We start from the raw sequence: 64,588 nt of genomic DNA, 5'->3' as shown, positions 1-64,588 counted from the left end.
ACCGGTCGAAAGGGACGGTGGAAGCAATGTTTGGCAAGCCGAAGGGGGGGGGGGCAACAAGCATTTTTGGCACATATGTGGCACCTTTCAAATAAAACGCTCTAAAAAGGCTTAGAAAACAGTACGGAAACGCTTACATAATGCAGATTTCCCTGCTCGCTGCACTCGCAACATAATTATATCTGAACCATTTAAAGTTTGTAAATTGTGATCCCAAAAAATGGCATACTATCATCATTGATCTTGATATTGAATTTTGACTGCAAGACAAGCATCTGACAGGACTTTGCAAGCCTTCGTCCATCGCATGCAATAAGAGCCAACTTACCATGAATTCCGCGTTAAATCTTTCCACGTTGAACTCAACTTTCATTGACAATGAAACCGATATTGGATACGCGGTATTTTTCACCATTCTTATTGGTGCAACTGTGGCAATGAATTTTGGAACCATAGTAGCCTTCTGGAAACTGCCTTCCAGGGACAGACTTAGGTTTCAGTTTTCTACTGGCCCTCCGGGCCAGTGAAATGGCAAATCTAGTGGCCCTGCAATAAATTTACTGGCCCAGCTTTTTCAATATGTTCTACTGCACAAAAAAAACCCAAATTTTTTGTCGGTGCTTTTGGGGAAAAATCTATATCAATTTTTAATCATTTGTCATCATATACAATGTGTATCATATCGCAAATATCAAAAAATCAAAATTATTTGATATTCCTCGTTTTCAAAATGCAATTCGATATGTCTGATGTGCTCTCAGGTCCCACAAAAAATATGTGGAAACATCACTATCCGAGCCCTTAAAGTCAAGCAAACCTTAACATTTTAATTTGTTTTGTACTGAATGTACTCAATGTAGAGAGTGTAGTCACTAACACAAGTTCAGTCAGTAGTCCTGCCTTTTTTGGTTCCAAAAGTTTCAAACTAGGCGGTATTTGCGGTATCGCTATCATCATCAGATATAATTATGTAGCGCATGGAAGAGCTAAAGTAGTACATAGGCCTGCTATCATTGTAAAAAGCGGCCGTATATTTCCAAGTTGCTAGCAACGCAAGAATAAGAATATAAATATTATACAAAAAAAAAAATCATTGAATAAACTGAGATATAAATTTCAAGTGACAGGCAGAGCAGAAAACTGTGTAAATATGACCATCACTGATATGTTGTCTCGTAAGTGTTATATCAGGCTCAAAAATCTAGTGGCCCGCCGGGCCAGCATTGTTGGAAGTTTACTGGCCCGACGCAAAATCCACTGGCCCCGGGCCACTGCTTAAATCCGTCCCTGCTGCCTTCCCTGCGGGAAAAACCAAGCGAGCTGCTGATATTAAACTTAGCATGTTCGGATCTGTTAACACAATTGTGTTACCCCTCGCGTCTCCATTGTACATAACACCAAACCAATGGCCTATGGGAGAAATCGGCTGTGCTATTTGGGTGTTCTTCATCGATATTAGCGTTCATGGAACTCTATTTGCACTTATGACGATAAGCTGTGACCGGTTTCTGTTAGTGTATCTTGAGTATCCTCAATACATTAATAACATAACTCGAAAAGCTATATATAAAGTGATCTTGTCAGGATGGCTATTCGCTCTGATTACAGCAGTTTTGGAAATGGCTTGGTGGGAAAAAGCCAAAGGACTTAATGAAACAGCAGGTAGTATTGATCATTCCAAATACTGTTTATCACCACCTCGAAGAGTCCGCAGTTTTGCGCTGTCGTTCTTCCTGATTCTTATTGCATGCGATGGACGAAGGCTTGCAAAGTCCTGTCAGATGCTTGTCTTGCAGTCAAAATTCAGTATCAAGATCAATGATGATAGTAAAGACGTAAAGACATTAGTTACGTTCTGCATCAGAGACGAAACTCAAACGTTGATACTGCAATGAAGCTTCTCATCCAATGACCTGAACTTATCCGGGTCTTTTGTGAATCGAAAATATGACCTTCAACGTTTCAAGTTATGTATTGAACAACCGAAAATTAGTATTATACTATTTTATATTTAGTTTTGTTAAATGTCAAGCCTTTCAGCTCTTTAAGTAAAACCATACAAAAAAATCAGTTCAGAGAATTGACATTAATGATAAATGTAAAAGTTCACAAAGTTTAGTGTTGTTGGTTTTTTTTTTGCGTGCAATAATCTGCAAAATGATAAAATATAACACTCAAAAATTTGGGTCCCAATTTGAATCGAGGTTAAGAAATACGACGTCACTCATGACCGAGACAATTGGATGAAAATCATGCAATGCCATGTATATTTCCCCTTAAGGGTAGACGAGGTATTGTTGGTCGAAGCAACCAAAAAAAAAATCGTTTTTCATTATCTAGATAAATATATTATTGAAAATTAACACCTTGATGTTTTGCAAAAGTTCATTCTACAAATCATATATTTTGCAAACTTGCTTAATTTATTGTTGTTAATGAGTTATGAACGTTTTACAAAAGTGTTGTTGTTTCAGCCCTCTTTACAACGTAACTCAAGAACCGCAGCACCTATAAAAGTATATCTGTGATATTTTAATTCTTCTACACACTCGCTAGCGCCATGAATTGAGCAATACGGTTTTTTCCAAAGCGCACTACCATTCGTAAGATGCTGTGAACTACCAAATCACAACAGTTTAAAATAATTAATAACCTTAAGCTGGGTACCAAATTAATACTACTTACATCTTGGTTTCAAAAGATATCACTTTACCATGTTTATGTTGGTAACCTGTTTAGTTTTATATATTTCATAGTTGACGTCATGCTTTTTGCAGCCTTTTCTGTAACAAAAACTTCAGGCAATGAATTCAGGAATAATACCCAATACTTTGGGCATTACCTAACTACTCCCAATGTAAGCTACGTTGATACCGATGCCACCAATAGAACGAGAAGATTTGCCCCTTCATTTTGCATACCACTTTGTCCAATTAAATTATTCTCATTTCTTCACAAAACGCAAAACATAAAAAAAAAAAAAAAAAAAAAAAAAAATGCAATGGGTGTAGTAGGCCTACCCCCTTAAAAATTCTTCAAATGTCAATTCTTCTTGTCCATATAAGATATGCATTTTATCCTGTATATGGGAATGTTGCTCTATTCACTGGACTACAATACAAATAAATAAATAACTCTTGCACACTATAATTTCTGGAAAGGTCACTGAGCCATTTAATTTCATTGATCATGATTTTGACAAATCTTTTTCATTGTTGGCAATACAAAAGGGTACTGACGACACAAACTTAAATAAAAAAAACAATATAAATCAAAATAATAATAATAATATACTCCCACCTAATCAAATCTGCATGCTGAAAAGAGCTAGCACATCCTAAAGGACTCTGCCACACACCCTTGCAGAGTATTTTGGTAGACATGAGAGCACATCATATCAAATTGTATTCTGAATATGAAGAATGTCCTTCTGATATCAAATAATTTTCCAAAATTCATGATACATGTATAATACAAATTTTTATGGCAAATTTATATTTTTGATATTTAACAATCCTCAAAGTAAATTTTATAAATCTAATAATATTAAGTGTATATATACGGTAGTTTTTCCCCCAAAAGGCCTGACAAATTTAGGTCTTTTTGGGAAAAAATGTATATCTTCAATACAGAAGGTCAAAATTTTCAAATGATCGTTGGCTTTTCCTCTCAGCTACATACACTTTAAGTTCTTATCAGTAGATTTATAAATTTTACTTCGAGGATTGTTATATTATTATGAAAAATAAAAAAATATCAATTGTTAATCATTTGATATCTCCAATTTAAAAACAAAACATTAATTGATATCAGAAGGACATTCCTCATATTCAGAATGCAATTCAATGTCTGATGTTCTCATGTCCCACAAAAATACTGTGCAAACGTTGGTATCCGATCCCTTATGTGTGTAGTAAAGATTTTGAGTTTAAATCTACACTTTGCATATATTAGTCTCCCTATATCCAAACCTAATAAGTTTCGAAAAGGTGAATAACACTGCTATAATGCCCTATAATGTCCACAAGCCCACTGAGGCATCAGCGCTGAAGTTCTTCTGTGCTACGTATCTTGTTAATAACAATATGTTCCTCTGCTCGCACTAACGCAATCGCTGTTGGGACATTGTGATGTGAAGGAACTGATAAAGTTCTACTCTCAACATGTGAAATAATACTTGATGGGTTTCATGGGTATAAAGAAAACTATACCAACAAATCTTATTGCTCTCTGAACGAATTCCAAACAGTGCTTTGAAAATCTTGCAGATTTTTTTTTGGTGAGAAGTATATAATTAAAGCAACAAAACACCAGTCTACCCCAGAAACAGAAAAGTACCCTACACCATAAGAAATCATTGGAACAGCATATATATCATTTGTATCCATTACTATACAGAGGTGTAAGCGAGGTAACGATCCACTCCCTGAAAAACATGCGAGCCAAATGCGAGCACCTCGCTAAATTTCCGGAAGTGCACGGGCTTGTCCGGGAATAGGCTGCAGGTATCACACCCCCAAAAAATCGAATTATCATCATCCAATCCCGAAATGTAAAAAAAAATATAAAAAAATTATATATATATTTTTTTTTTTACATTTCCGGATTTTTTTTTTATTTTGGCCACATTTCGGGAATTTCCGGAAGACTTACACCTCTGACTTTATTGTTGTGCTGTCAAATCATTTTTATCCATTCCAAGCTACATACAGGCTGCAACAATAAAAACAAGCCAAAATTGTCTAGGGTAATGACATCATGGTTATTGTGCTCAATTGTCATCAGAATTCATTGTATTACTGGGACGTAATAGCCCAAGACAATTTTGGTGCTAAGAAATTTTGAATATCCCGTGTTGCAAGATGGCTGTTTTTATCGTCAATATGAGTTTTAAATAAAACCCAAGTTATCATGCGGAGACTTCTTATAACTTTTGGCCCACAGTGATAAATGTACGGTAGCCCATACATTTATAAATGTATATATATTTTACACCTTTGTTTTCAAAAAACAATTGGATTGTAACTTTTTTGTTATAGCCTGTATGCTTGCAATCTGTTATTTATTAATATTATTGATTTATTATTAATACCATTTTAGGCAAAGAATAACCAAATCAAATCTTAAACTCAATACGACCCTTCGCACTTGATTCAGACTTTTCCCCGACACATATGTCATAAATAAACAATTATTTTCCATTACTGCAAAGCGAATGCAGATTGCATTCCGGGTAAAATAAATGCACAAATTCAGGGGGGGTACTGGAAAACAAGTGCAAAGAGCCAAATAAGAGCTCTCTATTTGTTCTGTGCATTATGATACCAAAATTGTCACAATGCGACTAAACTCCATTTGTTGTTTTTGAAATATTACTCTTTAAGTGTAAATTATTATCAAATTGTATCAAGATAGTTTCTCTTATTGATTCAGTGTGTTTTTGTATGCAGTTTTACTTGCCTGAACTTAAAAACTGTTTCAAAATAACTATGCTTTTGGCTTATTCGTCACCAAAACACAGTGCAGAGTAGATTAAAACCTACAGTGCAAAAAAACTCATTTGAATGAACATAGCATGAGACACGTATGTGTACACTGTGTTACAAAAGCATGAGTACACGCCCGGAGGTGAATTGGCTGATTGGCCGATTTATCCAATGTCTTTCAATTGGTTTGATCTGGTTTGATCAGTATTTCTGATTTTTCACATTTTGCACTTGGAAATACAATTGCTGTTGCATCACATATACAGCTGTTGGCAGTTGTACTCATTCAAATTAAAATTTTACAATAGGCTATATAGCTATCGGTTCACCATTGGGGATGACAATGTTTCCACTGGAGATCTAGGAAGCTCATAAAAAACAAAGAAAAACAAAACCAATTGCATCTGGCCGGATTAGAAACGGCAACCATTGTATTACTAGCACAGCGCTCTAGCCAATTGAGCCACAGACACAATGGAGAAGAGCAGAAGATTTTGAACTTAATACCTATAGATTAAAATCTTCTGCTCTTCTCCAGTGTGCCCCTGTGGCTCAATTGGTTAGAGCCTCGTGCTAGTAATACGAAGGTCGCCAGTTCGAATCCAGTCAGAGGCACTGGGTTTTTTTTCTAACGTTTATGTGTGCTGGCTGCTCTGGACAGAGATAAAAATTTACTGATAGGATTGTCTTATTTCACTAAAGAAGTGTAAAAAAATAATCTACTTGATTTCTATCTTGAAATCAAAATACAGGAAAAAAACAATGACATAAAACATGGTGGAAAAATGGTCTGCAGCATCAAAAGTATCAAAATATCATACCCAATTGGAAAAAAATGGCATTATTATTACAAATTAAATGACTCGTAATATTTAAGTATCTGGAATTTGTGTTGAAGGCCACAAGGTCATGACCTCTGACCTACGTCATCCAAGTATATCTACTTCTTCCTCTTCTGTAAAACTTTGTAATGCTAGGACCTGCAAAGAAACAACGAAACAGAAAAGTTCCTGTCAGAAAAAAAATGATCTTGGCATATATGAGATTGAAAGAATTTGCTTTCTTAAAACGCTGAGAGCTACATGTACATTGCCATATAACCTGGTTTGCTAATGGCCTCCTCTAATGGCAATAACTGAGAAGATTATGTAAGTCTACAAACAAATCAATTTTGCTCGATCACTTGTTACGCATACATAAATTTTTGTTTTTTCATCAATGTTCTATTGAAAACAAATTTGACCTATATTATACAGGAACATTTGTTGATAGCCTTTCAAAAAGGTAAAAGGTAAAAGGTAAATAAATACAAACCAGTGTTTTGCAACATATGACACCAACTCATCCATCAACCCTCTCAAAATACGTCCAAAACAATAGAACTTAAGAACAATATCACACCATAGTGTATGAAGCATAAAGGAATAAAGAAGTGCAGATCTTCTCATTCTCAATTAAATGCAAATTTGAAAGCTTACCTCTTCTTTTTGAAAGAGACCACTTTTTCTCTCCTTCAAGTTCTGTTTGTATTCTCTACGTTGCCGTTGGCGTAGTGCTTTGAGTTGGTTTCGTCGTTCTTTAGACCCTTTCTGAAATCAAAAAAATATTACAAAGTCTCCTCATGAAAAATTAATGTGTAGGAAAGAGGTCAAAGAATAAGAAAGGGAACATGAGATGTTGACATTTATTGCTTTTCATGAAAGAAGTAGGGCTGCATATAAACATACAAAGAGGGAGACAGAGTCAGCAAGAAAATAGTGAATGGGAGATATACAAAGAGTGAGAAAGACAGAGAGAGAAAGGAGAAAGAGAGACAGACAAGAGACAGACAAGGGACAGATAGACAAAATCAGAGACAGACAAAGAGAGAGAGAAAACACGATGTTTGTCACAAATATAATTACAATTACTACCCGGAAAGTTCAGCTTTTGGTGATGCTCACTGACATCCTGTTTTATCATGTGAAAAGAAGGGATCACACCAGGATCAAGTGATGCAGATGACGTAGCGAATGAGGTATTGGCATTTCACTGTTTTTCATGGTGTGATTCAACCAGCCAATTAGGAACCCACTTTTGTGTTAACGCTAAAGTGGCGAAAAATAACTTAGCTTTTCTGCTAAAAACTTTTAAAGGCAACAAAGACCAACTACAGTTATAGGCCTCAAAAAATAATTTGTTTGATTGGGGTAACATAAAAAATTAGGGTAGGTAGGTTGGGATTGGGTTTGATAAAGGTATTGGAACTTTTTTCTTTTTAATTTATTTTATTTTAATTTTTTTAATTTTTTTTTATTATTTATGTTTAAAAAAGTCTACTTTTTGGGTCGGACAGGTTATGCCAATCATGAGCTATAGGGAAGTGTCAGCAGACCTTAAAACCATATGGCCTTTGTGCAATTTGCCAAATGGAAGTCATAATCTGCTTTTTTGTTGTAGCACAAGTTTGACAAGCCTCACAGATACAAAATCAGTCAGGTCTGCTCAAGTGCACTGATTGAAGGCCAGAGAGATGTGGCTTTTTCAGTTCTCAGCCACTTTATCCACCACAAGCACTGCTGGAATTCAATCAAGGGGATGGTGTACACACCCTTCAAGACGTGTGCACGCGAAACAACCGGCTCAACATGTTCCTGAAACTGCCACATCAGGGTGAAAAATGGTATAGCACAATTCACTCATGATCAGATGGACGCTTGTTATACAAACTGTCAAACAAGTGGAGCGTACAAAAATTTGAGCGATCAAAATATTTTCTTTCTTGTCGTGTGACCACTTCAAATCTACCTCAACAGTTTTTAGCATACAAAACTCTAAGGACCTGTACTGTGACTTTGAAAATGTTACCATCTTAAATGTTCGGCTAATCTTCCACGGAAATGGGCTATAATTTGAAAAAGGGGTTATTGGTGACCAAGGGTAGCGCTAGGTCCAAAAGCTCGGGGGTCCCAAGGGACCCCCGAGCTAACAGAAAATGCAAAAATGGGGGGTCCCTAAAGAAATATCGGGGGTCCCAACTATTCATAATTGTCTAGCCAATTCAATCTATTTGTGTAATACCATACTATTTTTTTTTGGGTGGGGGGGCAGGGGGTTTATTAAATATTATTGTATTTTTTTGTTTTTTCTTTCATTGTTTTTTCTTTCTTTTCTTTCTTTTCTTTTTCTTTCTTTTTTTCTTTCTTTTTTTTTTTCTTTTTTTCTTTCTTTCTTTTTTTTTTTCTTTTTTCTTTCTTTTTTCTTTTCTTTTTTTCTTTCTTTTTTTCTTTCTTTCTTTTCTTTTCTTCTTTTTTTTTTTTTTTTCCTTTTATTTTTTTATTTCAATCAAATTAGTATAAATAGAGAGATTGCGAAATTTACGTGAAACGTGACACGGGAACGCGAACAGCAAGCTACACTAGTCGAAAATCGGTTATTATGCCCTCTAGAGGGTGAAATCTATTGTGAATTGGTCAATCGTGGAATTACCGTAAAGGCGATTACGTTGCGGTTGGTAGCAAAAATGACGTTCCAAAATGACAAAAAAACGCATTATAAAATGCAGAAAAATGTTATGTTTATCTTGTTATGAAGTTTAATCAAAGTATCCTAATAGAACAAGTAGAGTCCGACATGTAATAAAATCCATTTTGGGGGTTAAAATTTGATCTCGTATAGACAAGAAGAAGTGAACAAATTTCAATTTTTTTCGACGCAAATTCGAACGGGCAAATTGCCTATTCATTTGTGTGTGGAAAATGCCGTCCAAAAATCAGCTTGCGAAGAGGCGTTTTAGGCAAGATTGTGTCGTGTTACGGCATAAATGCGTATAATTGTCTGTTTGGGACGGGGAACAGAAGTTAGTGGGTAACGCTATTTTTCGTCTTGCTTGTTCGTTATGCATTAAACAGCTGTCAAAGTGTTTTGCTTATGGATACTATTCAGCAAACTCAAAAATGTTTTTAAAACATGATAATGCATGTGTTTTGGTTTTAGTTAAAACATTTTGATAACATATCGATGTATGTTTATATAAAAATCATGAAAACTCGTGTTATACTGAAAAGTAATACAACAACATTTTAAGCCAAAATTGAAATGCTACAGTAAAATATCATTTGGCAAACATATTTAAGTGTCTATTGTGTTAGAACGTTTATCAGCAAGTTTTGAACAAAAGTTTTTTTGAATTTTATTAAAACGTTTAATGCCCTTGACCCTCACATAACCTTTAACCAGACATTTAACGCTTTCTGTAATATTTTTGTGTTTGCTGGGTAGTAATCGAACTAGGCATATTAGATTATTTATTTTCATTTTGCTTTATAAAGTAAACAGGGTATTATTTATATGATAATGGAGTTTGTTTCTTGTTATTCGAATAATATACACCAAGACTTCCTAGGCATCCAACATCAAACTCTGTTTAGATTATTAAGACAAATAGCATACACGTGTTTACATAGGCCTATACTCATTTTCCAAAACTCAAATATCGCTAATCTGGACTGAATGCTTAGAACATTATAGATACAGCCAGTCGTATTTGCATATCAATACCGAGGAAAGTAGTTCGATGAAAGAAGATAATCTTCTCTGGTTCGATGCACCCAAGGTGAATTACCTTTAGATTATTTGTCTCAGCAAAGCGCCATCATGATTGCAATTGCGTTTACACGTAGTCTTGGTTCAGACTCTATGCGGCTATCACGAACATACTAGGAACGCATTTAGCGTTAGGACCGAAACAAACTGACTGTGTAGGAGGCTAGTTTGGATAGAACGGGACTATGACGTTCTACCGCAAAATGCAGAAATCCGTAACCCGTATGGCGTTTGCAGTGAACGCCTCTCCGCAATCTCTCTATTACCTAATATTTACCGCCCGCCACTGGCTGCCCAATAATACTTTTTATACTGCCCTCTATTTTCTGTAGTTACCAGTAAACATACAATGGCTGCCAGAGATCTCGCCGTATTTTAGCGATATCACAGCTGTTTTGCTGTCAAAATTTTCACTCATAAAGCAGTATTACTGTGCATAATATTAATTATTGAAGTAAATAAGGCCATAATTTGGTATTTCAGGGGTTCAGTTGCTTGAAAATGATGTGCATAATGCAAGTTGAGGAAACTTTTGAGCCTAGTTTTATGAAACCTGGATATAGAAAACAACATGTGGGAATTTGACGGGACGCAATAACTCACTGCTTTTGCAATATTCATGCGTGAGATTCGGGTTTTGGTGGGTCCGGGACGCAAAAACGCAGCCTAGCGCGACCCTTGTTGGTGACTCCATTTGAAACCTTCAATGTACGCCGCTTGTGGGTGTATGGATTTTAACTGGAACCTCCCAGTGCAAAACCATTTTGGGTTCATTGTGAGTACACACTGTACCAAGGATTACGTCGCTGGGCAGGAAAAACCTCCCATGTGCTTTTGGCCCTTGAACATGTGTTTTGCTTTAAACATGTTCATGGGCAGTGTTTACTCTCTCTGGAAATTGGGTGCGCCAAATGAAGCATTTTCTTCCCAAATTGGCCCAAATGTTGGCTCAGTAATTCCTCAAATTGACTAATTGTATTAAAGCATTGCAAATTTGTGTGCGCCAAATATAATTTTCACTGGGCCAAAATTGAGACATACGGCCTCTGAGTAAACACTGTTCATGGGCCAATCACACATACAATGTAGGAGGTTTTTCCTGCCCAACGATGTCTACAAAAAGCTTACCTTTTTCTGTGCTGATTTTGGTGGGGTACCTCGTACCTGTAGTCTCTGTTTTGAACTACATGTAGGACTAGTTGAACCTGACTTGGATGCTTGGTTATTGGCTATATGACTCTCAATTAACTTCTGTATTCTCTTTAGCTTTTCATTGTCTAGAAAGTCGGGTTCTGAAAGAAACATGGAAAATTAACGATATATCATACTACTAATAACGCCAGATCTGCATGTGCTGTGTCAGTGTGTCCGTGCTGTGTCAGTGTGTAGCTTCATCAAGCTTGGACCTGTCCACTGAGATGACTGTCTATAAATAGCTCTGACTGCAGTATTGGGCTTGCAGTATCACTGAGAAGACTGTCTATAAATAGCTCTGACTGCAGTATTGGGCTTGCAGTATATAGCTCTTGCACAACCAAGTTGCAACAAGTTTTTTAAAAGTACGGTTACCGCACCATAGCTGAACCATGGGGCTTTAAAAGCACGGTTACCGCACCATAGCTGAACCATGGGGCTTTGGCAGTATATTGTGGTACACAGTATATTCCACAACCATGTGCAAAGTGCAACAAGTGGTACATGCTTGGGCTTGCAGTATATTCCACAACCAAGTGCAAAGTGCAACAAGTGGCTAAAGTAAAACATGGCTAGAGTTAAGCAAGGCTAAAGTAAAAAAATGGCTAGAGTTAAGCAAGTGCAACAAGTTTTTAAAGTACGGTTACCGCACCATAGCTGAACCATGGAGCTTTGGCAGTATAGGTACATGAAAGTAAAAGAGCAGTTACCGCACCATAGCTGAACCATGGGGCTTTGGCAGTATATTGTGGTACATGCTTGGGCTTGCAGTATATTCCACAACCAAGTGCAAAGTGCAACAAGTGGTACATGCTTGGGCTTGCAGTATATTCCACAAGCAAGTGCAAAGTGCAACAAGTGGCTAATGCAAGAAATGCTGCCGTTCTCTAGTATAGTATAACTAGTAAATTCAGATATCTTTGAACCAATCACATTAAACTGTCTGTTGCTGTAAATATGCACTTTGCTATATTGCCTTCTTCGTCCAGTCTTTGTTGCCTAGCTAGATCCCTAGATATATGGTACTTTAAGATGAGTGGTCTGATTTTTGCATAAGTTTTGGTGGTTTGTACCTTACACTGCCGATAACTATATGTATCACCAAAACAATCTGAGTCCAAACTTTGAGTGAGAATTTTCCAGCTGTTTGAATATTAGAAGAAAACATGTATCACAACGGCCCATTTTATTCATCTGTTTTGTCTGATTTGAGCATGGACATTGGAAATATTGCCAATCAATATTCATAGAACAATTCATATGGCATAGGCTTCCATGTAAAGTAGAAAAGATCATATAGAAAATCTGAAGTTTGCATTCTGCTAGGTTTTACAACAAGGTGTGTCACCTACATTAAGCATCTGTGAACTGCAACTATAGAAGTATTTGTCAGCAAACCTTAAAGCCACATTGTCAATTCTGAATTGGCCAAGTGGAAGTCATGATTTGCTTATGTTTTACTCTTGCACAAGTTTGACAAGCCTCACAGCTACAAAGTCTATCAGGTCTGCTCAAGTGCCGAAATGAATAATTAAAACTTATTTAACTCTAATAGTATAAAAAAAGGTTCACAAAGTCACCTTTTCCAAAGTGGTTTATGTCTATCTACATAATCGTACACATTTTGTTTTTACACAAGTATAATGTAATGTAACAATTAACAGGCATGGAAACGGGTCTTGGAAAAAAAAACCCTGAAAACCATGTTGTTTTTTTACCATTCTCTGTGAATTTGATTCAGAAATAGGCTGAAAAACACTAAAAATAGTAACAACAAAAAAAGCTGAAATCCGCTAGAACACTGAAAATTTTCATGCCTCCAATGAACACCCACACATCAACTATTTTTTTATCCTGGAGAACTTCAAGATTTGTTTTTTTCTCCCCACAACCAAAGCCTCATTCCAGTACCTATCCCAGTGCATGCCAACTGCTGACGATTGTCAACTCAGGTACATGAAACCAACAGTTGACCGCTATATTCCAGTTGAAATCCATGCATTCTCTATTCACATCCTTAATCTCCCACACAGAGGGTGTAGATTTCAAGTGGAATCACCCATGCAGGTAACTCCAGTTGAAATTCACACTCCCTGTGTGGGATATTGAGGTCATGTCTGGCACAGGTGGCATATGGATTTCAACTGGAGCAACCCAATGTGACTAATCCCCTGAATGAACTGAATCCTCAACCAATCCACTTTTCCTACTACAAGCAATTGGCCTTTTCGCTAAATCCCATAATTCCTTGCGGTTAGAACCGACATGTCGTCATTTGATGTCATGCATGCCGATGGGCACATCGTTTAGTGAACATCGTTACTGCGCAGTGTTTGCGTTCGGCTAGGTTTTACATCAAGATGTGTCACCTACAAGCTATGTTCTGTGAGTATACATTCACCATTTACAAAATATCAGAGGGTGTATGTTTCTAAAGTTGCCACGGCTGTTTGATGTGATCATTTATTAATTTGTTGAACAAAAAACATTATTAAAATGTTCAATTTTAGACCTGAATAATTCCAAAAGCTATCACACTAATAAATTGTATATTGGCATATATTTTGCAACAATTTTTAACATAGATTTATGTTTCTATATCAAATTATTCATCTTTTTCTCCTTTTTTATGGCAAATTTAATCCTATAAACTGTATATTTTTGTGCAATTTGAGGGCGCTATTTACATATATTTTAAATTTAAATCAGCCGATTAATATGAATTATACCTAACATTTCACAATAAAAAGTTTTTGAAAATTCACTTGTCATTTGTTAGTCTGTTTGCAGATGTTCTAATACCATTTTACAAGTGTCTTCTTCTTGTAAAGATGCAAACAAGGTTTTAGATAAATAGCGCCATCATTGTTCAACTTTTCTTAAAAATGACTCAGTTTAATATGCCATCTTGCTTGCATTCAAATAAAAGATCAGGTCCAAGCAGAAGTTTGAATCGACATTGAAATTCACCATCTGTAAACTGCAACTATAGAAGTATTTGTCAGCAAACCTTAAAGCCACATTGTCAATTCTGAATTTGCCAAGTGGAAGTCATGATTTGCTTATATTTTATTCTTGCACAAGTTTGACAAGCCTCACAGCTACAAAGTCTATCAGGTCTGCTCAAGTGCCAAAGTGAATTTAAACCTTACTATTATGGTAAAAAAGGTTCACAATGTCATTTTCCAAAGTGGTTATGTCTATCTACATAATCGTACACATTTTTTTTTTACAATAGTACAATGTAACACCCACACATCAACAATTTTTGTCCAGATTTGTTTTTGCAACCAGAGCCTCCCCACAACCAAAGCCTCAGTCCAGTACATATCCCAGTGCATGCCAACTGCTGAAATCCATGCACCCTCTAATAAGGAATACGCATCCTGAATATCCCACACAGAGGGTGTACATTTCAAGTAGAGTCACCCACTCAGGTAACCCCAGTTGAAATTCAAACTCCCTGTGTGGAATATTGAGGTCATGTCGGGCACAGGTGGCATATGGATTTCAAATGGACTGAATCAATCCACTTTCCCTGCTATGGTCCTTTTCGGTAAATCCATATCGTCGGCAGAGTGCAACACTATTGTAAGTGCAGTATAATACAATAGCTGCCATTTGTAAAACACCTATTGTTTGCAGCACAATCCCCTCATCATGCTCATTATATAAAGTGTTGATGTTCTGTATACATTCCTGATGGCCACTAAGCTAACCCAAGATATCACCTTTACATGTATTTGGGTGTTTTTTCTAGTGTTATTGGTTATTGAAATGTTGCAAATGGCAGCTATTGAATTCTACTGCACTTACGATGGTGTTGGACTCTGCTGACGTCAGACGATATAATTCCTTTGCGGTTAGACCCGAGATGTTGTCATTTGACTTCACACCAATGCGCACATCATTTAGCAAACATCATTACTGCGCAAGGCAAGTCGGCATGACGTCAAATGATGACATCTCAGGTCTAACCATAAGGAATCACAGGATTTACCGCAAAGGTAAATTTCTTACCTATTGTAAACTGGCCATCTTGAGGTAGACTCTCTACATCAGGATCAATAATTCTAAGTAGTTCTAACTGTTCCCTTGGACCTAGTACGTCACTGACTGTGGCGGAGACGGATTCCAGTAGCGTTTGTCTTTCATTGTAACTCATCTCACTCCTACCAGAAGAATAAGAATTTCAATTATCAATTATTTCATTCTTTAACTTGCAAAAACTGAACTTAATCAGTTTTGACATGAAATCTGTAACCTTCCTCCCTTTCTTTACAGTAATCATATTTTGGGGACAAAGGTACGTAATGTGAGTAACCAGCACATTTCCCCCTCTCTCGTGTACGTGAAGCAAGTCATAAGGATTTCAATATCATGCCAAGATCAAGACCAAAAGTATTGATCTTGCTGTGTGACTTACTTATCATTTTGGTTTACATGTAGGGTATTCACATTTGTCCCAAAACCATGCATACATTGTAGCCCAATAATAAATGTGTTTAAGAAATCAGTACACCAACTATCATATTCCCCAGTGGCATTGCATTACAAGGTCTTTTTTACAATGATCATTCCCATTTAAAACATGGCTAGTACCATCTGGCAGTGCTGTGGTGCTCCACAAAACGACAGGATTTCTACAAATACCGCGGAAGTTGCAAGTGACACAGATTGATCCTGCTATCATCGCTTACAACTTCAAGGTAACTGGTAGCTCCAAGACTGGATCTAAAGCATTTAAGCTACTCAATGAGGAGGATTTATTATTCTAGACTCGGTGGTTTCAAAAAATAGATGTTCAATTTTATTACTGTTCTCTCATGGCCAGTATAGAGTCTGACATTTTCAGTGCTCTTTTCTTTTCCTGTAGTTCCTGCATTTTTGGATCTTCACTGCAATTTTTGATTAATTAGCTTTATTTGAAGCTTTGTTCTACTTTCCCAAATTTTTTTATTGCTCTAACCAGAAAAGCAAAAATGTGGTGAACACCTGACTCTATACTGGACGGTGTCTGGACCTCAATTGTACAATTACCTGGGACAGTTACATGATCAAGTTAGTCCTCCCAAAGTTACAAATGTATGTCTGCAGATCTTAAAACCATCAGGTCAAGAAACATGTTAACAAGTGGAAGTCATAATCTGCTTCTTATTGTAGCACCAGTGTTGCCAAAACTTTTCAGCACCAAGGCGCGGCGCATTGACTCGCCAGGCCGCGGTAAAGGATTCTCAAGTAGCCCAAGTTTTAAGCTTCCAAAAAAGCACCCAATACCGGATATTTGGGCGGATTTACCCGAATTTAGAACGCAAAACACCTAATTGGGCGGAAAAGCACTTGACTTTAAAACTTCCGGTACTTGCTGGGAAGTTACTGACCGATCAATAAATGGTCACAAAACCCATTGTAATTTCAATTTGAAGCTTTAGAGACTCAAAACCTTTATCAAAATCGGCTAAATTGAAAGGAAAATACATCAAATTACTGCCGCGGCCTGAGACTGGCAAAAGTAGCCCAATTTTATGCAAGTAGCGGCATGCTTTTTTGAGTAGCGGCAAGTGATCGCCAAGTAGCCCAATTGTGCGCCTAAGGCGCGGCGTTGGCATCACTGTGTAGCACAGGTTTGACAAGCCTCACAGATACAAGATCTGTAAGGTCTGCTCAAGTGCAGTTTTCAACAAAAACAACAAATTTAAAAATAGTCTCTCGACTGCAAATATTAACTCAAAATCTGAAATCTGTAAAATCTGCATAATCCACTATTAAAAAGCATTAAAAAGAATTGGCTTCCTTAGATATCAGAATGCTAATATTTTTTGTATTTTGTCACCACTCAATGTTTAATTTAGCAAACAAAATGTATAATTCTCCCCTTTGACAACAATTAATTTAGCAAACAATTTTTCACTTTCAATTAATTATGATTTTAAATAAATAGTTTTACACACATGCATGTGTTCCTTTAACACTAGCATGAGTTTGAGCGCTAGGTAGCAGCACTGGATTTATTGATTAGTGTGTGGTGGGCTCCATCGCCCACTGTAGCTACAACTTTCAGGCCAATCGACCCTCATCAGCGAGAAACACAACTAAATGTTGGTACCGGTATATAAAGTTAAAATCCACAGAATCTGCAAATTTTTAATCCATCTGTTTCATTCATCTGTGACCTGTACGTACATTGTCTTATCTACAGCCCTTACCATGGTACATCATCAAGTTTTCTTCTTCTCTTGCGTGGTAAATTTGGTGAACTTGAACTGCTGCTTGGGGAAGAACTGTTACCATGGCTACTGCCATCATCACTCACAACGTCAACATTATTTGCAACTGGTAGCTCCAAGACTGGTTCTAAACAATTGTCCAAGCTACTTGACGAGGTGGATACGCCATCTACAAAGCGATATTTAAGGTTTTCTCATTAATAATATAGTTTCTGACATTTGAGCTTACATTTGTACACACTTTTCATAAATTCCCCACAAATACTTTTCAAGTGGGATGCGATTGCAGTTTGGCCAAAATCTAAATATTTTGAAAGGGTAAAGAGCTCACTTTGTAACTTGGGCACCCACTTTTAAGACCATTTGGCAAGAGCAAGTAAGATGGTACCAAGGAAATGGTATGCTAAATTTAAAATATATCTCGTATTAAAGTTACACATGTGGGGGGCCTTACCCAGGTAAAGGCAGATGCCTTTGGGTTTTTTCCCCATTGCAGAAGTGAGGTGTCACATGGGTGCAAAAAGTAGAGAAGTCAGAGAGTTTCGGAATTTTTCCAGAGGATTCAAAGCGCTGTAATTTCGCTGCGTGGTGAATCATCACAATCAGATCGCATCAACTAGGCTAGTTGCAGCCGAACCCGGCGCAAACCTATCCGCACTTGGATTGTAACATCCACCCATTTAATGCAGCTCCCCAAATTCCATTGGGTGAAGGAAGTGAAGGAGTTATTGCTGATGATCATTGTTTTGTCACATAATTGTTCCATTTCAAAAGTCAAGGAAGACGAGAGAGACATTATACAAATTACATATGTGACTATCCACCACAAAATGGTAGTAAAGTCGGCTCTAGATCATTTTCTGTTTATTGCAGATTTTGAAAGAAGGCTTGGATACCCTTTAAAATGACACCTCAACAAGCTTCATCGGACATCTGGAAGTGAAGTTATGGTTCATCAAAGGTCAAATTCCTAATATATTTTACATAGAAATCCATATACTGTTTTTGATTGTATCTCAAAATGGAAAATGCCGACTTTACGCCCAGTTTGTGGTGGATGGGCACATATAGAGAATATAATGTCTGCAGATCTTAAAACCATCAGGACAATAAACATGTTGACAAGTGGAAGTCATAATCTGCTTCTTATTGTAGCACAGGTTTGACAAGCCTCACAGATACAAGATCTGTCAGGTCTGCTCAAGTGCAGTTTTTCAAACAAAAACAACATACATTTCAAAATAATGTTCGGCTTTTATATACCGTACCTATATAGAGCCATTAGAAAAACCCAAGTTTTAGATCTCTAGCCCTTATAGTTTTCCTGTGGTGGTGGCCGATCAACAATTGGGATAGAGGGTCTTTTTTATCATCAAATCTGACTTTTGAAATAAATAAGTTTTAAAGGGTCTATTTCCCTATTTGCTAGAGACCGGGAAATGGCAATATAAATCAATTTGTAAGTCAATTTCATGGAATTGAAGGAAAGAATGGGTTGGGCACATACATGTACAATGAACGCGTGGAATATTGCGTCACTGAAATTGTGCAATTATTATACATGCCATAATATTAAGGCAACTACAAGTAATAATCAATTTAGTCACACAACCATAATGTATGTATACTGACCTTGTACAGAAATCTCATGGAAATTATTATTGATGAAACAATTGGTTAAGAAATCGCTGCCAAACATTTCGATGTTGCTCCCCTCTCCCGGTGTCTGATTACTGACATCGTCATCAAACTCCGAGCTCAAATGGCTGGTTCCCATGGAGCACGTGTCATCATCAGGAAAGAGGCTTAACTGTTCAGCCAGACTTTCTACTTCCAGACCTCTGACAGATGAAAAAACAAAACAATTTGAACATAAAGGGGTACTACACCCTTGCCCAATCGATGTGCCTATTTTTGCATTTTTCTCAAAAATTATAAGCGCATTGGTGACAAGTAAGATATGTATAGGCCTATTATAGGGGCAAGGACTATAACTACTGCACTGGAAATTTTATTTCAGCACAGACAACAGTTGTGGAGTTACAGTCAAAAATGAGGAAAACCAATATTTGATCAATAAATCAATAACTACTTGCCTTGAGTTGCTGAATTTTCAGTGCAGTAGTTGTAGTCCTTGCCCCTATAATATACATATCTTACTTGTCACCAATGTGCAATAATATTTGAGAAAAATGCAAAATAGGCACAAAATTGGCCAGGGGTGTAGTACCCCTTAAGTTGCACATGAAGTTGAAAGGTTTTTCTGAAACCTTTCAAATACAGATGCAAATTATCGAGTCATAATCAATACTGTCTCTAGCCTGCTTAATTAAAATTATGTTTTTTAAAATACAGAAGCATTTTTTTTACTCCTCCAACAACAGAGAAGAAAATATGCAACAACATACACCAAGCAATGATGGGAAATCCTGTTGGTGCACAACTACACCAACTTACTTGCCGTGCTGCCCTTCAAAATGATCCCATACCAACGGCACACATTGCTATGTTCCTAAAGTCTTTGCTGTCGGTGCGCTTCTTTATTTTCATCTTAAATTTCATGACAATCCCACATACAAATGTAATAACTAAATTTCATTCAGAAATTTCTTTGTGAATACCAGATCTCATACTCTTCAACCAATCATCCATGTAAATGATGCAGATACATGGTGGTGGACTTTTGGCACATTCTCCTTATCAGCAAAACATTATTGTTAATCAGTGTGATAAGTGATAACAGTTCATATAATTATGTGACACGCTGCCATGAAACTTAGCATAAAGTCGCAAGTTGGTAGTTTCAAGACATCCTGGTTGACTTTCTTTGTTTGCCACACAACTGTACACGCCGCTAGTATGTCCTTCATGAATGGCCCATTGTGCACCCATTCACGAAGGACATACATACATACATACATGTACTATTGGCTTGAAAAGATGTGTGGAAACAAAGAACACCAATACAGCAGCCAACCAGGACGGTTCAAATCTACCAACTTGTGACGGTCATTTTGTGGTAGCAGGTCACATGACAAAATGCTCTACAGCTGTATGTCCATTTTATAGCAGATTAATGGTCAACTTACCCACTCAATTCTATGCTCTGTATTTCCAACTGTACATCATCAAAAGTGGGAAGGCTGGGATCTGTCTCAAATATGGTCTCTTCTCTGCTCCATGGGCTGCAAATTAAAAGGCAATTACATGCAAGCATCATTTCACCAATATTCAGGAAATGGATTGCGTACAAGACACATGTACACATGCAATAACTCAGTTATTGAAATTTATGAGTGGGAAAATGTTGACTTTCATCCCTTGGAGGGGTTGCAGAATCGATCCAGACCAGGGAGTGCTGAATTGGTTGATTGGTGCCCCCCCCCACCACCAAGATTGCGCCCAGGGCATGTGCCCTCCCTTGCCACACCACTGATCACAAACTTGAATGTTTCGTGGATTTCCTTTTACAAATAAAGTGGAAGCACACTGCTAACCATCCAACACATATTATTTTGCACAAGAGGTCCTATACACACGGATGTTATATACAAAATGTATGTGAGGGTTAACACAACGGACCTTGTCCTTGCAAAAGATTATACTACAATGTAGATATCTCATGAGCACTGATCATCATAATATGTGTACATCCATATCAAAAGGATGCACTTGTCGGCTGCTACATGTGTCTCATTTCACATAATAACTGGAATAAATACCAGACTCATTTCATGTGGGGGTCACTTTATATCATCCCAAAGTCACATGGCTTATTAATACAGAGAACATTCTATAACCATGTCACTTGTGGATGATTTGAAGTGAACTCCACTTGAGATGAGTCTGGTATTTATTCCCAGTTATTATGTGAAATGAGGCACATGTAGCAGCCGACAAGAAGTGCATCGTTTTGATATGGATGTACACATATGTTTAAGCGGGCAGTCTGGAACCCTTTAAGGCCTCGTATCCATAGGCTGTTCCCTTGTGGCTTGTGCCCTTGTTCCATGTTTACTTTTTCCCATGTGACCTGCCACACAGACAAATAACCTTTGTTTTGCGTAGTGGCCGCTACGGTTCGTTGTCTGTGTGGCAGGTCACATGGGAAAAAGTAAACAGAACAAGGGAACAAGCCACAAGGAACAGCCTATGGATCTGAGGCCTTACACTGGCTGGTGCATGCACCCTTCCACATGTCTTTGAGCAGGCACCGCATCCCTGCTGATTTTGTAATTGCATCAAATGCCAAGTTACACATGTATCTCACTTTTTGCACAAGGCATCCAGCCAGTCTCAACAGAGTAAACATTTTCATATATGGTACAAAAACTACATTCACCGCATGTTCAATTTAGCTCATTGCAAATCCATAATACTTTATATCACAGGCTGTATCAAGTCCTCAGATAAGGATACATGTAATGAAATAAAATGATTAATTTCCCGTCACATTTATTTCAGTGAAATATGAGGTCATGATCATGATTTCATTATTCATTATTATGGAAAATTTCATTTTGTCAAAACTTTCATTTACATGCCTATTGCCTATACCTATATTGTTCATAAAATTCTCAAAACAGGTATTAATGCTTAGATCATCATTACAGACATTTTGTAACAGATTGAGAAAATATTTGAATTTGTTTTTATTTTAAATGAAAAGAATTTGCAATTTTTGTAATCGCTAGAAACATGATGTACGGTATTAAATCCTTATATTCATTATTTACCACATCCTCTACTCCTACAACTAAAAAAATTTCTGAACTTTCATTGCTTTACACAGTGTCATGCTTCAGCAACTAGATTTTGAATGCAATGGTATCTAGCCTAGAATATGAAGCTTTCGGTGAGCAAATTCTTGGCTAGAGTTCTCGACTCGAGCAAGTCAGTTTGAGCACAAGCCAGAAGGAATCGGAAGGAATGATTGTAAAAAACCAATTGATGCACTATCTAAACTGCCCCATTGACACTGTACATAATTTCGATCGGCAGTTTGGGAATGCGCACATTGAAATTTGCATAATATCTAATGAGCTTTGCCCACATGCAGAATGGCGCACACCATACATTTTACCATTGAATTGAACAACAACAATGTGATCCATGCATATCCATCGTGCTTAATCACTTCCTGGTAGTGCTTGTACAGAATTCGGCACCAAAAGTAAAATACGACTCTAAACTTTACAGTATGTAGGCCTACATGTACGTATGTAAATCCATACCCGATTGCTGCAAAAACATATATATGATAGGAAGCAATCAAAAATTGACTGTTTAATTTACTTAAATTTTGCAATCCGGAGTTCCGAGCTGCAAAACTGACTCGAAACAGCGATGAAAAAATTGCTGTAACTTTGGTAAATATTTGGCCAAATTCGCCGGGGTAAAAAGTATCTTGATCAAAACATATAGTGCTGGGCTCACATGTACAAGATAAGACAACACCGGAAGGGTATCGTCATTGGTTTGTAATGGGGAGTCAATGTTTGCCAATCGGGATATCAATTGATTTGCCCAGCGCTCAGATTTCCCTAAAACAGCACATGATCAATGACATCATAACGTCAAGTTAATGAGCGGCGCTGTTTATTACGACTTGCCTTATTTGTATGACATTAAGGGGGTACTACACCCCTGCCCAATTTTGTGCCTATTTTTGCATTTTTCTCACAAATTACAGCACATTGGTGACAAGTAAGATATGTATATTATAGGGGCAAGGACTACAACTACTGTGCTGAAAATTCAGCAACTCAAAGCAAGTAGTTATTGATTTATTGATCAAATATTGGTTTTCCTCCTTTTGACTGTAACTCCACAACTGTTGTCTGTGCTGAAATAAAATTTCCAGTGCAGTAATTGTAGTCCTTGCCCTATAATATACATATCTTACTTGTCCCCAATGCGCTATAATTTTGAGAAAAATGCAAAAATAGGCACAAAATTGGGCAGGGGTGTAGTACCCCTTAACAAACTACCATTTGGATACGATAGATCATTTATGTCCGTTGAAATTCCCTACACAGTTTTGTATGTGCAAAATGGCAATGCCCAACACTACACACACTGACAGTGACACATTTATGATTAGGCTCATGAAAGTCAATTCCGAGTTTATCGTCACTTTTTTTTTCCAGGTTGGTGAGGTGACTTTTTCATTTTTCATTATTTCATCAGATTTCATTATTGACCTAAAGTGCGTGTTGATTTAAAGCCAAACTCATACATGTGATTTATAAACATGTTTTTTATATGGGTAAGGACTAGAAAAGTTAGAAAATAGCCTGGTTTTGCTTCCAAGTTATGAATATATATATGTTTTACAAACAAAAATATATGTTTCCAATTGCTAAAACTGGTGAAAATGCTGATACTTTGAAAATAATGAATTATTTTGGCATTTATGAAAATTTGACGCGGGCATTTTTGGTTTCCAAAAGTGACGCGGGCGGGGGACGATAAACTCGGAATCGACTTTCACGCGCCTTATCATGCTCAGTGACATTGTCTCAACCTGAACAGTCAGTGTCTCTGCTACAGTTTGATCATGTGCATGTGTGGATGCCTGGATCTGGACCGGTATAGGTACAACCATGGACGTACTAAATAAGATGTCATGGCATGGTCATGATGATTGATCATGTTGATGGTCATGATGGTATTGGTAATGGTAGTTGGTACCGCATGACCATGATGACCGGGTACGGGTACAGCATTTCCATGTTTCCACACATAATTATTATCACTTTTAAGAACTTAACCCCAAAGCTTGCCTTGTCCAAAGACTAGTCTCAGCATGCTCCATACATGTGCTAAGATATGTACAGGCTAGTGCTCAGTACGTTGTTGTTTATATGCATGCATGTTAGGCCAAGTAAAAAATAAAACATGTTTCACGTCCGGTTTTCGAAAAAAAAGGAGGAGGAGGGGCTTTTTATTTTCTATTTTTTATCATAAAATTGGTGTAAATACCCATACTTAGAGCTGTTTTAGCGTATACAATAATGCCTGGAAAAAGAAGGAGGCCCTTTTTATTTGTTGTTCTGAGAGTTACACCCCTACAATGATCACAAAACCTTCCTAAAATGTTTCTTGTATCTTAACAAGGCTATAGAAAGCATTCCAACTTCCTAGACATATTTTTTGAAAAGTTGTAACTGAATTTCAAAAAATAAAAATATATTTGAGGAAACCTCAAAAAAGGAAGCGGGAGGGGACGTGAAACATGTTTATTTTTTTATTTTGCCTTATGTTATGAGTTATGTTGTGTGCATACGCAATACGCGCGCATACTCTACAGCATGGTACATACCTTGTTGCAATGTGTGAATGGTAGCCGTATTCGGCCAACATTGTCACCATATTCAGCTGAAATCGCTCCACTCAAAATATCTAACTTGATGTAGTTCGTAAGCTTTAAACAAATTTTTACTGGAATAATTACTGTCAACTTGGTTAAATATTTCGTGCCAAATTTTTTTTCACTCATTGATACATGATGTGTCACCAATACAATAATTGCACACATGGACACTGCACAAGTGCGCATGCTGACTTGTTTCTAGATATTAAATCAGGAATAAATTCCACAATTAAATCATATTATAATTATTTGAAGCATACATTGTTGGTCATGTATCAAAGTTTCAATCGGTTTTTTCACCGTTTATAATATTTTCAAGTTCAATTTTAACTAAGAATTAATTATCAATTGTCAAATATAAAGTTATTTTATTCCCCAAACTTTTTTCATATAAATAAACGATAATTGATTGATTCATTCGCTATGCGTAGACTAGTCCAAGTCTCGTCATCGTCACATGATAAACGGGATAAAACCGAGGTGACCTGTATTCATTCGTCAGATGCCTAGTCTAGTCCAAGTCTCGTCATAGGATAAGGGGCTAGCTGTGCAATATTATTATAAGGCCGTATAAAATTAATATTTTGGTTCTCGTCCAGAGGATTTTCATGAATTGATGAGAGAGGGAGGTGTTTTTTGGGGTTTTTTTTTCAGTGTAAAATCAGTTGTCTGTAGTTTTCCAACAGTGCTCGAGGAAACGATGATGCACCGGTTTTTTTTTCAAATGTGGGATTCTGAGGTATAAACCCCTAGTAGGCCTACCACAAAAAGACTTGGAAGTGGTCCTTGTTCTATTGCCCATCAACCTAAGTGTAAGTGTAAGTGTAAGTGTTCTCTAATAAACTTATTTATATGTATGAAAAATTCATAAATCATTCCAAAGTCTAAAATAATTGAAAAATCTTTAAAAACAAAATCTGACAAATCCCAGAAATTGAGGAGGGAGGGGACGAGAACCAAAACATTAATTTTATACGAGGGGTAAAATTTCCAAATGGCTCGCCAAAATCTTTGCCCCCCCCCCCCCCGCCTTTGCAGAGCCTGATGTTCATAACATGTTAAGGGAGTGTTCAGAAATACTTTGGTGGGGGGGCTGGTAAAAAGGAGGGGGGGCCAACAAAATTTTGGACCTTAAAAGAGGGGGGACGAAAAAGTTTTAGGTGGTAGGAAAGGGGGGCCAAAAAGTTTTCCCTCTTCAAAACCCAAAATTATGGGCAAGTTTGGGTTTTCAATGATTTTGTTTGAAAAAATGATTGCACTTTTTAATAGTGTAGGCCCCTACACATATCTATTAATTAATATAACATTAAAGATGATCTGCAACATCTGGGTTGGTCTAAGAAATACTGGCACTTTTTATCATAAAATTTTATATCTCTTCAAAGTTAGCTACAAATATGATTATGTACCAATCTGATCAAAATACAACTAAAAAAAAGAAAATATTGCAAATAGATTGGATTTCTTTGTACGTAAACTGCACGCTTCAATTTACTATTTATCATTGCAAAATTATTTTGTACACATAGGCCCATGGGTAGATTTACCATAGGGCAGAGTGGGCACAGGCCCAGGTACCATGGTCTTTGGGGGCCAAAACTGATATATATGTACATTTGTGTGACCAAATTAATCTCATATTTGACCATTTTAGCTTTTTGCATAAATTAGTTCCAATTTTAACAATATTCGACCATTCAAGCCCGCATTCAAGCTTCTATATGGCCAAATGTTCTGCGCAGTTCGCGCGCATTTGTACTATCATAATAGCCACGGATATCCAAATTATGCTGATGTGCCTATGAACCTCCAAATAAATCCTCTATTTCATTTATCCCTGTAAAATCAGATAAACACCCTGATTTGGGACAAATCTAAATTACCGGTAAGTATGAAATGAAAATTTCCTTGTGCTTGTATTTCATGCGAAAATGTCCCACCGGGAATGTTTCAAACATTTGCCTCCCTCAATGACATGTGACCCAGATACCACACCACTGGAAACAACACTATTAAGTATGTTTGTTACACGATAATGGGGGGGGGTCAAAAAGTTTTGTCTGTCAAAAGAGGGGGTAAAAAAGTTTAGCGGTCCATCGAGGGGGGGGGGTCAAAAAAGTTTTCGAGCGAAAAATTTGAGGTAGACCAGCCCCCCTACCAAAGTATTAATGAACACTCCCTAACTGGGTGGGCAAATGCCCACCCAGTAAATTATTTTGCCACCCAGTAAATTCAATATCGGCCCATTGCCCCAAAGCGCCCACCCAGTAAATTATTTTGCCCACCCAGTAAATTCAACTGGCCCATTGCCCAAAAGTGCCCACCCAGTAAATTAAATTTGCGCATTGCCCAAAAGTGCCCACCCAGTAAATTATTTTGCCTACAAAAAATTGGGCACCAAATAATAATTATCATAAAACTAGTAGGCCTATACCAAGGTGCTATTTTCTTCAAGTGAAATCAACTTGCATTTTGAAAGTGATGAATAATGAAAGTGGTGTATAATTCTTAACACCTGCCAATTTATTCATTTACCATGTTTACAACTTCGGAGTAGGAATAAATATCACACAGTACGGTATGGTACAAGCTAAAAATTAATATTATTTTGAGCAATTTCCACACAAAACCTGAAAGAATTAATTAAGCCAATAAATTTGGATTCTTGAGTGAGGCGAGTTTTTTAATAGACTTGAAACATTATTTGAAACTTAATCCAGATATACATGCTCCGACATTTAACGTCTTGGTACAAATAGGTAAAAGTATCACAATTATAAAAATAATTTCCTACAATCAATCTAAACATTAAATTTCGTTTATTTTTCATTACTTTTTACATATTCCGACTGGGATTTTACATGGGTCTTTATTATTTTGTGCAACATTGGGGCATATGTTATTTACTTTAATATAAAAATAGACAAAATAAACATTTCAATTAGGCTATAACTCATTACTGGGAAATAGGTCAATATAATCATGACACAAAACGTTTGAAGTTGCCAAAGGGAGGGATGGGGGGAATTTTTTGGTTACTATTACTATAATTTAAAGGAGGGGTCAAAACAGTTTTTAATGGGTATTTTTTTATTTGTTTTTGGTACCGTACTATAGGGGGTCATGTCTCCCGGCCTGTCGGCCCCCCCTATGATTGACGCCCATGGCAGTAGATCATAACTACAGAAACTACTCCATACTGTATATCAACGGCAGATAGCTCAGTCTTCAATAGCTAATTTGCCAATACCCTTAACAGCAGCAGATAGCTACCTCATCATTACTGACATTAGCATAGCTTTTTTTATCAATAGCGATAGCTAATTCATCAATAGGCCTACAGATAACAACAGCAACAGATATCCACTTCATTAATAGGCCTATCGATATCAGCAACATATTTAGATAGCTCACTTCATCAATACCAATATCAGCATGCAATAGATAGCTACTTCATCAATGCTGATGTCAACAGTAGATAGCTACTTCATGATATCAGCAGTAGATAGCTACTTCATCAATACCAATATCAGCAGTACATAGCTACTTTATATCAGCAGTAGATAGCTACTTCATCAATGCCAATATCAGCAGTAGATAGCTACGTCATCAATACTGGTGTTAGCACTAGATAGCTACTTCATCAATACCAATATCAGCAGTAAATAGCTATTTCATCAATACCAATATCAGAAGTAGATACTGATGTACCAATATCAGAAGTAGATACTGATGTAAGCAGTAGATAGCTACTTCATCAATACCAATATCAGCAATAGATAGCTACTTCATCAATACCAATATCAGCATAGATAGTTACGTCATCAATACCAATATCAGCAGTAGAAAGCTACTTCATCAATACCAATATAAGCAGTAGATAGCTACTTCATCAATACTGATGTCAGCCCTAGATAGCTACTTCATCAATACCAAATGTCAGCAGTAGCTGTTGACTTTATTTCAAAAATACACTCATCTATCCTAGGTTCCAGGATCGTGCATAGGTAAAATAAATTGTCCACGTAAAGCCCGTGCGTTGACACTCAAACTGTTGATGTAAGCACGTATATGGAAGGAAGGAAGGAAGATAGCTACTTCATCAATACCAATATCAGCAGTAGATAGCTACTTCATCAATGCCAATACCAGCAGTAGATAGCTACTTCATCAATACTGGTGTTAGCACTAGATAGCTACTTCATCAATACCAATATCAGCACTAGATAGCTACTTCATCAATACCAATATCAGCAGTAGATAGCTAGTTCATCAATACCAATATAGCAGTGGACAGCTACTTCATTAATACCAATATCAGCAGTACATAGCTACTTCATCAATACCAATATCAACAGTAGATAGCTACTTCATCAATGGCAATATCAGTAGTAGATAGCTGCTTCATCAATACCAATATCAGCAGTAGATAGCTACTTCATCAATACCAATATCAGCAGTAGATAGCTAGTTCATCAATACCAATATCAGCAATAGATAGCTACTTCATCAATACCAATATCAGTAGTAGATAGCTGCTTCATCAATACCAATATCAGCAGTAGATAGCTACTTCATCAATACCAATATCAGCAGTAGATAGCTAGTTCATCAATACCAATATCAGCAATAGATAGCTACTTCATCAATACCAATATCAGCAGTAGATAGTTACTTCATCAATACTGGTGTCAGCCCTAGATAGCTACTTCATCAATACCAATATCAGCAGTAGATAGCTCCTTCATAAATACTGGTGTCAGCCCTAGATAGCTACTTCATCAATACCAATGTCAGCAGTAGCTGTTACCTTTACTTCAAAAATACACTCATCTATCCTAGGTTCCAGGATCGTGCATAGGTAAAAAAAACCCAAAAAATGTGCACGTAAAGCCCGTGTGTTGATACTCAAACTGTTGAGGTAAGCACGTATATGGAAGGAAGGAAGGAAGGAAGATAGCTACTTCATCAATACCAATATCAGCAGTAGATAGCTACTTCATCAATACCAATATCAGTAGTATATAGCTACTTCATCAATACCAATATCAGCAGTAGTACTTCATCAATAGGCCCTATACAATTTGCGTAATTTCCTGGTTTTCTCGTTATGTTTTTTAACATATATTTTGCTTCACTGTATGATTGTAACGTAAGATAGTAGCGTATTTTAGTAACATTAAGTTATTTCTTCGTACAGCGCTTTGACCTGTTTGATAAGGCGCTAAATTATTATTATTATTATTATTATTATTATTATTATTATTATTATTATTATTATTATTATTATTATTATTATTACAGACTTGACATTTAATATGGAATATTTTTTCGCAAAATTCCAAGACTGGTCTGGACGGAGTCTGCATAAACCGCACGGGCTAAAAATTAATTGGGTGTGTCTGGAGATGGTGTCAAATAGTTGTTTGATAGAAAATGTCCTTTCCATAACTTTACAGTATGGTGCTCTTAATGTAGCAAACTTGCTTAAAATGGCGGATTTAGTAAGGCTGAATTTGAGTTTTGAATTTCGGACTTTATGCAACATTGTGCTGTTATTATCAAATTTATAGGGGTTTGGGGGTGATATTTCTTCAACTTCGTAAGCAATTGGTTATCATTACAGCTGAAATACACTTGCAATGTACCAATTTTTTTTTTAACATGGGAGGAGCTTAAAAATAGAGTTCTTCAAAGTTGTACGTACTCAGAATTTTAAATGGCTCCCTGGGGTCAAATGTTATAAACTTACGGTGCAAAAGCAACTGCGCTGATTCCTGATTGTCCAATGAACTCACGCTGTTTCTTTGTGTACAATAAGTTTATAGCATTTGGCCCCAGGGGACCATTCAAACTTTCTGAGTGCGTACCACTTTTAAGAGCCATATTTTTAAATCTCCTCCCACTTTCAAAACTGGTAGATTACAAGTGCATTTCAGTTCTGATGAACACATATTTGTATTAAGGTTCAGTAAATATCGCCTCAAACCTCAATACATTTGATAATATCAGAATAATGTTGCTCAAATTCAGAAATTTTACCCCCACAAAAACGAAATTCAGTCTCCTTAAATCCGCCATTTTAGGTTAATTCACTACATTATAAGCGGCATAATGTATACTAATCTAAAAGCACATTTCCAGTCAAACAATTATTTCACACCATCTCCGACACACCCTAATTAATATTTAGCCCGTGCGGTTTATGTAGACCCCTTCCAGACATGTCTTGGAATTTTACGAAAAAATATTCCATATAAAATGTCAAGTCTGTATTATTATTATTATTATTATTATTGTTATAGTATTATTATTATTATTAGATACAACCCGTTAAAAAACACGTCAACGAAATATTGCATATCGTATACCTTTGAAATTTTACTGAGCAATTGTTACATTATAATTTCAATCCTACAAATGAATGTTCTTTTATTAAAGCCATAATGTACGATCTTATAATATGAATTTGGTTAATTATTTCAAACCTGTTTTTTTTGTGCATATTTGTAATGTTTACACGTGTCCCAACTTAACTTGCACCTAAATGGAATCGACCAAATTTGTTGTCTTTGTACATGTGTAGGTCAACAGAGCAAAGTTTGATATAAAGTCATGTCCTCTCAAAACTGCATGTGAAATGGCCGTGGGGTTTCTTTCACTGTACCTTCATGATGCAGTCATGTCTACAGCAGAATTCAATTCGACCTTTGCAGGACTTAAACCCCATTAAAAGCTATTAAACCAAGATAACACTCATTGAAAACAGCTCAACTGATTAAATCATATCTTCTCTGGTTAAATACACACAACATATGTGTCTGCTTTACACGTACAATGGAGCAATGAGCTGGGATTATACTTTCAGTTGGGTGAACGATTATAAAGCGGGCGCTAGAGAACAATTGTGTGTGGTCTTTGTTTACGAAATGAGACAATACGTGCTTATTGTTAACCAGCGTTCTTGAAAATGAGAAACATGGTGGTTTGCAGACTTAACACGGTTTGGAAATAATTTCTTCATATTTTTTGGTGTTATCTGTCACATACATATCCTTCCTAAAACACCAAAGTACGCATATTTCCAAACATCTAAATTAGCTAAAAATTTAGGACATGTTACAAAACTATATTGTCTAGAATTTTAGAAGAGTACTTTTAATATTGGCCGGTTATTTTTCACACAGCGACGTTAACTAGGCAATGTACTATTACCTAAAACATTAACTAAAACACCAAAGTACGCATATTTCCAAACATCTAAATTAGCTAAAAATTTAGGACATGTTACAAAACTATATTTTCTAAAACTTTAGAAGAGTACTTTTAATATTGGCCGGTTATTTTTCACACAGCGACGTTAACTAGGCATATCCCCATACTTTTAACGTAGGCTATTTGTAGAGGTCACGCGTCAATGGGAAAGAGCACTGTGTATTGTGTATAGGAAAAAGACAGTAACTGCAGTATGTGTCATATTCTTCCGTCGACTGACTGGAGTCTGGTTTATGAAACAACCTATGTGTCAATTAAGTGGATCAGTGCGAAAAAACCCTCCTGGAGATAGTGAGTGATTGGTGAAATTTTGGAAATTATTATCTGCGTGAGGATTTTGTACGCAAATGATATACAAATTCAACTCTACAGTGGACTTCGCTGAACAGTGACCTTCGCTTCGCAGGGCAAGTTTGAATCAAGATATACATATCAGTCGTATGGAACATTGAGTGCAATTGAACTTTATAAACAACAACAAGAAGACTGATGTCGGACAAGTAGCAATAGTGTGATTTATAAAGTGTATACATGTATGTTGATGTGCAGAATCATTGTCAATCACATTATACTTTTCATTAAAGATTCAGAAATTGTTAATAATAATAATAATAATAAACAGACACTTAATATAGCGCATTATTACGAAGAGCCTCAATGCGCTTTACAACAAAATATACAAGCATAAAAAACGTTAAAATAACCAACACGCCTAAGAATACAGTCAGAAGGAGAGCAAAACAAGGCCAAAGGCTGAAACTCAAACGTGATGGTTTTACAAAAGCAGTCAAGCAATAAAAGTAAATTACAGTTATAGAACCACAAAATATAGGCAAGCAATATAATGATATAATATGAAAGTAAGCTACAAATATATCAAAGCAAATATAAACATACAAATATTTCAATTACAAATGGCAAGTAATAAAAAGAGAGTATGGATGACCAGCATCCACGCCCTCGGCAAAAAATGAACATGTCAAACAACATTATTTTAATGCAGGCAAAACCTTATATAAACAAACATCAGAATATCGGAGCAAATACATTTCAACAAACTATATGAAACCACTAATGATCAATTATCGGAAAGATCACTAATAATTATGAAAACAAAACCAAATAATGTGATCAAGCAATTAACAAAGATATTACGCAATCCATATGTTGTTGTTCAATTGTTGTGCATTCGTTTGATGTGCATTTCATTGGCCTTGAGTCATTGCAACTCGTAACAGTAACGACATTATTACAAGTATATTTGAAAATCACATGTTGAACCGAAACATTTTAACATTTTGATCACTACATGTAGAGGTATAATTATGTAAAATGACAAAGATTATGCGTACCTATAGAGCTCTAAAGCAGCTAGCTGGTCCTTGTTCGGGCGCAGTCCGACGAGTAGGACCCTTTTTAGTTTACTTACCAGAGTATACTCGGCTCAGACGATGATCATTATCTCACATGGCGCAAGAAACTAAGACGATCTTGCCCAATACAACAGCCTTTGAAAATTAGAAGCTCCCTCCCTTACACCACAATTTTTGGGGGGTCCAGAAATTGTCCTCTGAGTTACTCTCGTTTCCGAACTTATGTATATCGCGGATATACCTTGAGGTAGACACTGGATTTGCAACTTTTTTTCATGACGTTAATCTCCTTCATTTCATTTCATTTCATTTCATTTCATTTTATTTGCCAGAAAATACACATAATAGGCCTACAAAACAAAATTCATACAATATAAAAGTACAATACAAACATGATAAAATACATTTAAAAAAATGAAAATAATGAGGGAAATCGATTTTAAATTAAATACAATCATTAAATTTAATTAAACAATAAATTGACATTCCTACCAATAAAATATCAACAGCAAAAGAGGGGGGGAGCATTTGGGTGAGGTGTGTAGATGAACAGGATACAAGTCAAGAACACAGGGACGAACAAAGAACGAGAGTGCCCTGGCAGGGAAGACCAAATAGTAGCAAATGCCACTTTCGAAGTGGTCAACCTAAAAGCACTCCATGAAGAAACAGAACAAGTGCATGCATGCTGTTCTCCAACCATCTCATCCAAAGGCTCCAAATCTAAAGAAAAAGAAAATAATGATATTGCACATAATAAATTATTTACATTTACATTTAGTTACGAATCATACCAGCCAGCTGGATTGTTTAAAATGTAATTTACAGTTAGATAAAAAGCTAGAAAGACTGATATTCAACTTATCTCTAATGTGGAGAGGTAATGATTGGAATTGCACGGGAAAACGGGTATAAACATTATATTTGAAACAATCTGTCCTACCAAAATTGTGGTGAAATTTTGTAGTGTCAGTATGACGAGTGTTAATTTGAACATAAACAAAAGGATCCACATCATACACACGATAGAGACATTTACTGACAAAAGCTATGGCTAAGTAATGAAATCTGTTTTCAAGTGATGAAAGTCCTAGTTTTTCCAGTCTGAATTGGTAAGTAAGCTCCCCCTAGGTGCTGGAATGCATGAACGTGCCAACCTCTTCTGAACATTTTCAAGACGGTTTATCTGACTTTGTTGATAGGGCAACCATGCAGGAGCACCATACTCAAGAATGGGGCGGCACAGGGTCTTAAAAAGCCTAGTTAAAATAACAGGGTCATTGCAACGGACAATGCGTTTAATAAAACCAACAAGCCGAGATGTTCTAGAGGCAACATGATTAACATGGTCATTCCACTTGAGATTAGAAGAAATAATAACACCCAAATACTTATAATTTTGAACAACACTTAAATTTGAGTTGGAAATTTTGTATGAAGGAGAAGTGCCATCACACGTAACCTTTACTTAGCCTCATGACTTTACATTTAGCTGCATTTAAACACATTTTATTTGTGGTACACCAAGAAATTATATAATCAAGATCATTCTGCAAGATGGTGACGTCATCTTCCGAGTGGATGGGCCTATAAAGCAGAGTGTCGTCAGCATACTGGGGAGGTTAGACTGAACAAAATTGGGTAAATCAAGAACAAACAAGTTAAATAAAGGGGACCTAAAACAGAACCCTGAGGGACTCCCGATAAAACAGGCAACCAATTGGAAGAAGACCCTCTAAACTGAACACATTGAAAACGCTGATTGAGAAATGAAGAAATCCAGTGCCACATGGGGCCACAAATACCATAATTGTGCAACTTACTGAGGAGAATTGAGTAACTGACTTTATCAAATGCCTTACTCCAATCAAGGAAGATGACGTCAACAACTGGAGGATCTCACATCAAGCAGTTGAGCCCAGTGGTGGCAAACTGAGCTGAGGAGGGTTGTACAAGATCGACCTGCGACAAAGCCATGTTGCTGCTTAGAAATTAAACCAACGTCACGCATGTAAACAATCATTTGATTTGTAACCACCCTCTCCAGCAGCTTTCCAACCACAGAGCACAACGTAATAGGTCGGTAGTTCTTTATACTAGAGATGTCACCTGACTTGTGAATCGGTACAACATTGGCTCTCTTCCAGTCATCCGGAATAATACCTTCTCTTAAAGAGCGGTTAAACAGCAACGTAAGAGGCAAAGCAATCTCACCGGCTGTAATCTTAAGCATGGTGGATGTAATTCCATCAGAACCAGGGTCCTTACCAGATTTAAGACGGTTAATGAGATCAAAATCTCATTGGCATTAGTGCTAATGGATGACAGTTGATGAGAACCAATGTGTCCTTCACAAATGGTGTTGCAATCAGAATCAGCATCTGTAAAGTTTGAGGCAAAAATTCATTAAAAGTGTTAGCAATTAAGGTGGGATCTGTGATATCATTGTTATCAACTTTAAACGAGTTAGCACACTGTTTAGCTTTGGATGCCCGGACAAAGGACCAGAATTTAGTCCCATTATTGGAGTCATCAGCAGCAATATCAGCAAGATAATTATGATAGTCTTTTCTTACTTGGGATTTAAGTTTATTTCGGCACTGCTTGTATTTGTTGAGTTTGGTAACATTATTAGGTGATCTACGGTAAGAACGGTATAGCTTGCGCTTCCTTCTGGCAAGATTGATGTTATCCAAGGTTTCTTTGGATTCCTCTTAGCCTTCCTTTTTGGAACAAAGTTGTGAATGCATGCAAGAAATTTGTCCCGGAAAGCACACCAAGCATCATTGATGGATTTATCCTCGATAAGTGCATGCCAATTGATTTTATTAAGATCGTTTCTAAGCCCATCAATGTCAGCCTTGGAATATTGAAAAAATGTGCCAGGAGGAAGAGCAGGTTTAGGAGTAACAACACTGAGAGTGAGATGAATACCAGAATGATCACTGCCAGTTATACCATCATGAGGAGAGACCCTTTGAATAATATTTGGGTTGTTACAGTACAGGTGATCAATAATGGTACCATCCACATCTTCATCAGAGTATCTTCTTGTGATAAAGTCAACATATTGAGTAAGGTTTAATGGATCTAAAGTTTGCGAAAGGAGATTAAAAAGTCTAGTATCTCCTTCTGAGAATCTCCCAGATGGTTGTGTATGTGGAATATCAATATTAAAGTCACCAACAAGCAACACCGCTAAATACGAACTGGCATGCTCAAGAACTTTTTCAACACATTCATTTAAATCATTGAAAAAGGCCAAGTTAGGTTTTTTGTGGCAGTATAGAGTACCATAAAGCAATGTTCCTTTGCGGCATGTGATCTTGGTCCATATGAGCTCGAGATTATCATGTTCAAGTTCCGGAGCCCTAGTAGGTTTGAGAGAGTCTCTGGCTGCAACCATAACACCCCCACCGTTGCGGTTACGATCACGGCGAAAAACTACATAAGGGGAAGTGATAACCTCAGCATCAAATATGTACTCTGCCAGGAAAGTTTCATTAATAACAACAATATCAGGAGATTCCACATCTAGTAAGGTATGGAAATCTGGTAACTTGTTCATGATGCTGCGGGAGTTGAAGAAAAGGGATGTAATTCGATTACATGGTATTGTAGATGAGGTTGATGCAGAAGAGTTGAATGTAGAGTCGGATGCAGATGCGTGAGAATCATTAAATAAAGAGTCGGATAATTGTTGAAAATTAGGCCCGGGGTTGATTTCTATATCCCCGCTGAGTATGAGCTGAAATGTTGGTGTACAATTCGTGAAGTAGCAGAGTCTGCTTTTTGAATACTGCAATGGTTTATGACTATGTGTCCGAGTTACAGACAGATGTGCAGAACCAGGTAAACAAAGACTGGTAGTCGACGCTGTCCCAATAAGAAGGATGATGATATTAAGGGCCGTAAACATCTTTGATGAGGAAACAAGGAATGATCTCACCTTAAATATCTGATGAAATTCGTACTTAGCAGTAAAGGATGCTAGCCTATTAGAAGACAGTAGTAGCTGCAGGCAAGGCTGCAGAATTCTGCTATGTGTAAGCTTAACTCCAGACTGGTCACCAGTAGTAGTAGAATTTGATGAGAATAAGTATAGCTAAATATCACAGCCTTCACAGGTGGTATTAAAATCATTAAAATTATTATATTGAAAGTTACACTGAAAAAGTTTTAAAAAAAGATGAATTTTAGGTCAGGTTTCTTAAGCCAGCAGGCTAGCCATCTTCAAGGGTGCACATCACCAAAAAAAAAGACTTGGGGGTTATAATTACAGTATTTTGGAAGATGCCATCGCTATGAGAAAAACCCAGCGAGATAATAATGATATTCAACAAGACATGGTCCTGTTTGCTCCGATACAGGGTCTGCTCCGATGATTGTGAAAACAATCCGCAAATATAATTTTAAAAACTTATAATATAATAATGTTTTACACAAATCACGATCGCTCAATGATCGAAACTGGAAAATAAATTCTTTAAAGCAAATTTTATATCGACAGCTCATCCAGTACCAGAAGTGGGTAAGTGCAATAGCTGCCCTGTGAACATTTGGCAATATTTACACACAGTATATTGTACTCATCTGCACACGGCAGCTGTATATCGATATGAAAATCGATTGTTTCCTGGTGGGTCATGGTTATATTATTCATTATGTTAACATTATATCCATATCATATTTATTTTTGTTAAGCTATATTTAAAAGTTACATGCAAAGTAACCGTAAAGGCAATATCCAATAGTATTATACGTTGTTTGTCTTAGATGAGTTAACAACTTTTGATCCAAACACAGATGAACAATTGTTAGATTTGATCCCAATCTGGAGTATAAATCTAACGGAAGCATCATATGTGGATAAGAAAATAACATATTGAAACCAAAAACCAAAACTATCCTTAATTAACGTGTTTATTCAGCCAATACATGAATATAGGAAGAATATGTATCATAACGATACACCATTTCCCGGGACCATTCCATTTCCTAGTTTCAACGCCCTGGCATTGAAATTAGAAACGTTCTCCATAGTCTGCACGTTTTGGAGGTCCTTTCCTTTGACAACCATGTTATTGTAAACCCCTTTTCAGAACGTCGAACTTTTACTATGGATGTGACGACCGAGCTTCTTTCTACACAGAACGCCACTTTTAACCACCTTGATAATGTTGAGGTGGACATCGGATTTGCAATTTTTCTCCCAATGTTAATTTTCGTCACTATCGTCATGAACGTTGGGACTGTTGCAGCATTTTGGAAGATGCCATCGCTGCGTGAAAAACCCAGCGAATTACTGATATTAAACCTGGCATGTTCCGATCTACTCACTGGTATGATAGTTTTACCTCTTGGCTCACCCTTGTACATAACACCAAACCAATGGCCAATGGGTGAAATCGGCTGTGCTATATTTTTGTTTTTCATCGACATAAGCGTTCATGGAACTCTGTTTGCGCTTATGACAATAAGCGCAGATCGCTTCTTGTTAGTATATCTGGAATATCCTCAATATATGAAGATCATAACGCGTAAAGGAGTGTACAAAGTGATCACATCAGGCTGGTTATTTGCTCTGTTGACGGCAGTTATAGAAATGGCATGTTGGGAAAAAGCCAAGGGACTTAATGATGTAGCGGGTGGTATTGACTACTCCAAGATCTGTTTATCACCACCGCGGAGAGTTCATAATTTTGCCCTGTCCTTCTTCATTATTCTCTACCTATGTCCCGTGATCTTAGTGTGCACGCTCAGTGTTGCGTTTCTTTACCAGCTCCGCCTTCGGTTGAAGAAGACAACGACATTGACACATGAGTTGAAGGTGTCTTCCAATGTATGTGGCCATTCAAGTGATACTGCGTCGGAGACAATACTGGATGCTGACCAAAACGTTGCTCTTCCCAATCAGAAAGGCGGGCATGCGGAGGCAAATGTTAGAAATCGCTACGTCAAACCAGGAATAACTCTTGTTGGTTTGGTATCAGCCATGGCCATTTGTATGTTACCATACAGTCTATATGTGCTTTACAGCGATATCGCGGCTGGACATGGTAAATGCGAAAAATGCAGTGATCCCGATCTTATCTATGGATTGATCCTGATGCAGTTTTGCAATGCATGTCTTGACCCATTTATCTACGTTTTGACTAGGAAACGAGTTCGCAAATTTTACCGCACATGCTGCAAACGACAATCGGCTTACTGACTATACTGATCAGATCAACAGCAATTCAAGTGCAAACTTTGAAAGCGGTTTTGTAATTTTTATTTTGTCCCAGGTTTCGTGTTACGTATTCGATTTCGATCAAATTGCAACTGACATGTTGCTTTTTTCTCTCATAACGGATGAAGGGCGATGACCTGAACTTGTCATTGCGTATATCGAAGGGTTAGTGCAACGGGGCTAAAAATTGGGAATTTCGAGATATGAGCAAAAACGTTTGCAGATAGTTCTTTGTTGCTCTAAACACCAGAGACCCCCTACGTTGCATATACACACACTTGGAAGCTTCGCAGATAGCCCTTTTTATTGCACTAAACAAAATTCCACTTTTGCTCTTGAAGTCTGATTTTGAAATCCATATGTAAATTTCAACACAAATAGCCTTTGTGTCCAGAATATTCTCAGTGTTCTCAGGATTATTTTGGTACCAAAACTTCAATATCGCCAAAAATGCAGATAGCCCTTACTTACACTAAACCTTCGCTTACTTTTTCGTAACTGAACATTGTGAAGTAACTCTGAAAAGCTGTTTTCCAAGGAACGAGAGTAAAATGTAGTCAGAGTATTATTAGTTTTAACTTTAAACGACTTGCATTGGAAACGTGATGGTTTGTTCATTTCACTATCTAGGCCAGCACGAAACTGAGAATGTTCTTGATCATATATACTATATTTGATATCTGCACTGTCAGATTAAAACACCTTATTTAAGCATGAACTTCCCTGAGTTTCCCGCTTCGGGGAATCACCGGGAAATAGCGACTTTAAATATGAAGATTGATATGAAGGATTGCAATGCATGTCTGTCTTACACGGCATTTATCAAGGCGATATACACGCAATATACTCAATATTGTAACCCGGATGTTCTGCATTCTTTATATACTGATCGTAATCAGTTTCCTTTTGTCACTACTAGAGGAGGCTTAAAAACAATTAGCCATTTATATATTATGTAGTTTCAACGGTAATTGATCGTTAGGAACTCGCTCCTAAAGCACCGCATTTTTACAGGTCCTGAAACTGTCTTCTCCGCCAAACTCTCCTTTAAGAGCTTTTACCTTTTTACCATGGATATGACGACCGAGCTTCTTTCCACGGAGAACGCAACATCTGATCGCCTTGAGGTGGATATTGGATTTGCAATTTTTCTCCCGATCTTCATTCTCGTGACTACTGTCATGAACTTGGGGACTATTATAGCATTTTGGAAGATGCCATCGCTGCGAGAAAAACCCAGCGAGTTACTGATATTAAACTTGGCGTGTTCCGATATAATAACAGGTGTATTTGTGTTACCTCTGGCGTCTCCTTTGTACATTATACCAAATCAGTGGCCATTTGGAGAAATCGGTTGTGCTATCTGGATATTTTCAGTCGATATCAGCCTTCATGGAACATTGTTTGCTCTTTCAACAATAAGTGCAGATCGGTTCTTGTTAGTATATCTGGAATATCCTCAATATATTAAAAACGTAACGCGTAAAGGAGTGTACAAAGTAATCGCAGCAGGCTGGATATTTACTCTAATAACGGCAGTTATAGAAATGGCGTGTTGGGAAAAAGCCAAGGGACTTAATGATGTAGCAGGTGGTATTGACTACTCCAAGATCTGTTTATCACCACCCCGGAGAGTTCGCAGTTTTGCCCTATCTTTCTTCTTTGTTCTCTACGTATGTCCCGTGATCTTGGTGTGCACTCTAAGTGTTGCGTTTCTTTACCAACTCCGTCTTCGGTTGAAGAAGACAACGGCAATGACACATGAGTTGAAGGAGTCTTCCAATGCACGTGGAAATACTGCAACCTGTACCAGCCATTCAAGTGATACCACGGAGCGGTCCACGGAGGTATCCTCCGCGGTATCCTCTGCCCCTAATGAAAAGCCCAGTTCGCAACAAGTCGCTACTCTTCCTAATCGGAAAACCGGGTCAGAGGCAAATGTTAGAAATCGTTATATCAAACCAGGAATAACTCTTATCGGTTTGGTGTCAGCCATGGCCATCTGTATGTTACCATACATTTTCTATGTGTTTTACAGCGATATCGCGGCTGCGCATGGTGAATGTGACAACTGCAGTAATCCTGATCTTATCTACGGATTGATCCTGATGCAGTTTTGCAATGCATGTCTTGACCCATTTATCTACGTTTTGACACGAAGACGAGTACGCAAATATTATCAGACATGCTGCAAACGACAATCGGCTTACTAACCATGCTAACTAATACTGATTTACTAAGAGTAATTAAAGGCTTATTGTAATATTTCCATAACAATAGATCAGTATTTCTTTTGTCACATTTTAATTTTGAGCCAAACAACTGAGTTAAAGTAAAGAAAATTATAATTTACTTCCAGCGCCGATGTCGCCAGTGCATGTCACTCCGTCGGTTGTCATTGCTACAGCAAGATCCTTTGATTGTTGTATAGCCGTCCCGCACGCCATGTACATGTACGTATTGTGTTATGAACATCACGTACGTGTTCGATTAATATTTTCATCGTAATAATGCGCTTTAATATTCAAAATCTCAGATTTTGACAAAACTACGGTACCCAAAGTCTTGATTTTTGCAGAGTATGTTAGTTTAATAAAGTACATCATAATCGTGAACAAATTTGGCAAACTATTGAGGGCGTCCTCCACAGCCAATGTTACAATATGGCTTTAAGGTGCCACCAAAACTATGATAGAGTTTTATGCTCACAGCCGTCGTTTCTATGAGCTTCAACTGACTATAATATTGTAAAAATGACAATAATTAAGCTTTTTGAGCTCAGTTTATTTTCATAACTGAACATGATTAAGAAATTATGAAAACTGTTTTTGAAGGAACGAGAGTAATGTAGTCAGAGTCAGTTTTTAAAATTGTTATTAAAACGACTTTAAATTTAATCTCATGTCCGACGAAACCGGGAATTTTCTTAATCATGTACATACTAAATACGTTTACTATTTAAAGGAGCTAGAGGTCTCCGGCAATCACAAGATTGTGCCTTATATTAGGGGTGGGCACTGAGCAGTTTTTCTATGGCCAAATTGCAATGTAAGATATTGCCAGATTTGCTTAAATTACCATTTTATTCAGAAAAATGACAATTATTACACAAGTTTGATGCTAAGAATAATAAGAATTATTTATATTATGAATTAAATGTATCATGTAACTGTACAATCTAAAATGTGTAAAAAATGTGTAAACTATTTACTTAATGATTTGCGTAAATTGTCAATATTTTCGGGAAAATAGCAATACTATGTAAGTTATACAAATTTGTGATAAACAATGAATTGAATATATGAATACAAAACCCACCCAAGTCCATACGTTGGCTAAATTGAGTTAAGCATGGGAAATTGTTGCTATACATAGGTCTGTCATATGTATGAAACTCAAATTCATCCTCTGTGTCTATTGAGCATGTGAAAAATAGCATGTATGAAAGAACCACCCAATTCCACTATTTGAGTCTTGTAACACATTGATTGAAATCCAGTATGTATAAAAGTCCACTTGTAACACATTCATTGCTAGAGAGTGACTTTTGAAAAAAAAAATGGGTTTAATAAAGGAAAGTGTGTGGTTTATATTACATGGCAGAATGCTTATCAACATTATACATACCTGTGTGCTTTATTTAGTATTATCTTACTAGTGGTAATCTCATTCTAACATTATTGTCTTTGTATATGATTCAAAAAACCACCCAAGTCCAAAATTTAAAACGAACCCCACGAAGTCCCTGAAATGCTAATCGTCATACCTAATACAGGTTAATCCACTCATTTTCACGTAAAACTTACCATATTGACCAGGTAAATCTAACTGAAGGAATTAAAATGATACACAGGTTTTTCTCTCAAAATCACTTCCCATGGACTTGGGTGAGTTCTGTATTCATGTATTCAATTGTTTTATGAATTAGTTGTAATTTATTACATGTACAATAGTTTATTAAGGCACTGCATATTTTTTACAGTGTAAAATGTGTAAAAATCATAATGTTGATAGCATACGAACTGATTTACACAGCTGGCATTTACACACTCCTTTGACCTAGTCTGAAATGTTTATGTTCTATGAAAATGAATTGCTTCCGGTGATGATCAAGACTCGGGCTCGCATGACCCGAGTTGTGCATTTTTTTGCACTCTAATATGTGTAAACTATTGCCAGACCACTTGTCAAGTGCCTCACTGCAGCAGACCTTTCTAAACAGGCTGCCTCCGTAGAAAGGCAAGGCGTCTCGCAACTAAAGTGACTTATAATTTGAGGTACCGTACTTCAACTGGTATCAGGGACGCCAGATCAACACACATATTCAGCTTCTCGGGCACACAGGTTTCATGGACCCCCCCTAACCAGATGTCGAAGAACTGTGGAGGTGGATACTATCAAATCCTGTACTGAACTGATGGTGAATCGCTAGAAATTCCTGACTGTTAAAGGGTTGAATAAAACGGTTAGGAACTCTGCGACATCGGAGAAGCCGAATATGGGCTCATCTGGCGCTCCTGATACCATCAGATAAACCAAATTACATCCTGAATACGCGGAATATCCTTCTAATATTAATATAATTTTAATATTTTGAAATTCGCGATACAATACAAATTTTATAGCAAATTATTAAGCATTGATAGTTTTGATATTTAACAGTTCTCATAGTAAACTTTTTAAATCTAATGATATGTACATAATAAAGTGTATGTAGCTGGGCGGAAAAGATGTCCATCAATTAAAAATATTGACCTTTCGTATTGAACATAATTATCATACATAAGGTTTCCTTAAAGACTTAACATTTTTAGGTCTTTTATAAAAATGTATGTATATTTTCAATACAAAAGGTCAAAATTTTCATGAAGGACAGTTTTTCCTCCCAGCTAAATATTTAAGTATACAGGGGAAAGAAGAACTACGCATCGCACACTAGCACAATTAAACATGAATTTACAAATGGAATCATTACATGCAAAGGCATATATACCAGAGTAAAAATTCCGGACATACATGCCTGTGCGGGGACTTGAACCCCAGACTTTGTCATCTGTGGCGAGGATTCTGTGATCTTTGCTACACAATTTTGAATCAAGATATCAATATCAGTTGTCTGGAACACTTAGTGCAACTGAACTTGTAAACCAGAACAAGATGACTGTCGGATAAGTAGTAATAGTAGTGTTTATGTGCAGAATCATTGTACTTTTCATTAAAGATTAAGATATTGTTAACTTAATCAAAGAGTGTGTTGTTATTGTGTGAGAAGTGGGAAAATTGGTATTTGGCCTTGAGTCGTTGTGATTAGTAACAGTAACGAAACTATTATAATCACATTTGAAAAAATCATAATGTTGAAACAAGAAACTGAAACATTTTAGCATGTTTTAAATGGCAAAGGTTATGCGTAGCTATAGCAGATAGCTGGTTCTTGATAGGGTGTAGTTCGACAAGTAGGACTTCTTTAGTCAGACTATACTCACCTCAGACTATGATCACTATTTCACATGACGCAAGAAAGACGAATCGCGAAAGTCCAGTGCTGGGCGGTTGGTGGACTTCCGCGGTTAATGCTCTGCGTGCTAGCCATAGGCCTCAACATAAAAAGTCCAAGTTTTGAAATTTTTTGTCAAAATATCAAGAGCTATCTTAAGAACTACTAAACCAATACTAGGCTTGTTTGTACTCATTTTAATGCAGTTTTCATGCTGATTCCAAATATGGTCATGAAAATTTACAATTCTGAAATTTTTGAATTTTTAAACAAAATTTGAAACATGTCGTCTGCAGTCGACACCCGCGTGAAGAGAGTTAATCAGAGTCTGCGTATAGTTGGTAAACCAAGGGAAACCCGGGTCATACTTGTCGGACTAATCGGGTGGGAGGACATTCCGCCATAAGTCCGCCTTTTCAGAGAGGACCAAGGGCAAGGTGACATTCAATGAGTGGGCAAAATTTACGAAAATTTGCCAAAAAAGGAATAAGCAATCTTACAATTTTTGGCGGTTAGCATCCCAGAAAGGGTAAGAGGGTGGAAGATGTTTTACCAGCGGGCAGCTTCCCCCCCCCCCAAGGACCATGGGCAACTGCGCTCCACAGCGTCTCTGGGAGAGACGACTGGCTTCCGCAAAATATATGGACAATCCGTGGGGACCTGCAATATAGACAAGTATGCGAACAGCAGAGAACAACAGACAAATTATATGAAAGCCTTATAGCTCAGCGGACATTTAAGATCTAGCTCCGAACCAAGCAATATTTAGTGATATTTAGACTAACCTCAGGAAGGATCTAGGCTACACTTGTTTAAAGTAACCGTGCACGTAGTTATGGTCTTGTGAGTATTAAGAGATAGCAAAATGTTTGGTTAGCGGTTAAAGGATCTGAATTATTAATTAAGTAGAGAAAATAAAGGATTATGTACAATTTAGAATGAGAAAATTAAAAGCTCCATCCCTTGCATGACAATTTAGGAGGTCAAGAAATTATCATCTCGGCTACTCTCCTTTCAGAACCTATAATCTATATACCGTAGATACGACATGATAGTGATACCTTGAGATGGATATTGGATTTGTAACTTTTCTCCCGATGTTAATTCTCCTTAAATTACAGCATTTTGGAAGATGTCATCGCTGAACACCCAGCGAAATAATTGATACTAAATATATATGACATGTTCCGGTGTGCTTGCAGGTATGATTGTGAAAATAAACTGTTGCATTTGAAGGTAACCGAGTTATGGTGGGCGGTAACACTGTTTCTAGACTTAAGTTCAACGGAAGCACCAACAGTAGATAAGATAATAACATAGTGAAAAAAAAACAAAAACCTTCCTTTACATTTGTATCACTTATTTCAAAGTTCATGAATTGAATATCAGAAGAAAAGGTTTCATACCGATACCATTCTATTTCCTAGTTTCAACGCCCCGGCATTGACATTAGAAACTTAGAAGCGTTCTCTCCATACACTGTGCGTTTTGGAGGTCCTAAAATTGTCGTCTCCACAACCCTCCTTTCCGAACTTTTAACATTTTACCATGGATATAACGAATGTGCTTCCTTCGGCACAGAAGGCAACATCTAATCACCTTGATGTGGACATTGGATTTGCAGTGTTTCTCCCAATCTTAATTTTCGTCACTATTTTCATGAATCTTGGGACTATTACAGCATTTTGGAAGATGCCATCGCTGCGAGAAAAACCAAGCGAATTACTGATATTAAACCTGGCGTGTTCCGATCTACTCACTGGTATGATAGTTTTACCTCTGGGCTCACCCTTGTACATAACACCGAACCAATGGCCAATGGGAGAAATCGGCTGCGCTATAAATTTGTTTTTCATCGACATAAGCGTTCATGGAACTCTGTTTGCGCTTATGACAATAAGCGCAGATCGTTTCTTGTTAGTATATCTGGAATATCCTCAATACATTAAGATCATAACACGTAAAGGAGTGTACAAAGTGATCGCATCAGGCTGGATATTTTCTCTGATAACGGCAGTTATAGAAATGGCATGTTGGGAAAAAGCCAAGGGACTTAATGATGTAGCGGGTGGTATTGACTACTCCAAGTACTGTTTATCACCACCCCGGAGGATTCATAGTTTTGCCCTCTCTTTCTTCATTGTTCTCTACTTATGTCCCGTGATCTTAGTGTGCACGCTAAGTGTTGCGTTTCTTTACCAACTCCGGCTTCGGTTGATGAAGGCAACGACATTGACGCATGGGATGAAGGTGTCTTCCAACGCACGCGGAAATCCTCCAGCATGTGGCCATTCAAGTGATTCAACTGATATTCCGGATGAACATAATGAATGCCGTAGCTCTCAACAAAAGGTTACTTATCCCAATCAGCATGATCAGAAAGGCGGGCATGCGGAGGCAAATATTAGAAATCGCTATATCAAACCAGGGATAACTCTAGTTGGTTTGGTATCAGCCATGGCCATTTGTATGTTACCATACAGTCTCTATGTGATCTACAGCGATATCGCGGCTGGATATGGTAAATGTGAAAAATGCAGTGATCCTGATCTTATCTATGGATTGATCTTGATGCAGTTTGGCAATGCATGTCTTGACCCATTTATCTACGTTTTGACACGAAGACGTGTACGAAAATTCTACCGGACATGCTGCAAACGACAATCGGCTTACTGACTATTATATCATCTTATACTGATTAATCTAGACAACAATTCAAATATAATACAAACTTTGAAAGTGCCCTGAGAAGGTCTGCAAAACGCTACCGACAGACGGTAGTGGCTATTTTGTATTTTATTCCTTTTCTCCCAGGCTTCGTGTCACGTATTCGATTTCGATCAAAACGACATGTTAGTATTTCTTTCCCACATCACTGATCAACGCGCGAAGAAATAAACTTGTCATAATGTTTATATTTATATAGTCTTCGTAACCATAGAAAGTGAACACAATGAAGAAACTTGAAGAAACGTGTTTTTAAAGGAACTAGAGTAACATGTACTGAGAGTTGGTTTAACTTCTTTAATATTAAAAACGTAATGAACATAAAGTAATGATAATTTCACCATCTAGGCCAGTACGAAACTGCGAATGTTCTTTATCATGGTACATTTGCTATTTGCACTAATAGATTAACAACTTTAAAGCATGAACTCCCTGAGTTTCCCGCTTCGGGGGAAAACAGCGACTTTAAACATGATTATTTATATGAAGGATTGCAATGTCTCTCTTACATGGCAGTTTCAGTTTACCTTTATCACTACCAGAGGATTAAACTATCTTAAAAATGATTAACTATTCTAGATTGTAGTGTCAACGCCCATTGAAATTTAGAAGCTCGTTCCATTAGCACCGCAATTTTGCTGGTCCTGAAACTGCCTTCTCTGCAACTTCAGAACTTTTACCTTTTTACCATAGATATGACGACCGAGCTTCTTTTCACACATAACGCAAAAATATCTGAAAAATTTACCAGACATACTACATACGACAATCGGCTTACTGATATGTCACATGATCAAGGGGAATGAGTCACATGTCGGCAATTTTCAATAAGAAGTTTGTTTTTTACATCATTTTCTGGCAGTTGATAAATGCTACATTTTGATGCAAACCCCATCAAAATCGGACATCTGGTTACCGAGTTATGAGCAATTTATCAATGGCTGAAAACAATATAAAACAAAAGAATTTGAACACTGTTTTTGTCAATATCTCAAAAACAATATTAGCGACATCCGACTCATTCACCTTGATTATGTCACATACTATTTTACTAAAATTAATTCGGGTGCCAGATCCATGAAAGTGTGTTTACACAATACTTTTCAAAGGACACCAACACAGGTGGTGGCTATGAAAAGAGCCGTTTTATTTTCCCTTTCCCAGGCGTCACGTATCCGCTTTATACCTTTTCTTTCTCGCATGTCTGTGAAGCGCGATGACCTGAACTTGTTATTGTTTATTATCAGTCCAAGAGAACGCCAAATATGGATCAGGAGTATTACATAATAATACCCTGCTATGACAAAAGCTGCTCTAGGTTAATCGTATAATCTCCTTATGTGGTTAGCATGGCTGGGCCAGGAAATCCACAAGGTCAGCCAATGTATGTACATGTATTCGGTACATGTGCCATATCTCTTACAATGGGTGATAAATTTCTGGTTTGTTTTATTTCAAAACGCAACAGTCGATATTCTAAAGCTTGGTCCAAATCCAAGAGAAGAACCAACTCTAGTAATTTATGTGGTTTCAAATTATATCGGCCGGTGCCTTTTTGATAGAAATGGTGTTTGTTGATGTGCACAGTTTCCCATTAGATCATAACATGCTGTTGTACATCCAAGGTCAAAGGTCTTTTAATCCATATTTGGCGTTCTTCTGGGACTGATTATATAGCATTTTTCGTAACGGAATATGATTAGGAAATTCTGAAAAAGTGATTTTGAAGGAACGCAAAATGCAATCAGAGTTAGTTTAATTATTCAAACTTACAACGAAACATTATGTTATCATTATCAATAATCATTTAATATAAATAATAGAGGCCGACGAAACTGAGAACTTTTTAAATCAATAATACCTATTTACACTGTTCGATTAAACACTTTTCTTTGGCGTGAATTTTTCCTTCCATTTCGGGGAATCACAGGGAAAACAGTGACTTTAAATATGACGATTTAGGGATTGCATTGTCGGTGTTCCTTGAGTATGCAATATAACGTTAAGGGTAGACGAGGTATTGTTGGTCGAAGCAACCGAAAAATCGATTTTCATTATCTAAATCAATATATTATTGAAAAATAACATCTTGATGTTTTGCCAAAGTTTATTCTACAAATCATATACTTTGAAAACTTGCTTTAATTTATTGCTGCCAATGAGTTTTCTACGTTTTACAAAAGTGTTGTTGTTTCAGCCCTTTTTACAACATAACTCAAGAACCACAGGACCTACAAAAGTATATCTGTGATATTTAGATTCTTCTACAAGCTCACTATGAATTGAGCAATGCAATTTTTGACAAAGCTCACTACCATTCGCAAGATGATATGAACTACCAAATCGCAACAGTTTAAAGTTGTTGCTAACCTTAACATGAAGCTTCGAAGATTGATAGGAAGGATTACACTATCTGTCTTCCACAAAAATACGTTTTCTGAATTCTCAATGCAGTAACCCGGAATGTATATACGTCACAAATCAACCAATTATTAGGGAGAAAGGCGAGGAAGGCGACGGGGGGCGGGGGCTCTCAAAAAAAGTGTGTACATGTGCATAGACGCACATACAACTTAAAATTAGTTACTTGTAAAAATAGTGGTTATTGTGCGAAAATATTTTAACGCCTTTTCAAAAATATTGCAGCGATTTTTCAAACGGGAAATGAGAATTCAAACACACCACTTCATCGCCAATATACGTGAAGTCCAATGGCTGAAAGAACAGGACAGACATTAAAAAATTGTGGGAAATTTCCTGCTGAGCTGCTGATGAATAGACAGATTAAAATCAAATTTGCCCATGAAACCAACTTTGCTTAAACCAAAACCAGTAAACACAAAGTATGTCAAGCAGCACATGATAAGAGTGCACGCAAGCTACAAGAGTTGAAAGTTGGAGATCCAGTGTGTCTTCAACATCCCAGAGACAATACATGACCAGAATCAAAGGATGGTGTATTTGACAGAAAGTTACAACATCGATCCTGCCTAGTGAAGCTGACCAGTGGAAGTTTTCTGAGAAAAAATCGTGCACACATCAGAAAATCTAACAGACCAGCTGCAGAACAGACATACAGCTACACCTGAAAGACAGCAAGACCAACCAGCTGCAACAGAACAACCAGCAGCGAGAAACCAACCAGCTGTAAGAAATCAACCAGCTGAAAGAGAACAACCAGCAGCGAGAAACCAACCGCGGCAGCAAGAGATCAACCCTGCAGCTGCAAGACCAGCAAGAACCATCAGAAAGCCAAATAGACTCATTGAAGAAATTTAGATAAAAATATTCATTTTGAGATATGGCAAGTTCCAAATTTATTAGACATGAAAACTGGCAGTATTTTTTCCCAGTTATTTTTGGCATCAAAATCAAGTGAAATTGCCATTTTTCATTGTTTTCATTCTATAATCAGTTTTCATGCCTGATTACATGTATTTTAATGAGACATTTTAATATGCAAAGCCTGTTTTGTTTTGAATAATTTCACATAAAAAGAAAAAAGTGAAATTCATACATTTGATTACATGTATTCTGAAGACAAATTGGACATTGATGCAAAATGCATTTGTCTTGGTTATTTTCATAAAACAAAAGTGAAATAAGATTATGTATGTGATACATGAATAAACCATGATAATTTTGTTTCCTTCAATTTCACATAAAAAGAAATATGTGAAGCAGATGATAATTTATTTAAACTGATATTGTGAACTTAAATTCAGTTGAGTGATAATAATGCTATTGTGTTTTAATGTTATTTCATGGAAAATAACAAGCACGCAAAATGACTCTATACTTAAAGATATGTCTGTCTACACATATTTTCATACATGTATTACACCACATACGCATCATAATTGAGCAAAAACACATGTAGTAGGAATAAGGGTGCAGTGCTAGTAAATGTTGGTACCTTGGTTGAAAAAAATTGGACCACATATATTGCATTCTTAAATTCTACATTTACACATATCATGATTCTAGAGACTATAAAGAGACTCATAGATAAAAAGAACTTTAGAGACTTTGTTGTTTTAAAGAAACAATTGTTTATTGTTCATTGTCAAAGTTAACAATGGTTATATGCAGGATAATTGTACAAGAACATTAATTATTGTATTTAACAGTTAAAGTTCTATCCTTTTAAAAGAGGGAAAATGTGATATTATGTTCTAGAAACACTGACCAATATTGATGTCCATGATCTACTGCAAATGGCCGTCATCTTTGTGTACGTTTTATTGTCTCCATTCATAAGCATCCCTGATTAGAGAATTAACCCTACATCAAGTATCTCCCGCAGCTCAAATACCACATAAACTCCAATATTGAGCAGTGAAATTATAACATGCATATTTGCAATGGGGGTACGTCACCATTCGGTATCGTATTGGTAGATTTAGTGCTGCAAAGAAGATGAAGTATAATACTAAAGTGTCCCACTTACCCCACTGTCCCACTTACCCCATCTTACCCTATAGCTTGACTTTCCCTATAGTTCAAATTTTTCTTAATCTTACTAAATTTCATCCAAACATGTCCCTCAAATCATTTACTAGAAATGTTGATGCCAAATTTGGACCAGCTTCTCAACCATGTTCTTAACCAGGCTTGTGTCGGTAATAGACGGGCTGATGCCATACAAAAATCTCAACGGAGCCGTGACCTGCCTGTGCATCCATTCATCATACATATGAACAGACGCCAAAATATCATCTACAACAATGTAATGGTTAAGAGTCATTGGATGTCGAATGCCATTCCAGGACTCACAGATATCGATCACTGATCTAGGCGAGAATTCACCGGCAGAATTTCTCACCCACAAGATGTCGCCGATTTTCACGCTTCCAGCGGTTACTGGATTCATCGGTGGATAACGACAAGAGTTAGCGTTTGCATTTGGTTCAGTTTTGTCTTTAATACTGCATGCGTAGATCAAATGCTTCGAATGCAGACGAATAGATAACTCTTTCTCATCCTCGAATCCGAATACTATCTTTATCAAGCGAAAGGAGTTGCTGGTTTCTTCGTCATGAGCAGTGAAGTACACTTCGGAAAATGCTACCGAGTTGGTTTCCGGGTCAAAGCCTTCCACAAGATCGCCTACTTTCAGTTGATCCATTCGCTTGCGTTCTATTTTCGGGTCATCGTAAGTCAGTGGCTTCACGCGAACCATAGAGTCGGAAGCAAAACAAAGGGCAGCTGGTAAAATTAAACAATAATAATAAAACAATAATAAAACAATAATAAAACAATAATAATAGAGTATGCACAATGGACAAGTGGACTAGAGGGAAGTCTAGGACTATTGCCACTAAGCATGCTAAATTTATCAAAATTAAATCACTTTCAACATTCCCCTCTATGTGACTTTTTGACCTTGGATGACCCTCTTGGAATTTGATATATGTACCCATAAATATTGAATATTCATTTTGCCAAAACAGAGGTATGGGAAGGTTTGGCGATATCTGCTTCGAAAATCTTAAAATGTTCAATATAGGCCTACATTCCAATGCATAGTGAAGATACATTCCTGCGTTTATTATTTGCTGTCGTAGTGTGATGACACAATCGATCGCTGCCAGCCTGTGAGGTTAAATGGTTCACGCTATCTGTGCTCGGAACAACGATCAAAATAATCACAATACAAATGCAAAGTAACGCCGCAGTGGCGGCGCTACGGTGGGACAAGGATAGCATCCCCCAATGTTTTCTTGCCCCAGCCCTCCCCCTACTTTTGAGGCAAAAAAACCCCAAATCACACAAATTTCCAATTTTTGCGTCAATTTTGTGCAAAAGTGTTTCATTTTGGCCCCTGGAATTTCTGGTGCCGCCACTAGGAACTGGTGTGCAAATCAAGCGTCAACCAGTAACTAAGCTATGACCATGATGACGTATTTACTACATCGGCGAATACGCTATTGTTTTTTACCCTACCGTATATTGCTTCCACGTATGGCGATCAGTCAAGGGGTGTCTCCCGCGTCGGCGCTGTCGCATCCTCCCCATAAGACACTATATTTGCGCATATCTATTACGTAAGTCTTAAAATGCATATATTACGCATTATAAGGCATGCGTACGAATGAACAATATATGCACTAATTGAGAGAATATTGTAGAATTATAGTAGAAGAAAAAAATATTTACTACAATTCTGCAAGTTGCATTCCAAAGATTCTGAACTATTGTCATTTGATTCCGGGCATTTTTCCATAGATGCTTCTCCATCGTTGTCGTAGCATTTCCTGTACCTGTTCCTAACTCCATCACCACACGTCACACTGCATGAACCCCATTCTGCCCATTCCCATAACACTGCCGTAGAAAAGAAAAGAGGAAGAAGAATAGAATTAATAGCTTGGTTAGAAATCAGAAGAGTTTCGCAAATTACTCTTTTGGAAACTATTTTCTTTTATTCTCTTTGGAAATAAAGTTAGTCCAAGAGTATTAGCTTAATCAAATAGGTCCATTATTTTACCTTTGACATAATATTCTTGGACTATAAATGACTGCGGTTATTATAAATAAAATAGCGTTTTTCTTCCCACTAGATCTGTCATGCAGTGATATGTCGTAGCGAAATTAAAAGGGCATTTCGTCATCCGCAGCCTCATCCCCCACTTTTCTCAAAAAAAGTTGAGATTTTTATACCACTGGATACCTCTGGCTACATAATGCTTATATTCCAAAAATTTCTTGCAGATTAATCGTTTAGCAAAAATATCACCGAATCCGAATTTCGTTCTGGTATATACCAGAAAGAAAATTACACTGAACAGTGGCCTATGGAGCAGCGTAATACACTAAATCATGCATAACTCGCAAACGCAAAATCGGAATCAACTGACATTTTGGGAATAAGCTTTTTTCGTGGATATGTACTGAAAAATGTCATAAAAAGAGGATGCTAGGATCACGAAATTCTCAGATTAACCAATCATGTCTATTGCTGACAGGAAAACGACGTTGCGACTGAAACCTTAATTTTCAGCTAGGTTTTGCACTCTAAATATATCTTAATCAACACTGAGTAAAAAGGTCACGTCTCAACAGTTGAGTAAAACAATATTCAACATTGACCTCATACTAGGTCACAACTCAACAAATGAGTAAAAATTACTCAACATTGAAACTAAAACGATTTAATTTACCGGTATCACGGTTTGTTACAATTGGTGTTCACTTCTATAGACATAGGTTGAATGAAAAGATTTTACGAACTTTTATTTTTATTGTTTCCTTTTTATAACTATTGGCACTCACTTCTATCGCAACTTTCCCCAGTCCAACCGGAATCGCAGATACATCGAGCCAGCGTACCTAGCGAATAGTCGGCGTCTACACAATGACCATTGACGCATCTTTTGCCGGTGCAGCTTGAAACTTCTGAAACGAATTAAAATATGTATACTCTTTGGACAAAGATATTTTGCTAAATCATAAAACATATGAGGAAAGTTAAAGGAAGGGATAAAAGCAAATATCACATTTCATTATGAAAGACACATTAAGAACGAAAAACTCGGAGGAAGGACCACAGCATGCTTGTACTGTGTGCATAAAACTGCTATGTGAGAATCTTACTTCAAGCGTGTCGTAACCTAGTCTCTCTTCTAAAGTGCTAATACTAGTATACAATCTTGGAAAAAAAACACCTTTAAACACTTTCCTATTAACGGGAACCTGGCAACCCTTCCAAATGCAATGTTGAGGATTACATCCAAATGTATTCAGCAGTTTTCCAAAGTATTCCAACACTTTCGATTTATAGGGAGAGTAAAGGCTAAATCATTGTTGTAAAATGTTCTGTTTATTCCAAAACACAATATACGTTATTTCGTTGATCACGAATCATTCGTTGACGAGAATTTTCACAAAGTGTAGCTAGTGTCCCTAGAACTTTATTCCAAGATTGTAGGTACGTATTTCATGAGAGCATAAACCTCGGCCTCTTTACATGGCATGCGTTTCGATAACAATCATGCAAAATGAATAGTAATTAAAATCGCTTGCCTACTACCGGTATACTATCTTCATCGACAATGAAATACACGGCTCCTGGTTCACCAATAATGCCCGCGCTTGGATCGGAGAGTTGAACAAACGTGGTGGAGTTGATAAAACCAATTTGCACCGACATCTGCTGGTATCCGAAGCCGAATTCCAGTCGCCTTGAAGATCGGCCTTCGGTATTTGCTATGGTCAAAGCTATAACATTCACGAAGAGAATAAAGCACATTCATTAAACTTGTTGCTGAACATGCAATAATGTGTTTTTAAAGATCTGAATGCTTCTGTTTTCTCTTCTTCTTCCTCTTCCTCCTCCTCCTTCACCAAAGTCCCAACCGGACTATGCACTAATATATATTTGAAAAATAATCTACTTACTAACATCAACTGGGTCAGGTCCGATCTTTTCTACAGGTACTGAAGCCATCTGTGTTCTATTCAGGTGAAGTATTACTGGTACAGGATTAGAAATACCGCCAAGGTTGCGTTTTTTTCTTCCCCAAGAACACGGAGTTCCAGCGGGGTAGGTAGCAAATCGAGCTGTTAATGAAAAATAATTAAAACAAAATGAAAGATAAATGAACAAACTGTATTAAATAAATAAATCACTCAATCAATCACTCAATCAATCACTCAATCAATCAATCAATCAATCAATCAATCAATCAATCAACCATATAAATCATATAAATCAATCAATCATATAAATCAATCAATCAATCAATCATATCAATCAATCAATAAAGCAAATTTTTGCAAGCCAAAAAGGGATAGAGGTCGCATCATAATATAGCTGCGCTCTCATCATATGTAAACCATTCAAGGTTAAGAAATTGGGATCCCCAAATTAGGGCATGTGTAAAAAGGGGGAGGTGCAAAGATTTGTTGGCAGGCCGAGAGAGGGGGGTATTATTTTGGCACATCATTTGGATATTTTACCTTCAACGGGGCTCATAATTCAAATTACTAAAACTTAAGCGTAATGTCTCTTTTAAGGCATACCCAGCAAACACAAAACGTTTTCGACATCATTCGCAAAAGGTTATAAAAGGTTGTCAGAAAACGTTTAAATGTCGGGTTATATAAAGGGTATATTAAGACTATAAAACGTTTTCATAACCTTAAAAAGTATTTTTTGCTCAGCAAACAAAAATGTGTTACAGAAAACGTTTAAATGTCGGGTTATATAAAGGGTATAAAAACGTTTTAATAGCATTCCAAAAACATTCTTGAAAACTTGATATTCTAAACAAAATGTTATTTTGTGAAAACAGAGGAAGAGGCTTACGCATCATACACTGGAACATGGAAACATTCAAACATTACAACTAGCGCACGAGATCAAATTAATGATGCTAAATCGTTATTCTTAATATATCAATATACAGGGGAAAGAAGAATTATGCATCCCACACTAGCACATTTAAACATGAATTTACAAATGGAAACATAACATACATAGGCAGATATACCAGAGGAAAAACTCCGGACATACCTGCCTGTGCAGGGACTTGAACCCCAGACCTCTCGCTTGTCGGGCGAGCGCTCTAACCACTGAGCTACACAGACTGTCCCTGATAAACAGGACTCAAGTCTGGTACTTATGGATATGAGCAGTCAAGGGTGAACAGTACAAACAACACATTACACACCAGTGTACGAGATCAATTAATGATGCTTACCCGCCAGCCTAATATAATCATGCAAACAGAGGAAGAGGCTTACGCATCATACACTGGAACATGGAAACATTCAAACATTACAACTATAAGCGGATGAGATCAAATTAATGATGCTAAATCGTTATTCTTAATATATCAATATACAGGGGAAAGAAGAATTACGCATCGCACACTAGCACATTTTAACATGAATTTACAAATGGAAACATTACATGCATAGGCAGATATACCAGAGAAAAAAAACTCCGGACATACCTTCCTGTGCGGGGACTTGAACCCCAGACCTCTCGCTTGTCGGGCGAGCGCTCTAACCACTGAGCTACACAGACTGTCCCTGATAAACAGGACTCAAGTCTGGTACTTATGGATATGAGCAGTCAAGGGTGAACAGTACAAACAACACATTACACACCAGTGTACGTGATCAATAAATGATGCATGATGCAGTCATGTCTACAGTAGAATTCATCTCGACCTTTGCAGGACTTAACCCCATTAAAAGCTATTAAACCAAGATAACACTCATTGAAACAGCTCAACTGATTAAATCGGATCTTCTCTGGTTGTGCACAAGTGACTGTTTTCATGTGCGATATCGCAATAAAGCTGGTATTCATAGCTTCAGTTGGGTAACCGATTATAAAGGAAACGAAAGGAAACAATGTTATGTGTGGCTTTGTTCACGAAATCAGACAATGTCGTGCTTTTTGTAAACCAGCATTCTTGAAAATGAGCAACATAATGATTTTTGACTTAACACGGTTTAGAAATAATTTCTTCATATTTTTGGTGTTATCTGTCGTTTACATGTCCTTCCTAAAACACAAAAGTACGACCCTCTCCAAACACCTAAATTAGCTAAAAATTTAGGACATGTTACAAAACTTTATTTTCTAGAACCTATTTAGAATAATTTAAATGTAGCTTTTACCGGTTTTTTTGTGGCATCCTTCAGAAGTGAGCGGTCCGATACCAATATTTTCGGTCAAATCTCCATTCAAATAACACGGGGAGTTGACTAGCTATGCCTTGCCCTCACTCATATTTTACAAAAGTGCGACCATTTCTGAACATCTAACCTAGCTGTAATTTTAGGTCATGTTAGAGAAATATATTTGCTAGAAGTTTTGGAGAATAAATAAAATATTGGCTGGTTATTTCTCACACAGTGATGTTAACTAGGCAAGTGTCCATTCTCCCAACATACATCATTTGTAGGGTCACGCGTCAATGGTGAGAGCACTGTGTATTGTGTATAGGAAAACGGACAGTAACTGCAGTATGGCTTACCCGCCAGCCTAATATAATCATACAAACAGAGGTTGAAAAAATATTTTGTGGTTGAAAAAATATTTGTCGAAAAATGTTTGCCCAAAATATTTTCAATAACGTTTTAAAAACGTTTTCATGACCTTTATATAACCCGACATTTAAATGTTATTAAAAGGTTTTGAAAAAATATTTTAAGAACATTTCTGTGTTTGCTGGGTTCAAATAAAAGTATTGACACAATATTTAGCAAAAATGTTTGCAAAAATAGTTTAGGATAACATTTTTTGAAAACATTTAAACATATTGATGTAGTGTGTTTTCATACAAAATGTTTTAAAACGTTATCATGACCTTTATATAACCCGACATTTTAATGTTATTAAAACGTTTTTACCTAAACCAAAAGCCAAAATATAACTTATTTAAAACGTTTTTGTGTTTGCTGGGTAGGGACTCGTCCTCTGTTCTCCGAGTCAATATGCGAGTGTTGTAGGTATCATGTGCCAGATCACGATATGCAGAGCGTTCAACATTTTGTCACTATATTCGCAACCTTAAATCTGACCAATCTCATGAGCATCATAACGCTTCGTCCCTTTGAACCCTATTCAAACATTTGAACGTCCCTTTTGTTAGCATGGTTAGACGTGCTACAATTTGATTAATACTATAAATTTTGCGGACTCGAGGTTGATTGTTGATTCGCCACGCATTTGTTGCTTTCACTGCTTTGTCCCATTGACCCCTAGCAAAGCTATTCAAAAAAATGGTGCGCCCCTTTCGTTAGATGTGCTACAATTTTATCAATTCTAGGCTATTCATTAGGGGTTTTATAACCGCTTACTTATGACCAATTTCATGCAGAATGCGCAGTTCAAACTTCCTGCAAACGTTTCGACATCTGTAACCCCAGACTGGTATCCCCCAACGGGGCATTTGGGATTAAACGACGATGATGGACGTGTAATTCCAGTTTTTTGGCGAACACAATCACTTACGTCTGGTGACTAAAACATAAATCATTAACTGTATTATCAACGACACTCCCGGATACAAACACTATATACTACGGTCTGCTTTGTATCATCCTTTGTATAAGGGTTGATCAGGTTTTAACGTACACTGAAAGCCAAACTGGAGTCAGGGTGACTTTAAAAGCAGAGTCCAGCCACTCTGCGACTGTATGTCTAAAATGACTCCACATTGGGAGTAAATTTCTTGACTCCGCGGATGACTTTTCATCAGAGTTATAACTTAGTTCTAAGCCTTAATCACACACAAAAAATGGACGATGTTTGAAAACTATGCACTTTGCCAATGGACTATAATGCCTTACACCATGTACACAGGATTGAATAGGGAGTATCATAGTTCAACTGATAATTATTGATTAAATAAAATTCTTTTTAATAAGTACTTTCAAGGATTTGAAAGTCAAATACCATAACAATTCCAAAATTTCATTTTTTATGGGAATATCAACTTTAAAGGTTTATATGTGACCGTCCACGGCGAATGAGCCGTAAATTCCTCCCCGGTCAATTTTGTTTTATTTCGTGTTTAAAAATAAACATCATAAACTTAAAAATGGTATATCATTTGACTTCAAACGATATCCAGAAGCGGAGTTATGGTTTCTATGTGTGTCTCTTTTTCCACATTGCTGGCAATAAATATAAAACAGTCATAATTGGGGTCATTTCAAATCATCCCCAATTCAACGAGGTTTAAGAAGGTTCTCTCATTGTTAATTGTTGGTTATGCATACCTATAGGGCCTACAAATAACCCACCACTTGAAAAGGATTTAGCAAAAGCAAACAAAGACCAGAGTTATTAAAAGTTCTATAGCCATCTAAGGTAGAAGCTTATTATCCACTTCAATAATATAGGATTATTGATTGGTGTTGTGACTATCAAAATAAGACAGATGTCGCCGCCAGCTTTAGTGACCGATGAATACGACCTTCGTACACATTTTACACCATAACTCAGAATACAATTTAGGGAATTTACGGTTCGTTTGTGCTGCCGGGTCACATATTTCAAAAAACATGTCTGGCGACATATTCCGTTTTGTAGCTTTTTGTTGGAGCTAGTCACAAATAAAAAATGTACTGTACCCATAAAAATAATTGTTACAGCAAGTGGAATTCTACTCGGTTTTATATGATCAATAGAGGTTTAAAGAATCCTCTTACCTCCAGAAGAGTTGGTGGAAGTATAGTTTTCCCTGCAGCATTTTCTGAACAGTCCAACATGTCCATACATCCATTAGATTTAGAATATTTGACGAGTCCAGGAGGGCATTCTGCATAAACAGTTAACAGTCATGAGTATATATTACCTGTGGTCCGATTTGTCGAACCAGTGCCAATAAATATCTGTCCCAAAAATCACTTAATTGCCAGCCAACCCCAAACGTGGTATCCTTAAAAAGGGTCATCTATTAAAGCCATACTATAACATTTGCTGAGCAGAACGCCCTCAATTTTTTTTTTCAAATTCAGATTTTTACACGATTGTAATGTACTTTAGTAAACAAAGATTCTCTGCAAAAATCAAGACTTTCGGTCCTGTAGTTTTGTCAAAATCCGAGATTTTGAATAAACCGCCGGAACCGTCGTTTTATTATTACGATAAAAATATTAGTCGAACGCGTATGCGATGTTAACACAGTAGTACGTACACGGTGTGCGGGACAGACACACACACGCCAGAGGATCGTACCATACAACCGCCGGAGTAACATGCATTATTGGCGCTAGTAGTAAATTCCAATTTTCTTTGCTTTACCTCACTTGTTCGGCTGAAAATCAAAAGGGGACATTTTATTGAAAATGAATACTAATCTATTTTTAAAGAAATGTTATAATATGGCTTTAAAGCGTTCAATAGACTTCAGGTAGGCGTTAGTCAATACTTTTTGCTCATTTTAGCGACAACAATGTTTGTGGACCTTACTCAAACTCGAGGGTAGTAGGTGGGATGTGAGTGTGGCTCTCATAAAGTATTCTCACATAATGACGGCGCATCATAGTGCCATACTGTGGAACATGTCGGTACTTAATATTTTGCATACTGTATAATAATACTAGACATATTATAAAATGATATTGTACACACTACAATTTAAAATCCTGGATGAACTCTTACCTTGACTTTGGCTTTCATATAACAATCCCAGTATTATGAGAATAGTAGATGATATCAACTTAGAATTCAAACCCATCATAATAGTGTACAACTGCTATGGGCCTGAGATCACCTCAATATGTGTTCACGTACTATGTATTTAACAAGTTCAAGTGAATAACTGAGGTGAATACATGGAACAGGATGTGTTCAGGCTCACCAAGTAAGAAGAATAAAAGATAAAGAGAATTCCGGTCCGTTATTCCAAGGTTCAGTAATTTTGAAAAGGGAAACATTAAGGTTGTCTCATAAAACAATTTACCAGATTTGGCGACTCGAAGGGGAGCGTTACGTTCGAATATTTTTACACCTTTCGACTGTGATTCTACATAGGGTTTTATTATTGTGTGCATGCAACATTAGGACCTACGTTATATACTTTGGTATAAGATTGGCAAAATAAACATTTTAATTATAGTTCTAGTAAATACTAGTTAAATTCTAAATTCTAGTAAATTCATTTACCGGCTTGGGTGGAAAATACCGGGGAATACCAACATAATTATACCGCAGAGATGCCACTTAGGGTCACTCAAAAAAAAAAAAGGGGGGGCTGAAGATAATTAAAAGTGCGGATTTTTTTGAATTTATAGAAGAATGAATTCAGGAAAAAGAAGGAAAGTGGTATCTCCGATACTGGGAAATATCTGTAGTAAACGTTGAAATTACTAGATACCTGGTCAAAAGTGGTTTGACAATACTTTATATTTTAGAAATATAGTTTTGTTCATGTTTTTAACAGATTTTCATATCAAATAATTTCAACACATTTTAGAAAGTGCCACTCAAACAGATATAATTAAATTTATATTTCTTTAATCTGTGAGTGATGTGTCTGTGACAAGATGGTTACACAGTGAAGGTCGAAACATTACTTCACTATAGATCATGATATATTATAATAATACCAAATAAATATATTACCATTCCCATCTAATGTTGCTGCTTTTTTTGTTTTCTAGGTGATAATTAGTATCACCTCACCTCACCTCAGGTACCATCCTCATCATGGGGGTGGGTTGCAGCCAGTCTTGTGATGAGCCTCCATTTGCATCTGTCTTGTGTGGCTTGGGTCGCAGTGTATGTGGTCATTCCCGTCCAGGATTTGATGTTTGATTCCCATGATGTACGTGGACGTCCTCTGCCTCGGTTACCTTGTGTTTTTCCTTGCAACAGGGTTCTAGCAAGGTTTCCTGCACTGCCTCTTGCTACGTGACCAAAGTACTGTAGCTTGTGTTTTCTCACTGTTGTCAGGAGTCTTACTTTTGGATCGATCTGGGCAAGTACCCATTCATTGGTGTGTTTGTCTTGCCAAGTGACACGCATGATACGACGGTAGCAGCACAGTTCAAAGGCTGAGATCTTTTTGGTGTCTGCCTTCTTCAGGGTCCAGGCTTCACATCCGTAGGTTGCAATGGGGAATATGAGTGCCTGAAGAAGTCTGGTTTTGACTTTGATTGAGAGTAGGTTTTGGATTTGACTGAATTTGTTTCTTGCTATTGCAAGGCGTCTTCGGATCTCCTTTGAGGTGTCATTGTTGTTGGAGCAGGTAGCACCTAAATATGTGAAATCGTTAACTTGTTCCACTGGTTCACCATTTAGCTGCATGTCCATATTTATTTGCTGCTTGGAACACACCAGGAGTTTGGTTTTCTTGACATTCATTTGGAGGTGGTATGTTTGACTTTCTGCAGCATCTGTAGGTCATCTTCATTTTCAGCAAGTAGAGCCACATCATCTGCATACCTCAGGTCTGTAATTTTCATTCCACCAATGCTGATGCCATTGTGTTGTTCAGTGATTGCCTTCCTCATGATGATCTCTGAGTACACATTAAACAGGGCCGGTGAGATGATACAAAGTCGTACTCCTCTTTTGATTTTAAACCATTCAGTGATTTCTCCATCAACTCGCACTGCAGCTCTCTGTGTGCTGTATAGTGACTGAATAAGTGCTACTATGTGTCTGGGAAATCCCATATCAAGCAAGGACTGCAGCATCATATGATGGCTGACTGAGTCGAAGGCCTTTTTGTAGTCAATAAAGGCTATGTAGACTGGTGTGTTTGTTTCCAATTTCTTCTGTAATATCATCTGTAGGTTGAAGATTTAGTCTCGCGTTCCCCTTCCTTTGCGGAACCCTGCTTGTTCCTCTGCAATTTCACAGTTCAGGATGTTCTGTATGCGGTTCAGCACGATGTTCAGCAAAATTTTGCTGGCATGTGAGATGAGGGCAATTGTTCTACAATTGTCACAGTTGGTTAAATCACCCTTTTTAGGGATTGTGATGAAAACGGATGAAACCCAGTTTTCTGGCCACTCTCCTGTTTCCCATATCCGATTGCAGATATTCCAAAGCATCTGCCGGCCTGCTGTCCCGGATGCCTTCAGGAGCTCTGCCGGGATGCCATCTATTCCAGATTGTTGTTTCCCAGCTTTGAAATAGCTT

At 37.1% G+C, this 64,588-nt stretch overlaps 6 protein-coding genes across 8 annotated transcripts in view; 2 read left to right on the top strand and 4 right to left on the bottom strand.

Annotated features, from left to right (window-relative positions):
* Positions 1 to 4,619: 4,619 nt before the first annotated feature.
* On the bottom strand, positions 4,620 to 24,950 carry LOC140136770 (uncharacterized). The gene is made up of 8 exons (XM_072158359.1): positions 24,816 to 24,950; positions 20,581 to 20,676; positions 19,124 to 19,332; positions 17,471 to 17,660; positions 15,285 to 15,436; positions 11,199 to 11,362; positions 6,965 to 7,075; positions 4,620 to 6,466 (listed from the first exon to the last, which is right to left on the bottom strand). Exons 1-8 carry the CDS (start codon positions 24,863 to 24,865, stop codon positions 6,413 to 6,415), a joined length of 1,026 nt encoding a protein of 341 aa, XP_072014460.1. The 5' UTR covers positions 24,866 to 24,950; the 3' UTR covers positions 4,620 to 6,412.
* Positions 24,951 to 38,753: 13,803 nt separating this feature from the next.
* On the top strand, positions 38,754 to 39,728 carry LOC140138300 (allatostatin-A receptor-like). Its single transcript, XM_072160211.1, has one exon. It carries the CDS (start codon positions 38,754 to 38,756, stop codon positions 39,726 to 39,728), a length of 975 nt encoding a protein of 324 aa, XP_072016312.1.
* A 1,088-nt stretch (positions 39,729 to 40,816) lies between these two features.
* Positions 40,817 to 41,959, top strand: LOC140138299 (D(1A) dopamine receptor-like). The gene has a single exon (XM_072160210.1). It carries the CDS (start codon positions 40,817 to 40,819, stop codon positions 41,957 to 41,959), a length of 1,143 nt encoding a protein of 380 aa, XP_072016311.1.
* Positions 41,960 to 51,994: 10,035 nt separating this feature from the next.
* Positions 51,995 to 62,237, bottom strand: LOC140136769 (uncharacterized). 3 transcript variants are annotated; one of them, XM_072158357.1, is made up of 8 exons: positions 62,102 to 62,237; positions 61,147 to 61,256; positions 59,791 to 59,953; positions 56,371 to 56,532; positions 55,996 to 56,190; positions 55,246 to 55,368; positions 54,133 to 54,297; positions 51,995 to 53,178 (listed from the first exon to the last, which is right to left on the bottom strand). In XM_072158357.1, exons 1-8 carry the CDS (start codon positions 62,178 to 62,180, stop codon positions 52,529 to 52,531), a joined length of 1,647 nt encoding a protein of 548 aa, XP_072014458.1. In that variant the 5' UTR covers positions 62,181 to 62,237; the 3' UTR covers positions 51,995 to 52,528. The 3 variants fall into 3 exon arrangements, with proteins under 3 accessions (XP_072014458.1, XP_072014459.1, XP_072014457.1); XM_072158356.1 differs by having other exon boundaries at positions 51,997 to 53,178; positions 54,130 to 54,297; XM_072158358.1 differs by lacking the exon at positions 59,791 to 59,953 and having other exon boundaries at positions 51,996 to 53,178; positions 54,130 to 54,297; positions 62,102 to 62,232.
* Positions 62,238 to 63,801: 1,564 nt separating this feature from the next.
* LOC140138297 (uncharacterized) lies at positions 63,802 to 64,233 on the bottom strand. The gene has a single exon (XM_072160209.1). It carries the CDS (start codon positions 64,231 to 64,233, stop codon positions 63,802 to 63,804), a length of 432 nt encoding a protein of 143 aa, XP_072016310.1.
* Positions 64,234 to 64,550: 317 nt separating this feature from the next.
* Positions 64,551 to 64,588, bottom strand: part of LOC140138295 (uncharacterized) — a 4,992-nt gene continuing 4,954 nt past the window's right edge. Inside the window, exon 2 of the mRNA XM_072160207.1 lies at positions 64,551 to 64,588. This exon is cut by the window's right edge and continues 736 nt beyond it. Within this exon, the coding sequence (XP_072016308.1) occupies positions 64,551 to 64,588 (38 nt within the window).

This window comes from Amphiura filiformis, chromosome 17 (assembly GCF_039555335.1).
Source record: "Amphiura filiformis chromosome 17, Afil_fr2py, whole genome shotgun sequence".
NCBI classification, from domain to species: domain Eukaryota; kingdom Metazoa; phylum Echinodermata; class Ophiuroidea; order Amphilepidida; family Amphiuridae; genus Amphiura; species Amphiura filiformis.
The sequence above is the reverse complement of the archived record's forward strand: the minus strand, read 5'-3'. Positions and strand labels throughout refer to the sequence as shown.

Coding starts and splice junctions, on each gene's coding strand:
- LOC140138299 (XM_072160210.1), top strand. CDS start 40,817: ATGGATATGACGACCGAGCTTCTTTCCACGGAGAACGCAACATCTGAT.
- LOC140136769 (XM_072158356.1), bottom strand. CDS start 62,180: ATGATGGGTTTGAATTCTAAGTTGATATCATCTACTATTCTCATAATA. Junction 56,191..56,370: donor ACCTGACCCAGTTGATGTTA/GTAAGTAGATTA, acceptor TGAATGTTATAG/CTTTGACCATAGCAAATACC. Junction 54,298..55,245: donor TGGGGAAAGTTGCGATAGAA/GTGAGTGCCAAT, acceptor TTTCTACGGCAG/TGTTATGGGAATGGGCAGAA.
- LOC140138297 (XM_072160209.1), bottom strand. CDS start 64,233: ATGATATTACAGAAGAAATTGGAAACAAACACACCAGTCTACATAGCC.
- LOC140138300 (XM_072160211.1), top strand. CDS start 38,754: ATGAACGTTGGGACTGTTGCAGCATTTTGGAAGATGCCATCGCTGCGT.
- LOC140136770 (XM_072158359.1), bottom strand. CDS start 24,865: ATGGTGACAATGTTGGCCGAATACGGCTACCATTCACACATTGCAACA. Junction 19,333..20,580: donor CAGAGCATAGAATTGAGTGG/GTAAGTTGACCA, acceptor TTCATCTGTCAG/AGGTCTGGAAGTAGAAAGTC. Junction 6,467..6,964: donor GTCTCTTTCAAAAAGAAGAG/GTAAGCTTTCAA, acceptor GTTTCTTTGCAG/GTCCTAGCATTACAAAGTTT.